Source organism: Quercus lobata, chromosome 10, assembly GCF_001633185.2.
Source record: "Quercus lobata isolate SW786 chromosome 10, ValleyOak3.0 Primary Assembly, whole genome shotgun sequence".
NCBI lineage: Eukaryota > Viridiplantae > Streptophyta > Magnoliopsida > Fagales > Fagaceae > Quercus > Quercus lobata.
In genome coordinates this window covers 54,228,156-54,299,434 of record NC_044913.1, presented here as the reverse complement: position 1 = coordinate 54,299,434, position 71,279 = coordinate 54,228,156, and the positions used below count along the sequence as shown (strand labels likewise).

The 71,279-nt window shown below is 35.4% G+C and overlaps 6 protein-coding genes and 1 long non-coding RNA gene across 7 annotated transcripts; 3 read left to right on the top strand and 4 right to left on the bottom strand.

Annotated features, from left to right (window-relative positions):
* Positions 1-801: 801 nt before the first annotated feature.
* LOC115964983 lies at positions 802-3,289 on the bottom strand. The gene is made up of 5 exons (XM_031084198.1): positions 3,184-3,289; positions 1,698-2,429; positions 1,492-1,542; positions 1,171-1,375; positions 802-1,093 (listed from the first exon to the last, which is right to left on the bottom strand). Exons 1-5 carry the CDS (start codon positions 3,287-3,289, stop codon positions 802-804), a joined length of 1,386 nt encoding a protein of 461 aa, XP_030940058.1.
* Positions 3,290-17,804: 14,515 nt separating this feature from the next.
* LOC115964982 (DNA-directed RNA polymerases II, IV and V subunit 8B-like) lies at positions 17,805-25,536 on the top strand. Its single transcript, XM_031084197.1, has 4 exons — positions 17,805-17,847; positions 21,712-21,789; positions 24,321-24,481; positions 25,471-25,536. The coding sequence occupies exons 1-4, from the start codon at positions 17,805-17,807 to the stop codon at positions 25,498-25,500; spliced, it is 312 nt and encodes a 103-aa protein (XP_030940057.1). The 3' UTR covers positions 25,501-25,536.
* A 2,061-nt stretch (positions 25,537-27,597) lies between these two features.
* LOC115964980 lies at positions 27,598-28,532 on the bottom strand. Its single transcript, XM_031084196.1, has 2 exons — positions 28,233-28,532; positions 27,598-28,050 (listed from the first exon to the last, which is right to left on the bottom strand). Exons 1-2 carry the CDS (start codon positions 28,530-28,532, stop codon positions 27,598-27,600), a joined length of 753 nt encoding a protein of 250 aa, XP_030940056.1.
* An 11,803-nt stretch (positions 28,533-40,335) lies between these two features.
* LOC115963298 lies at positions 40,336-42,400 on the top strand. The gene is made up of 3 exons (XM_031082254.1): positions 40,336-40,596; positions 41,350-41,474; positions 41,960-42,400. Exons 1-3 carry the CDS (start codon positions 40,409-40,411, stop codon positions 42,007-42,009), a joined length of 363 nt encoding a protein of 120 aa, XP_030938114.1. The 5' UTR covers positions 40,336-40,408; the 3' UTR covers positions 42,010-42,400.
* Positions 42,401-42,659: 259 nt separating this feature from the next.
* LOC115964979 (vacuolar protein sorting-associated protein 52 A-like) lies at positions 42,660-48,225 on the top strand. The gene is made up of 6 exons (XM_031084195.1): positions 42,660-42,667; positions 42,823-42,847; positions 42,901-42,996; positions 44,949-45,050; positions 45,203-45,255; positions 47,999-48,225. The coding sequence occupies exons 1-6, from the start codon at positions 42,660-42,662 to the stop codon at positions 48,054-48,056; spliced, it is 342 nt and encodes a 113-aa protein (XP_030940055.1). The 3' UTR covers positions 48,057-48,225.
* A 6,670-nt stretch (positions 48,226-54,895) lies between these two features.
* Positions 54,896-56,547, bottom strand: LOC115963299. The gene is made up of 2 exons (XR_004085787.1): positions 56,230-56,547; positions 54,896-54,964 (listed from the first exon to the last, which is right to left on the bottom strand). It is a non-coding gene; the product is annotated as an uncharacterized LOC115963299 (long non-coding RNA).
* A 1,608-nt stretch (positions 56,548-58,155) lies between these two features.
* Positions 58,156-65,014, bottom strand: LOC115964978 (protein MAINTENANCE OF MERISTEMS-like). The gene is made up of 8 exons (XM_031084194.1): positions 64,879-65,014; positions 64,280-64,402; positions 61,024-61,115; positions 60,128-60,912; positions 59,932-60,019; positions 59,313-59,708; positions 58,365-59,220; positions 58,156-58,259 (listed from the first exon to the last, which is right to left on the bottom strand). The coding sequence occupies exons 1-8, from the start codon at positions 65,012-65,014 to the stop codon at positions 58,210-58,212; spliced, it is 2,526 nt and encodes an 841-aa protein (XP_030940054.1). The 3' UTR covers positions 58,156-58,209.
* Between the last annotated feature and the right edge of the window lie 6,265 nt (positions 65,015-71,279).

Below are 71,279 nucleotides of genomic sequence, written 5' to 3'. Positions count from 1 at the left end.
GGGTAAGGACCGGAATTCAAGTCTCCAGGAGTGAGCTTCACACACAAGTATAAATGCTTGTGAGGTGTGAGGGGTAAGAACCAGAATTCAAGTCTCCAAGAGTGAGCTTCACACACATATGCACTTAGATTAGATTAGAGTAGAAATTCTATCTTGTATTAAAAAAATAGGATAACTTGGTATATTGTGGATAACGAACTGGATAGTGTGAGCTTGCCTTGACAGTTGCAACTTTTTTATTGGAAAAATTATAGTCTCATGTGAGCTTGTGTGTGGCGACTTGCATCTTTTTCTTAATTTACTAGCTAAAGTACAGTGCATCGCTCTCTCTCTCTCTCTCTCTCTCATTAGTTTTCCCTTGTTATAAGTATTCATGCGATCATGGCACAGTACATTGATGAAAGGTGTAAAAGATCTGCACTGCCTTATATAAATTTTAAAGTAATTTTTGCCGTAAAGTGATAATAATCAAGGGAGTCAATACCGTACCGGAGGCGGTACCAGTTTGGCCACCGGTACGATATATTTCAGATATCGTTCAATACCGGTGTACCGTTTCGGATTTACAACTATTTTATATATTTAATATATGTATATACACACACACACATTCACACACAAAATCTCTATTTACCATAAAACAATACCTCAAAAATTCATGTTTACCATAAAACATTACTTCAATTAAAAACAAATAATTCATAGTTTTAAACTTTAACGTCAACTAAAAAAAAAACACACAATATAAAATTGTTCATTACACACAAAGAAAAAAAATAATTAACACAAATTACATAGGATCTACTCCCATCCTTCAAAAGGATCTACATCAGGACCATAATATTCATAAGTATTAGCATCTGTCAACATAACATCATTTTCACCATCTTCCTCATCAAGAACAACAACATCATCATCATCATCATTATCATCTTCCAAAGTCATTGTCGCTAATGGTTTTTCAATGCTAGCCCAATTCACATCTTCCTCAGTTAGTAACAGAAATTCAGATTCCTCAACTACCCAATCCTCCATTAAATCAATATTATCAAGGCTTATAGGATCCAAGAAATCCTTTGTCCTTCTAATATTCCTACCAAAATCAATATCATACATTGGTGACATTTTCTAATCATTCAAAATAAAAATTGAATATATTTAAAAACATACCTTTCTTGTAACAATAGATTATAACGAACGTACACCAAGTCAATCAAACGTTTATGCTCAAGCCTATTTCTCCTCTTGGAATGGACAAACTCAAATGTGCTCCAAGCTCTTTCACAACCAGTTGCACTACAACACTGACTTAGCACTCGAATTGCAAACTTTTGTAATTCTGGAATGTCATTTCCAAATTGCTCCCACCAAGCAACTTCCAAAAATAAAAGAAATTATTAATTTAGTACGAAGCAAATAACAAACTTTCAAATGAAATATATATATATATATATATATATATTTATGTATGTATAGATACATATAGCATACCTGGACTTAGTTTTTCACGTTGGTGGATTCCCATAGGCATTCTAAAGTCACCTAAAGACTTTTTGTATGATTCAATTTGAGAACTAAGAATGTCTTGCTCATCAGATCAGAAACTAGCCTTGTAATGGTACTAAGTAGGCCTTATGTAACATCTTTTTTCTTCTTAAATGAAGGCCTAAAGAAGATTCCAGGGTTGAGATAACAACCTGCTGCATGCAATGGACTATGGAGTTGTTTATCCCATCTAGCATCAATGACACTAGTAAATGGTATATATGCAGAAATTTTATTCTTCAACCTTGCTTTTATATTCTCCTTTGCTTTATCCATTGCCTCATACAAGTATCCCATTGATGGTTTTTCATCCCCATTTACAAGATGTAGTACTCTAACCAAAGGCTCACTAATCTTCACTATTTGTTGACATTGTAACCAAAACTCTTTATCTTCCAAAACAATTGTAGCCACCTCTTTTCCCATGACATCTCTAGCATGTCGAGATTCGACCCATTGATCACAAGTAAACATTTCCCTAAGTTCTTTCTTGAACTTAGTTAAGCATTGAAGACTTAAAAACTCAGTTGCAAACCTTGTGATGGCTGGACGAATCAAATCCCTACCATTAGTGAAGTCGCTTCTCATCAAAGATAAAATCTTGCCATGGTTGTATATGAATTTGGTAATCTTTTTAGCCTTTTGAATGGTTTCATCAATGATAGGAAAATATCTACTATCAGAAAAATTTTCCAACATTATCTCAATGCAATGGGCTGCATAAGGAGACCAATAGAATGTCCCATATTTCTGCATTAGCTTCTTTCTTGTAGACTTGTAAGAAGAATCATTATCTGTAATGAACTGCACAACGTACTCATGCCCAACTTCTTGAAAAACTTTATCAAACAACTTAAACAATGTATCTACATCCTTTGTTAGGCCTGACACATCAAGGGATTTAAGAAACATGATACCTCTAGGACAATACACTAAAAAATTAATGATTGGAGCTCTCTTTTGATTTGTCCACCCATCTGACATTATTGAACACCCATAAACTTTCTAATCATTTTTCACATCTAAGAGATAATCATTCATTTCACCCACATGTTTTTGTAATAAAGGCCCCCTTAAGTCATGATAAGAAGGTCCCTTAAAACCAGGCCCAATAGTTGCTACACTATCTAAAGCTTCTTGATAATACACAGAGCGAGCGGCATGGAAAGGTATATTAGCATGGTACCACCATCTTGCAAAATTCATTCTTGCCTTCTTAACCATTTGCTTTGAGGCCAAAGAAGACCTTATGGATGGTTAAGAACCAGGTTTTGTTCTTGGAGCAAAAAAGGATTTAATTTTTTACTTTTCTCCAACTTTTTATTTCCCCTTGGTTTTATAATTACTAACTGATGAATGACTCTTTGAACCCCCTCTCTCATTATCATTATTACCTTCATCATGATGATGATCATCCTCCTCCTCCTCCTCTACATCATAGGGATTTGCAATTTCTTTATTCATTCTTCTTCTTTTTTTCTGTTTACTTTTCTTTAAATCTTCAATCAACTGTTTCATTTGCCATTTTACATCTTCAGATACTTTTTTACATGCTTCAACATCACCTGGAATCCCAGCTAAATGATACTTGAGCCAAGTAATTCCTCCCTCCCCTTATCATTTTACAACAAAAAGTACACTGGGTGTTATTTCTTGCATCTGGCACAGCACGGCCATAAGCCCATGCTGGATCCTCGGATCTTACAGCCGGGCCAAATGCTACACTTGACTGATTTTCAGTCATAATTCACGCTGCATATATACCATCAATTATTTGTTAATAACTCTAGTTACCTTTTTATTAATAGTCATACTAAGTTGTAAATTACTAACCCAATATTTCAAGCTAACCAAAATCAAGAATGAAACAACAATATATATCAATTCATGAACACAGTACCAACACAATAATCAATTTTGCTATCAATTCATGAACACAGTAATCAAGTTGTTATTTATCACATTCCACATGAAATATAATTCCACACAGAAAAAATTAAGACAAAATTTTACCTAAGAGTGGCCGAGAGAGTGAGAGACAGAGCGGCAGAGCAGCCTAGAGACAGAGTGGCCGAGAGAGTTAGAGACAAAGTGGCCGAGAGAGTGAGAGACACAGAGTAGCTGAGAGAGAGCATGAGAGAGAAAGAAAGAAAGAGGGATGTGCGGGTACTGGGTAGTGCTAGGGTTTTAGAATTAGGATTTAGAAAAATTACCATGTTGCCCCTGAAAAATGTCAAAATTAACAAAACAGGGGCTTTTTCATGTTTCGGCCCAGTATCCAATTTCCGGCCGGTACAGCCGGATTTCGCCAGTACGGCCGGTATTTTTTCCGGTACAAAATAGGGGGGTCGAGCGTACCAGATTGCTGGCCGGTACAGTATATTCCGGCCGTACCGGCTGGTACGGTACGAAATCAATAACCTTGATAATAATTGCTCATTTCACATGGAATGTAACCAAAAGTGCGCGTTTTACTTTTGCTATTTGGCTTTGCCTCGCCTTTACTAAAGAGAGTTTGGAATGGACCCACAATTGGTACCAAAGAAGTGGGAACCCTTTAAAAGAGAGTTAGGGATAGGTACAGACTCACGTTTGCCACTATGTTTTGTTGGGACTTTTGGGAAGAAGAAGTAGAACGGTAAAATCATGTTTTGTTGCGAAAATTAAATACAAATTTAAATTTTCTTTCTTTTGTTTTTTAAGGAAATTTTCTTTCTTTGGTTGAAAAGAAAAGAGAACAGATTAAGAAAATGTAGTTTTTATAAACTTTTATATTCTTATAAGAAGACAAGATAAAGAGAAAAAGACAAACGAGTGGTCGGTGTTTAACATTATAAAGGACATTAGCATCATTTTATTTCAAAGCCATATTTTCTCATTGGGTTTTGATGGGCCCAAGTGAAAGCACCATAGAATCTGTAAAGTTGGATTTATTCAACTACGTATTGGCTTAATTCCGTACCAAATTTGCTTATAATTCAACATTTAGAAACCTTGTATTTAGGTGAGAAACAATGAAGGGTTGTGTGTGAGAGAGTGTAGAGATTTGATCAAGTGTGTGCAAGAAAAAGGGGACTCACAACTGGACTCGCGACTGACTTGCAAGTGGCGACTTGCCAAAGTGAAGCACACATATGAAGCATGTGGGAAGATGAAGAGTTAGGCCAGCTAGAGCACTACAAGACAAAAAGTACAGTTTGGCCATGTCTAGTAACTGGCAACTGGAACTCGCGACTCATCTCAGTCACGAGTGACTCGCCAAAGCACCCTGTTTTGCTGAAAGAGAAACAGGGTGTATAATCTTACACCCTGTTTAGAGAGCTTCTAGAGAGAACTTTGAAAGAGAAACCTTAGAGAAAAATAAGATTGATTCATCCACAATCTTACACACTTGATTCTCCAAATTCTTCTACTCTCACCCTCTTCATTGACATATCCAAGAGAGGTGTATAATCCAAAACTTACCACACACAATCTAAGTTGTGAAAAGGCATTGGAGCTTGAGAAGCAGTTCAAGGAAGACCAATTTATATTGGTTGGAGCAATGGGCATATTGTGGGATCTAGAAAGCTAGAGAAGACACAATTCAGTGTAACCTTGTTGGAGTAAGAGGCTTGAAGGGCTTAGGTGCATTGGGTAGATTAGGCTTAGAGGGTCTATTGCTATTCATGTATCTTAATTGATTTTTTTAGTGGATCATTTTCCACTTGGAGGGTGGTGGAGAGGTTTTTCGTCGAGTTCTTCAGTTTCCTCTTCGATAACATATGCTGGTGTTATCTTTGTGTTTTCTTCTCTCTTCCCTACTCTATTCCTTTTAATTGCTGCTGTGTTTATGATTAATTATGGTTTAGAGTGTTTTGCCAAATTGGGTATTGCTTATATTTCATATTCCACACATCTATTGTTTGGGCATAAGCTTTAATTTGGTAATTGTTTGATTTTGGGGTCTAAACAATCACTAGTGTTTTGTACACTTAGTAAACTTTCAGAATCACTAACTTTCTTATTATTTTCTTCTCTTACCAAACAAGGGAAAATGCTATCATTCTCCGTACTTTTTCCATTCACCTAGTTTTCACCCCAAACAAACACTACCTAAGAAACTAAGGCATCCCTTGGCCTCAATCCTTTCTTTTTTCACTCTTCAACTGATTTTTTTTAATTACCATTTCAGTTTTTAATGTTTGTCTTATATGACAAAATAGTATATAATGTTTCAAATGGGTAAAATTTAGTAATTTTTTTTTACAACAGTGCACACATCAAAGACAAAATTTAAAAAAAAAAAAAAAAAAAAAATCGTCAATAGTTAAGCAACAAGAGAGTCGGAGGCTGAAGTCACTGCACACAACCAGCAGCAAAGTTGCCTCCCCTAACTTTAAGTTCTAGTTCCATCCCTATAATGCAAGCTCAAACAACAATTGTTAATGTTTAAACACTGAAAACTGTGGGCCCCAAAAAGATAACTGTGTTTGAGTTATCGTTCTCAATTTAGGGCGTTCAAAACATGTATTTTGAAAACTCACCATACCAATTTTTAGCTTTCAAGTAGCATTGCTAAGTGGTCTTTTTGTAAATAAGTTGAAAATCGTGGGACCCATTGACAAAACTAAACTTCTTTTTTCTTTTTTTTTCTCCTACGGGCCCATCACTTTGTCTTTCTCCCTTATTTTTTTTTCTTTCTTTTTCTCTCTCCTTAAATAAAATAGCATTCTTTTCATAATTTTTTTTTAAAAAAAACACATACACATACCAAACACACAATTATGTTTTGTCAGAAATACCATTTTTGTTCTTACATTTTGACCCTATTCCCGTTTTGGTCCCTACGTTTTTATTTTACCGCTTCTAGTCAAATGAAAAAACTGTTATACTTCGGTCCCTATCGTTACTCATTTAACAGAAATATCCTTTGTGGCAAACGGAGTGCACTATTGGCACAGTAAGTGTTGATGTGTCCATTAAAATAATATTAAAAAAATTTATTTGGCTTTTAAAAAATTTCACATCAGCAATTTAATTTTCTTAAAAGCCACATTAGATATATATATATATATTCTAACCTTCTTCTTTTTTTTTTTGAAAAAGAAAAGAAAAGAAAATAGTTAAATTATTATTATTTATTTTTTTTTTTTTTTGGAAGAACATGAAAATCAAGACATGTGTTCTTCATTTTCTTCCCAACTAAACTTTCCCCAAAAAAATTAAAAAAAAATTATAGATTTTCTTTTCTTTTCTTGCATTTTCTTAGCAACCAAACCCATAAAATCACTTAGATTTACAAAATAAAAAGACATGCCCATAAAAATTTACAAAACACAAAGACATTCAACAAGATTTTCTTATGCTTTGAAACCAAACAGAAAACTCAAACCCAGATTGTTGGCCTCCATGCACAACCTAGATTTTAAAATGGTATTTCCGTTTTATGTTTTTTCATATTTTAAAATATGTTATTTAAAAAATAGTACCAAATACATTTTTTACATTATGAGTACTTTAAACGTCTTTTCACAACATTTTTTTAAATTACAGTTCTCACCTCATTTTGAACAAGAATACTTGCACACCACTACCAAACAGGCCCTAATACTCTTAGTGGGATAGGTGAATTATTGTTGCATATCATATGCTTTGTGGTTGCTTGTCAGAACATTATTGTATTTTTTTATCAAGTTTGTCATAACATTATTGTTCTGTATCACAGAAATTTATTAGATACTGTTAAGGGCCATTTGTGAGAGCCCAGGCCGAAAGAAAGAAAGCCCAATAATAAGGGCAACAAGGAATTGACAAAATAGATAGCAAAAAACCATTAGGCCCAAACGGCAGGAATAATGGATCACAGGCCCAAGAAATAAACAAATGAGTCTTGAAGAGGCAAGTGGGCTCAAAGAAGCCCGGAAAGAAAGAAATAGCATCCCATGGGTAGTGTATGAGGTAGAAAAGCGAGAAAGGGCTGCCGCAGGCCTAGTGTAATGTAAACTAAGAAAGTAAGGGGTTTATGGCAGACCCATAAACCCCAAGGATAAGAATAAGGTTATTGAGTCAGGGAAGTCCAATGAAGTTAGTAAAAAGTTCATGGGAGTGTGGAATTAGCAAATGGGCCGAGGAAGTCCAAAGAAAGCAATCGGGCCACGGATGCCCAAAGGGACATAGGAGCCCATAAGTAAAAGCAAAACAGTGGCCATGTTAAGCCACTGAGAGAAGGAATAAATGGCTGGCCCAAAAGAGACCCAGCAAAATTAAGTTATTACGGCAGGAATAACAGTACAACATTGCAAGAAATAAAGAAAACCAAGAGTGGGTCAAAGAAATGTAAGGCCCATCATCAGACAAAGTCCAGCTCTTGAATGGAGCGGGAAAACAAAGAAAAGCCCACATAAGAGGTCAAAAAATATGGACGGCGAGCCTCTAGATCATGGCAAACGCATGAGCAGCAGGCAGATTTTTGGACATATCTGAAAGGAAAGCACGCGCAAGGCCCAAGCACCACTAGCCTGTACCCAGCTAATATGGGATGTGGTGGGGTCATGGGCCAGAGGTAAGAGGTAAAGGGGGTATGGTTTGGTGGTGGGGAGAGAGGAAAAGACCTATTTTGCGGCTCCTGCCCAAGCCCTTTTGGGAGGTACGTCCTGCTGGGATGACAGACCACCCAAAAGAGGCAAAGTTGAGAGGGGAACCGTTAGGTGCATGCCTTGAGGGAAAGAGAGAGAAAGCATTTATGCCGTGACAGGTAAGAGTGCTACGGTGGACTGACGAATGAAACAAATTTGTCTTTGTCTGGCAAGGGTGAGTGGCACATAGACGAACCCTTTGGTGGTCGGCAAGTACGCCCAGACCAGACAAAGGCGGTTAAGGGGCAAAGTGGTAAAAAAACTGGTCACGGCAGACACTATAAAAGGACCCTTGCCATGCCCTGAAAACAGGATCGAAAAACAAAGGGCATTCACGGAGTAAAAGAAAGCAGAGTAAAAGAAAACAAGAGAAAGAAAAGAAAAAGATAAGAGAGAAAACAGAGGAAAGAAGAGAGAAAATTGAGGAAAAAAGAGAGATAACACAATGGGCATGCACCAGTAGGTCGATTTCCCTCTCTCCCCCTTCAAATCCTACTCTCTTCCAAAACATAACAAGGATTCCTTTTGGGCATTAACCATTCAGGTCCGACTCCCTCAAAGCTATTAATCCCCACGGTAGGATCTTTTCTTGGGAGATTATTTGCATTGAGAGGAGGCGTTCTCCCCTCTTTGGTTTTGCTTCTGCGGACCAAACTTAAAATTTGACTTTATGCCTGTTCTTGATTAGTTCATATTATTTTCTTTCTCCTTTACTTTCTCTGTAAATAACATTATCACGACTGTAATTATGTTTTATAAGTAGGGATTACTTGGCCATTTTTATTAAATAGTCAGAGTACTCTGTTTTGTTATTAGTATTATATTTGCCTGCCGTAACTCATCTAAAACAGTTCTGCTTGCCGTAAGCCTACTCCTGGCAGACGAGGCATAGTTTGTGCACAAACTGACCCAAGTTGAGTTATAGTTGGACCGGTCTCAACTCCCTTACTCAGAAACATTCGGGCCTATTACCGCAGGAGGCAGCCCAGTCTAACGCACAATACACAAAAAAGGCCCCCTACAGATACTTAGGAGCATTGTTTTATCCTCACACATGAGGGTTGAGCCCACCCTGGGTATGTAATAACTTTCCGTGTATCACATGCAGTTGTACTTTGAGGAAAGCTTATTTTATTGGTTTATTGGATTTTTTTTTTTTTTAATAAAAGAAGTTTTAGAAAAATAGAGTTGAAAAAAAAAAAAAAAAAAAAAAAAAAAAAAAAAAAACTTGAACATGTTATAAGGGAAATTTTATAGTAACCCACTTTTTTTTGGTATGATATTACTGTATCATGATTTTTGAGTGATGTTTGTGTTAGAATCTCATATCTTTTGATTTGTGTATGTGTGTTTGTAAACAATAAAGAAGAAAAACCCTACTATCAAGATATCATATTAGGATGGTACCAAAGTCATGATGAGTGGTATTAATTTCACATATGACACTACATACCTATATCATATTCGATGATTCCCTCTTTTTTTTACTAGTTATTTTCTTTTAATTTTATAGTTCAACAATAGCAATCAGACATCCTCCCTCTTGCCATCACTGTTTATAAAGAAGAAAAACCCTACTATCAAGATATCATATTAGAATGGTACCAAAGTCATGATGAGTGGTATTAATTTCACATATGACAGTACGTGCCTATGTCATATTTGATGATTTCCTTTTCTTTTTTTTTTACTAGTTTTTTCTTTTAATTTTATAGTCCGACAATAGCAACCAGACATCCTCCCTCTTGCCGTCACTGTTTTTGCCAACATAACGCTTGCTCGTTTCTATTTACCACTTTTTATAGCCTTCCACCAATGTTAGACACGCATCTCTGTTTAGATGAACATATATGCTTATTCTTTCTAATTTTACTTCCTTTAAAAAATTTTCCACAAGCGGTTTGTTTTCCTATGTGTTTTGGTTTGATATAGGATATGTAACAAAGATACGCTGATTCATGAAATAATTTTGTGGTATGGGCCTGCAAGGAGAACTTGGTGCTCTAAGGTGTTTCTGTGCAGGGACAGAACAAGGATTCGAAGTCGAGGGGGGCAAATATAATTTTCTTGAGAGGGGCAAATATAATTTTTGATGGACTTATTTTCTAAAATCTTAAATATATACTTATTATTTAATATTTTTTAAAAAAAATTGGGGAGGGGGGGGGGGGGCCACAGCCCCCCTTTTCTTGAACATAGTTTCGTCTCTGTTTCTGTGTGATTCCTTGTTCTTTTGCTTCTTAATCGCATATTATTTGAACTTTGTTTTGTTATGATTGTTGAACATATCTTCTTCTTTTACTAAGTGGATGATCTTATGTAATAAGAGCACTAGTATCAGCAATTCTAAAAATTTTAACATTTGACACATCAAAATGTTACTTTATTTATTTTAACATACTATTTTGTAATATACTCTATATCACATCTTCTATTTTAACATTACATCACATTAAAATAATTTAAAACAAACCTCGTCTGTATTAAAATTTTACCAAAACAAATATATTTTATTGTGGCCCCATCTGACAAAGAGAGAGGTAGAGAGGACTTGGGATGTGACATGGGAGAGAGAAATTGGAATAAAAACACCAAAATATGTTTAGCATGTAAGATTTTAAGCCTGCGTATAGTTCCAAATATGGAATTGTATTGTTCACCAATGTTAAATATTTTAGCATTTAGAATATTTGATGTGAGAAGTTTTTTGGTGTTTGTATTTGGCATTTGGCACACCTGATGCTAGTGCTCTAATTGATACTCCATGTTAATTTGTTTGGCAATTGTGCAAGGATTCAAACATTGTCTATTCCTGTTATAATCATTGGCTTTTCATCTTACCTCAAGGTGAATCAAGGAGGCCATCGATAGACATAGTGTGAACAAGAAAGACTGAGAGGGTGCAAATTAAGTAATTAACCCGATTGCACGGGCATGACTCATCCTCTTCTCTAAACAATTTGTAACCCAGTCAATAGTTGCATTGGCTGTTGTTTTGATTACAGATACCTCCACTTGTTGTATTATGATAAATTGATACCTAATATCTTTGATAATTAGGACTATTTCCAAAAACACCCTTGAAAAAAAAAAAAAAAAAAAAAAAAAACACAATAACAACAACAACAACAACGCCAGTTTTGTATCAAAACTAGGGGTGTCCAGACGCGACCATGACCCGCCAAACTGACCAACCCGCCCAATCTCCACCTGAGTTCAATTCGAACCGACGCTCCCATCGGTCGATTTTGGGTTTCCGCGCCCAAGGCCTGACGTCGGTAGGTCAAGTGGCAGGTTTTCGTCTCCAAAACTTGAGCCACCTGACCCGACGAAAGTTATATACAAATCCGGCGAAATCATGCTTAAATCCAAGGAGATCCAATGAGTTCTCAACCATATTTGGTGATATTTAGACAGATCTGGCCATTCCCAGTAGATTTCAGCGATTTTGGTGCAGATTTTGGCAATTTTGATGCAGATCTAGTGAGTTTTTACACTTTTCGATGATGATTTGCAAATTTCGGGGATGATTTTGCAACTCCAGCGACGACCCAATCTCCACTTGAACCCAAAACCGACCCGACCGGTTAATGCCAGCGGTAGGTTTTGGGTCACTCTTCTGTCCACCCGCCGCCGACAGGTCAGGTTTGAGCTGGGTTGAAAACCGACCTAGCTCGACCCGTAGACACCCCTAATCAAAACGTTTCCATTTTTCAGCCCACAACCCTTGATAAAATATGACAAATTTTTTAGCCTTTGAAAAAAGGCCACAACAAAATTTAAAAAGGTAGCCCAGAACGTAAGCAACAAACACTCTTATCATAGTCATAGCACACGCTTATCACTCTCTCGCTGAAAGCTTGAAACTGAGAAAGCATGGAAATCTCATAGAGCTCGACGATCATGGAAATCTCATAGGTACGAATTGATCTCGGTTTTGTGACTCTTCGTCTCTCTTGGCATTGTGTTCTCAACTTCGATTATGTACGAATCACAAACCCTAATTTCATCTTTGATTTTTTGTTTTTTGGTTTACCCACACTTTTTCATCGATTTCCCCATGATTTTCGTTTCACATTTCTCAGAAAACTGAGCTCATCATCAATTTCCCTATTTCGATTTCTAATTGTTCGACTTTTGCGATTCCATTATTCGAGTTCAAATCATAATCTCTGGCTCCTTTACAGTTTTCAATATATGACATACCAAAGCTATTCACCCGTTGATTCTGAACATTGCTCAAGTGCAAGTCAAGCTTCATTGTATTCCTAGTGACCCATCCTTTAGCTAGATTTGGTGTAGCTTCTTAAGAAGTTCATCTAGTGTAAAAATCCAATGCTTACTTGAATAGCAGACACAAACTTCTTTGTGCAAGCCAGAAACTAATTTCTAAACCTTTTTATAGCTACTTAAATTTATATTTAGGTTATCCAATGCCTTAGCAGGAAAAAAGAAAAAAGTACTAATTTGTGAGCCAGGCTAATTTGAACATCTGAAATCCAACTGGTGGACTAGGGCCTTCGCCAACTTTAATATCCTTATATTGCAAACCAGACTCTGTAGTTACGATGGGTACCTTCATTAAAGAGCGAGTCCAACACTAAAAGTACCAAATCAACATTCATAGAAGTCAACACTCTATATTTAATCAAACTAATTTCATTCTTAATCATGATCACAGTTAATCTAAACATATAAGAAAATGTTTAACCCACAACATAGTCGCTACAATAACGATAAATTTCTTCCTGTGTATATACCCATATAATATTGATCTGCAGCAACTCTATGTACATTGATCATATGGACTATCATGAAGTCAATTGGATGTTTCTCACACTCAAGACTACACTACGAGTCTACGATTTTAATCTTTGGCATTATTGAATATAATAGGAAAACGATTAAGGTTATAGATAAATGAAAGTAGTCAATTCCAAATTATTTTAGTAGACCAAGAAGGCAACAAAGAACCCTCCATAATTTGTTAATTAATTGAGTGTCCTTCAGATTTTTCAGGATCCTATCCATGACTTTAGCAGATAATGTTGATAATATGGACATCATTCATATCAAGATAATAAGTTTAAGTGACATAATGCATAGTCAAACTTAATTTGGTACTTATAAAGAGTCCTGTGCAGTAAGCACTTGACCAAGCTGAGTAGATATCAGTAATGTAATAAGTTAGAGGTAAGATGTTGAGACCACATGCAGCATGAGAACTAAGTGCCAGTGAGTGAGACTTTGGCTTAGGTATCCTTCAGAATGACTGTCTAGTATAATACTGGAGAGTTCCAAGGAAATAAAAAGAGAGAAAAGTTGAGTACTAAACATTTTACAGAATAAGGGACAACAGATCAAAATGGTTTTGAAGTGTGTGTGTGTGTGTGAGAGAGAGAGAGAGAGTAATGCATTATTGGTTCGTAAATGTACATAAGAAACTTCATTCTAAATGGGGAAAAGGAAGGTTTAAATGGACATAAGAGCTTGAAAGTGTCATAGAATGAAACAAAACGAAAAAAAAAAAAAAAAATCAGATAATCTTAATTATAAGGCAGGTTTCAAATCCTTATTCATAGAAACACCACTCTGTGCCCGTCATCAGGACTTAAGACATGTAATAAGCATGTCAGAAATTGTGTTATTCACATATGGTAGGCATTTGGTGATACATGCAAGAATTAATTATTTATAGTCAGATAAAATAACCTTAGATGATGTGACAACATATGGAAAAGACTATAAATGAAAGAAAAGCACATTTTTAAGTTTGATTGGTAACAAAAAATCATATATTTCTGAAATGTACCCAGAAAGGCATGCCTTAAGCATTGGCCTTAAGCATTGTTGTATGCCATATATATCCTCCACACTCATGGCATGGACCCCCAAGGGCTTTAGTCTTTAAGGAAAAATTAAAAGTCTAACCTACAGTAGTGTGAGCCATGTTTTCAACTTACTGTAATTACATTGCCATCTTCTAAGTTATAGTCCTTTTGAGAGACTTGCTAAAAAATGGTTAAATTCAACCTGCTTCATTTAGTGGGAAAGCATATTTTATACGACAGTATAGTAAGTGGTACTTGGAACTTCTAAGAACAAAATATTTTGTGAAGTTAAGGGGGCCATGTATTTCTCTGCCAGCGTGGCATCTCTCCATTGGTATTGTGAGAAATTATTGTGTAGTCCGGGACTACAAGGTCAGCATGCTGACTTTGTAGTCCCAGCCAATAGGAGCATGCCACCAAATCAAAAAAGGCACACGTCAACATACCTGCCAACATAGCACATGCTCTGCTAACATCTACTAACACCGTTAGGTTTTGAAAATTCAGATTTAAAATTTAAACATAATTTTGCCCACAAATAAGCTCCTCTCTCATCTCCATTAACATTGTGTCCGTTCAGCACCTTTGCAATCGCCGCCGTTTGTTCGGCTCATTCTCTGATGCTGTTTCAGTTTATCGTTAAAAACGAAAACCGATCTAGCCCATAGCCATGTGGTAACATCTCGCTCTCTAGTCTGACTCTAGAACTCTCCAAGCTTTTCTCTATGCATCTTTCCCTCTTCTAATCCATAGCTCCAGGGCCCATTCCCGTTGGAGTGACCAGCCATCCGTAAACGGTGAGTGCACCTAAAAAAAAAATCATCTTTTGTGGAAATTTGTTCTTTTCCTGCACCCTGTGTTGTTTTTATGAAAAATAATGTCATGTTGCTTAAGTAATGAAATCCGTCGATCATAGCTGATTATGATAGTAAGTTTCCTATTTCTCTCTATCTCTGTCATTTTTTATGGATATTTTAATGAGCTCTGTTTGGTTTCTGGTAAAGCGAAGGAAAGTAAGATCTGTTTTGTGGGATTCATGGGTTGAGTTGATCTGGTCTCTTTCAAAAGCTATGGGATTTATGGGTTTTTCAGGTTGTTTGGGTCTGTGATCTGCTTGGCTTTGATTCTTGAGTTGTACTCTGTAGGCTATAACTTAACAGTCATGTATAATTTTGAATTGTAACAATGTTGTTTCTTCTATTATACCCCTTCAAGTACCTGATATTAAGAAGTTTGAGAAAATCCCACTTGCTGGCAAAGTCCATATTTTTCTTCCAAATATTACAATTTATCATGCTTTCTTCATATGTTAATATTGGAGATATAGGCATTGTTAAATTTGAGCATGACTTGGCAGTATTCTTAAAGCATTTGGTTAGTTTGAATTGCAATTACAGATAATGAGGGGCACCCAATCAAGGATACAACTAGGCTTTTTATTTGACTTCTACTCTAATTGCAGTAAATGATAGATAAATTATGATCCCAAAAGGGCTTTTATGATCCCAAAAGGTGTGGACTATGGAGTATTAGAAAAGTGCTTGTAGCAATTATGATTCAAGTTCCAGTCGAATTGGTCTTCTAGGATGTTATTGAGCTGATTGAATTTTTTTTTTTTTTTTTTTTTTTTAACGTTGCAGAATGATAGAACCCCAGCCAAGCTACACTGGCAGAAAGGTTTTGAAGCATTCATGCAGGAATGAAGTAATCTATCTTGAAGTTAGCAGGACTAATTTTCAGTTTTACTGAAGATTTAGATTTGATATATGTTAACTTACTTTTAGTTTGAAACAAGTAATGAGGCAAAAAGGATTGAGTATTATGTTGTATTGTCGAATTTTGACACTTAAGTGTCTTTGTTTATTTATACAAAACCATTACAAGGATGTATGGCACAAACCAAGAGAATGTGATTTATCTTTTGAAATGTTTTCAAGCCAATTATGCAGCAAAGATGCAAATTATGCAACTCATACACTTGCAAGACATGCACAATTCATGGAAGATATAACTAAGATAAAGTCATATGGTTGAAAGAAATTTCCAAATATTATCATTCATGATAATGTTTTGGAATGGGCTTTGAACTTAAAAAAATAAAAAAATAAAAAAATAAAAAAAAAAAGCACAACTTCTTTCTAAAAACAAAAAACAAAAAAAGTGACAAATGCAATATAAAAACAAAACACACATAATAAATAACAAAAAGAAATTGTTCCAACAACGTACAAATTTAATTGAAATGTTGAATTTGATTACAAGGCCAATTTTTCCCACCATTAGAATACATAATTCCCGCCAACAAAAAAAAAAAAAAAAAAAAAAACAAGGAAAAATGTGGGCTTCAAGATCAATTGCTTTGTCAATCTCAAATGGCACGACTATAAGTACCATCAACTTTTGTCCAAAGACTCTCCCTATAACCATGCTGAGAATATTAAGCACTTGTATTGCTTGTCTTATGTACAAGTTTAAACTCAACACTGCAAAGAGGCTATCTCATCTTTGACATTTTGTAACAGATGACCAAAGCTGGAAGTACTGAATTTGGTTGAGTAGAATTGAATACACATCAATAACCAAACACATTCAATACTAAAATCCTGTAAGTCAAGTTCTTGACTACTAGCACAAGATCATCTTCCAAGCCTGTGAATAGTTTTATTAGTTAGCTCACTCCATTGCTGCACAACAGAGGAGTGGAAATAAGCAAAACACAAAAGATTGAAAGAATCAGTCCTTAAAATTTGGTATAAGGGTTTTGCAATTGAGCATCAATTTCATTGAACCGAAAATAGTAATTGAACACCAATTTCAGAATGTCAATCCCCACCACACAAATTCAGTGCTAATGAGACCAAAATTTATAACAATCTCATGAATATAGAATACCATTTAATAAGAGAAAATAGGAAATAATAGTAGAACTATAGAAATGAAGCAAACACAGACATAATCAGTATATCTAAAAAGCTAACTTTTTAAGAATCAATTGCCTATTGATTTAGAGGTCAATTCTACATAACTTCTTTATGGACGGTGATCCGCTTCAAAATTCCCTTTTTAACTTCTGTCAAAATCAATTATTCTTCAAATTTTCTTATCAAAGAAAGACTCAAAAGGTTAAAACGAGATACACCTAACGAATGAACAAATACTGCTTCATCTTTTTTTCTCTTTTTTTTTTTTTTTTTTTTTTTTTTTTTTTTCTAATCATTGTTGCAATAGCAGAAAGCCAAAAACATAAAGACTACACAGAACATTCTCATGCTAATGAAAATTGGGTGGGGTATCAAAACAAGCCATCAATCCCATAGCTTTTGGAAATTATATAACATGCTTCAGAACTAGATAAAACTATATTATTAGATTCTTGTACTGTTGCAAAGTACCAATTAAAAATTAAAAATTAAAAAATTAAGTGCATATCATAAAAATTAAAGATAAATTCGATTTTCTTTTTGGAAGAAAGCCAAAAATAAAAAATAAAAAGACACTAGTATAAAAGAACAAAACTATCATAATTAGTTATGATAGATGGATTTCATTACTAAAACAACATGACATTATTTTTCATAAAAACAACATAGGGTGCAGGAAAAGAACAAATTTCCACATATGATTTTTTTAGGTGCACTCACCGTTTACGGATGGCTGGTCACTCCAACAAGAATGGGCCTTGGAGCGATGGATTAGAAGAGGGAAAGACGCATGGAGAAAAGTCTGGAAAGTTCTAGAGTCAGACCAGAGAGTGAGATGTTACCACAACGCCATGGGCTAGATCGGTTTTCATTTTTAACAATAAACCGAAATGGCATTAGAGAACGAGCTGAATCAACGACGGGGCTTGCAAGGTGCTGGACGGACACAATTTTAATAGAGATGAGAGAGGGAGAGAGGAAAAGTCCATGCTGCTTGAGCCGCCGTTCATGAGAGAGGAAGAGAGTAACTCGTAGGTGAGGAGATGGAGCTTATCTGTGAGCAAAAAGTTGTTTAAATTTGAATTTTCACAAATCTAATGGTGTTAGCAGATGTTAGCAGAGCATGTGCTAAGCTGGCAGGTAGGGTGACATGAGTTTTTTAGATTTGGTGGCAAGCTCCTATTGGCTGGGACTACAAAGTCAGCATGCTAACCTTGTAGTCCCGGACTACACAATAATTTTCCAGTATTGTATCTAGTAAACATTTTGTGCCTATGTGATCTTGGCACCTCAACATTGATTTTTTAAAATTTTCTTTTTTTCCAGACTGTCTGAAAATGTAGAATATTCAATAACATCTCATTTGAAAGTAGATGTCTTTTTGTTATTAAAATATTATAAAGTCAACCATTACAAAAGAAATAATTTTTAAAATTCAATAATTACAATAAAAAAATATATGGATTTAAACTCATTATGTTCATTTTAGAAAAATCATGAAGTGCTAGGTGAGTTCTTGTTTAGCCTACCATGATTTATAACAATTATGTTGCAATTAAATGGGTTATTTAGAACATTTCCATCAGGTTGTGCTGAATGCCAAATATTTAGCATTTGACATACCAAACACTAAAAACAGACTATCATGAGATGTGTTAAATGTTAAAAAATTTGGCATTTGCTACAGTACAATCTCATCTTTTGAACGGTACGGAAGAAAATGTCATTTGGTTTTTATTATTTTTTATTCATCTTTCTCTCTTATCTCAAATAAAATGTCTCTTCTTATCCTCACTTTGATCCACACATTCACTACTTCACCCTCTCCACTCTTATAGACTCCTTTGTTCTCCCCTCTTCCCTTTTGCTCTCTTCTCTTCCCATTCATGAGCCACTATCAATTTCCTCTTTACTATCTCACAAATTCCATCATCACTAATATATAAAATCTCTTTCACTGTTTTTTTTTCCCCGTTTTTTCGCACTCTCCTCTCTGTTCTATCTCATACACCAAAGCTACTTGGTTCAATTTAGTTACAGCTTTTTATTTTTTTTAATTTTTTTTTTAATTTTAAATGATAGGCAATGGATTTTGTTCTAGTTGTGGTGTTCTGATGTGGTGGGTTTGATTTTGGGTGTTTATGTGGTGTTCTAATGTGGTGGTTTTGGTGTCTTTGATGGCGAGTTTTCGGGTGATGGACGGCGATGGGGTGGGATGTGGGACCTTAATGGGTGCTAGTAGTCGGGGTGGGTTGTAGGTTGTGGTGGATTTTTTTTTTTTTTTTAATTTTGTATTTTTATATATTGTTGGTTTTTTTAATGTATAGAATTGAAGAATAAAAATTGTGATGTATTATGAATTGTAAAATGGTGTGTTAAAATAATAAAGTAGTCTTTTTAATGTGTCGAAATGACATTATTATAGAACACGTGATGAGAATGCTCTTATAGAAAAATTAGTCTCCCAAAACCATTAAATGAAAAAAAAAATTTGGCTAAACCCCCTAAAAATGAAAATATAAAAAGAAAAAAAAAAACCTTCCATTTCGAGACCATTGAAAATTTGTTGCACACATTGTCGAAACAACTAAAAACGTGATTTTAAGCTACAATTTTAAGTTTAAAATCACGTTATTAGTTATTTTCAATGGTATGTATTTAGTGTGTATAGTAAACATTGCCTTTCAATTATAAGTATAAAGCTGCATTTGTGATTTGAGAAAAAGTTAGCTTATTTTATTTTTTAGCTTATTTTTGCTCTTAAAGTGGGACTCATTGCACCATTAAGTGGGTCTCATTGTTCCAAAAGTCAATTTTTAGAGCATTTTTTACATGTTTTTAATTTTAGCAAAATAAACGATTCTCAAACGGACCCTAATAAGAGCATCTCCAGCAGCTTCTCCAAATTTTTGTACTGTTTGGAGAATGAACAGTGACATTTAACTTTTACCTACTCACTTTTTCAAATACACTTTCCAACAGATTCTCTATTCCATTCTCTATTTCATTTAAATATTATTTCTTCATTCTCCCTTTATTTTTTTATCATCATTTATTCTTCCTATATTCATTCCCAACAATTATATTTTTCAATGGAAAGTGTTATATTCACAACATTTTTCGCAATACTTTCATAAGAATCACATCAAAATCTTATTTGAAAAATTGTTACTAGTTCTAATTTAAACCCACTGTTAAAATTATATTTTTACTTACCAATATTAGCTAATAACAATATATTATTTAAAATTTATTGTGAAATTATTATGAAAATATTATGGTAGAATTTCTAAATTATCATTTCTTTTTTTATATTATTTTTCATTTCTTTCTTTCTATTCTATCATCCATACATTTCTCTCTTTCTTTTTTTTTTTCTCTTGATTTTTCTCCACCACACACGTATACCCATATATCCCATCACCTCCCTTTTTGTTTTCTCTACTTTCCACTTTCCAGAACATTCCTCTGGCATTATTTTTCATCTTCTTTCTCCAGTTCTCTTTCTCAACTTTTTTTTATCATTGTAATAGGAATCAGAGAAATAGGTAGAGAGAGAAAGAACAGATGGGTTAGATGGATCCGCTCTGCCGTCGCCGCTCGTCGTCCTCTGCCGCTGCCGCTTTCCTTCCTCCCAACGCAGCCCAGATGGTAGATAGCTTGTTTCTTTTTTTTTTTCTTTTTTTTTTTAGCTTTTATTGTTATGGTTTGATTAATTTTAAGATTATGTTTTTGAGTTGTATTTTGATTATGCTTGAGTTTGTAGAGATGTTTGAGAGAAAGAATTGTTATGAATTTTTTTTTTTTTTTCCATATTTGCTTGTTCTGATTCAATTTTATTTTAAGAATTGGATTTTGTTTTGTGTTTTGTGTTTGGATTCTGTGAGAAATGGAGAGAATGAGAGAAAAAAATAAATCCGGAGGAGAGAGAAAGAATTGATATAATAGTAACTGAGATAATATTTTAAGCAGAAAAATTGGTTTGGAGTTGCTACAATGTTCTCTAAATTAAGAGAATTACTGTAGCAACTTCAAAAATAAATTTGGAGAATTTGGATGTTTGGAGAATCGGCTGGAGCATGAACAGTGCTGTTTGGTGGTCCAAATTTGGCTTTACATTAGCTGTTGGAGATGCTCTAATAACCACACTGCCATTCCTACATCCAAACAAGAAAATATATCGGTCCATTCTATTCCTAATTGCTCCTTTCTCATCTCCCAAACAGGCTAAAGACTCCCAAAAAAAAAAAAAAAAACACCTTTGGTTTAAATTTGAGCTGGGTGCAATTCTATTCGTTCTCTCATTAGACTCTCTCAGTCAGACCCTCCAAATTAAGCTTGGTGCGTTCTCTACTCTCCCAAAATACCAAAACTTTCTTCCTTCTCCTCTATTTTGGTAGCTCAGAAAACGCAGGAAACTCCGAGTATTTATATTCTTTCAAAAATTTTAATTTCTCAGCTTCTTCTTTTCTTTTCTTTCTACCAAAACCCATTAAAAATAAAAATAAAATCTCCTATTTTTTTGCATGTAATCCCAAAATTTTGAACTTTTGAGTCTTTGGGTATTAGGGTTTTGCTGACCCTTTATAGGGTTTTAATCAATTTTATTTTATGATATATGTATTTTTTTATATTTGGGTTTTGCTTTTAGTGTGGTTTTAAGTGCTTTGTGGTTGAAAAATCCTGGTGCCTATTGTAGAGGGTTTCAAACTGTTATAAGTGTGATTTCTGATTCTTTCTTTCTTTTTTTCTCTGTATATTTTGTATAGGTTTGGATTTGGTGTTGTTGCAAGTGAGTGACAATAGTGGAGTTTCTTCTTGAAGACATTTTCAGAATCGAGCGACTAAACCCAGATGGTAAAAAGTTTGATAAAGGTATATAAGCTTTTGGGTTCTCATTTTTTTATTCTTTCTTTTACTTTACATTGTAAAATTCATTTTGGTTTCATTTTGTAAATGTGGCATGTACAAGTATCTTATGTAGCCTAGTTAATTGCAAGTTGAATAAGCTTAAAGCTATGACCTTTGTACTTTGTTATATTTTTGCCACAATACACTGTTGGTCCCTAAAGTTTAAACCACAAGCGATTTTAGTCCTTGAAGTTTAAAGTGATAGCTTTTAGTCCCTAACAAACTTAAAGTGATGTCTTTTAATCCTTACGGAGTGATGATGAGTCAGTTTTTTAGTTTAGCAACATTATTTAATGGACTAAAAGTGATCACTTTATATTTCAGGCGACTAAAATTGCTCATGGGCTAAACTTTAGGGGATCAACAGTGAATTTAAGCCTTAGATTTTTAAATGGTGTTATGTAATACTACTGTGGGGGTGTTGCAAGGATTGAAGTAGGACCTATTGTAGAAATATCTACTATGAAAGTTTCTAGTGGGTATCTGAAATGGGGGAGTAGTTGTTCATGAGCCATATAAGCAACACGAGTCAAAGCAAGTTTTATGTGGGGATGAGATCACACAGAGGAAGGAACAAAGAGTGCCTTTAAGGAATAAAAGGCATGCAATGATAATACAAAAGCAAAAGCAGTGGTGTTATAGGAGGTCATTAGAAAAAATTCTTTCCTCTTCTATTGCTTCGCTTTCTCATAGTGTGTTGAAAAGTATAATGAAGTCTGCAGAGTTGGTCTTTAAAAATTGTCATAAAACTTCTTAATATATTAGCAGAACTGTCTGGGTTTTCAACTAGTTGAATGTTGCCAACAGTAGGTAACCTTTTCTTTTCCTCCTTAAATAAGTACTATACCTATATATTTTAATAAGTCTGTGCATCATGAATGAACATTTATTGCCCCCATTGTTAGCTGTGTGAATTATGTTTTGGCTATATATCAGCTGAAATGATAAGGCAGCCTCCTTTTATTATCAAAAAGCATTGCCTCATGTCATTCTAAGAGTTTGAAATACCATAATACTATGAGCTTTTTATGTGACCATCCAATGCTATTTGATTCCCTTATGAGCCTTGTGTTTAAGTAGAACTTGTGAACTTAAAGAATATGGGGGCTTGGAAGGATTATATTTTTTTTTTTTTTTTTTTTTTTTTTTTTTTTTTAAGTAAAATTGTCAGGAACTGCAGGCTTATGGCTGCATTATGCACTGTGATACGCAATACTATTTCCTAATTGAAATGAAAAATAATCATCGAACTGTAACTACAGTCTGTGTAGAAACCAACATTAGAATGTGATTGAAAATTTTTACAAATGCTATGCTTGTTTATCAATTTTTTTCTTCATATATCAGTTAAGTAGAATACTAGAATGCCTTCAAGTGGACCTGTTGTTGTAGGACAAAAAGGGAACCTAGTCAAATCCACCCTGGCTCTGGCAGCTTTGGTCAGCTTGGATTTTAAGGAGCTAGACTTAGGGGTTGATGCAAAAAAGGCTGGAAAATAGTAAGTTATATAGGGTTTCTAATGATGAAAAGGAATAGTAGGATTTGGGGATGAAACAAGGAAGAAAATCTAAGGTCTGGGTGGTTGTTCCAGTGCTGTGAACAGCAATTGAGCTGTTTTGGGTTCTTTGAGGCTTTTATATGTATGAGTGGTTGAGGATTTTAAAGGTAAAAAATCAATGCGTGTGTGAGCTAGGTTTCAACTGTCAAGTTTTTGGAAATTTAAGGATGGAAAAGAAAGGAATAAACTTGTAGGCATCACACCTCAGAGAAGGTTGTATCATACAAATCTTCATAGGTTCTGAAAATTTAGGAAGAGAAAGTACATCCGTATAAATAGAGGACTAATAACCAACCCTAATAGGACTTGGATTCCCTGGGCTTTGTTGATGAAGGCCAAACTAAATAACTAAACTCACAAACAAAAAACAATAAAATAATCAAACCCCAAAATAAGATCTAATGGATCAATGGTGCAACCCATTTCCAGAAACTAGAAAATTACAAAATTGATCCTAACAGTTACAAATGAATAAAAGAAAAGAAAAATGAAATTGGCTTCTCGCCACCTGCGACACCTGTCCTTAAATTCTCCATTATTAGCTTAACAGTGATCCTAAAAATGCACTGGCTGTATGATGGTAACGTGTTTCTATTAAGGGCTGGAGAACTAAGTTTCCCTTAGTTGTTACTATGGTTGAGTTTGCAATTATATAGAAGTTTCCGTGGAAGTCATTCTTAATATTCTTTATATCCTTTGTGTTTGGGGTGGTGCCCTTTGAATGGTAAAGTGTTGTATAGGTTTTTCAGTAAAGTTATGTTTTATACTTAATGGTTTTTGCAGGCTGATTTATGCTAAACACTACATTAGATAGGAATGTACTATGTTTAGTTGACCAAGAAAGATTCATCATGATTAGATATCTGTTTGTATTTTTTAGATATAAATGTCTTGTAGGCATTTTATGTTCACAATTTCATTTAATGTGTCTCTGTAGTTATTCGGGTTGAAGCAAAAAGTGAGAAGTTTGACATGTTCATGCACCTAGATGTGATGGTTACAAAGGATTTTGAAGTGAAGGAAGGTGATAAGTTTGCTATGGTAATAGCTCCAACACTAAATCTGGATGGAACTCCTAACACTGGCTATTATACTCCGGTAATTGTAATACTTGTGTAGTATGCATTAGTTTATTATCCTCAACCTGTTTATGCTTTAAAAAAAAAAAAAAAAAATTATTTTAACTATTGGTAGCAGAATGTTGTGACAATTTTGAGTTGTAATATAGGGGGTTTACATTTGGTGTTTGATGAATATGAGTTTTACATACGTCTGGAAGTCACTATGTGTGAGTGTGCAGGGTTAAATAGGGTTGAAGCAGTTTTAATTTGAGTCATTAGTGTTAGAATACAGGTGTTTTTATGGTAGAAGTGTAGATTAAAGTAGTCCTGCCCAGAACTTAAGTTGTGGGTTATTTACGGCACCTTCTCAATTAAGCCTCCTTGTGTCACAACTACTCACGCATTTATTCTTGTTTCGAGTTTTTCATTTGGGTGTTTATTAGGTGAGTTATGTAGAATTCTATAATTATGTCTTGTTGCAGCTAAATGAAGTCAAACCTTGTTTAATTGAGAATTAAACTGTTTTTGTTTATTGGAGAAATAGTTGCCTTGCTTGTTTACCCTCTCTCTCTCTAAGTTCTTTCATGATAATTTGACTGTGAACTGGCCCTCAATTTCTCTGCATTTGGTCGCTTCTTGTGGGACATCAAAACAGTGTTGATAAACCTTATTCTACCAATTTTGCATCACCTTGAACAATTAACTGCCCCCCACTTTATTGCAAGACAGTCCATTGACTAGGAATTTCATAGGCTCTCCTGCATTATGTAGCCTTTTGGGCTTTTCAACCCTAGAACCTCATTTTCGGCAGATTTTTTTTTGGTTATATGTCTCTTTCTATAGCTTTTATAGTGACGGAATTGACGGCAGGTTCATCATGATGAATTGTTACATTGACTGATCTTCAACAGCTAGTAAACTTGGCTTCTATGGTGCCTGTGCATTTTTTGAGTTCCTCGTTTCTGCCATTTCTTTATAAAGTTTTCATACAAATATTGATCGAGTTTTTTTTGATTGTGAGTACAGGCACAACGAGATTGCAAGGCTCAATCCTAATACAAAATCACCGTCGGATTCTGCTCCAACATTCAGGTCCTCTCCCACTGGTTTTTATTCTCTCTCTATGTCTGAGCTTATTAGTGCTCTATTTGGTTGCTGAGAAAAATGTGAGGGAAAAAAAAAGAGTTATTTTGTGAGGAATTTCAGGTTTTATAGACTGATTTCAATTCTAGGAGCTGTTTGTTCTCTGACACATTTTGTGAATGATTCATAGCATAGTTTTTGTGTAAATTTAGGTGTTTGAAGCTCTATTGTGTTCCTTTTTGTTTGGTTGCTGTGAAAATGTAATGGCTAAAAAGAGATTCTTAGGAGCTGTTTGATTTTGCATTTTTTATTTATGGCATAGATTTGTGGATTTTATTGGTTAATGTGAGAAATTTAACGATTAGAGGTTAGTGTGGAAATTGAGGTGTTAGTTTTGAATCTTTGTTGAGTTGGCTTTGTTTGGTTGGTGAGAAAATGTGAGGGGTAAACAAGTAGTTCCAGGTTAGTTTGTGTGAAAATTTAGGTTTTAGTTGATTGAAATTTTGTTGTGTTGCTTTATTGTTTGGTTATTGAGAAAATGTAATGGCAAAAAAGAGATTCTAGGTTATTGTGAGGGGTAAACGAGTAGTTCCAGGTTAGTTTGTGTGAAAATTTAGGTTTTAGTTGATTGAAACTTTGTTGTGTTGCTTTATTGTTTGGTTATTGAGAAAATGTAATGGCAAAAAAGAGATTGTAGGTTATTTTGTTTTTTTTTTTTTGATAAATAACGGAATTGTATTAAAAAGAAGCCCAGGTACACCGGCGGTGAACATGGAAAATAGTACATCAAACACATAAATTACAAAGAGCAAGCATTTCTAAAAAATTAGAACAAGGGAAAAGATTAAAGGAAGAACTCCACTCTAGCAAGGTATGAAGAAGAAGAGATTTAAGATCTGAAGCAGACCGCTCCTTGCCTTCGAAACATCTAGAGTTCTGCTCTCGCCAAATACACCATAGGACACAATGAGGGACAGCCCTCCATAAATCAATGCTCTGATGCCCACCAAAGGAACCTTGCCAACTCAAAAATAAATCAGAGACCCCATGCGGCATAACCCATTGAAGACCAAAAAGAGCCCACACCATAGACCATAAATCATAAGCAATAGGACAATGAAGGAGAAGGTGATTCACGGATTCCCCACTCTTTTTACACATAAAGCACCAATCGACAACTGCGACACCCTTATACCATAAATTTTCAGTAGTCAAAATCTTACCTAATGAGGCAGTGCACGAGAAGAAAGCAACCCTAGGAGGGACCTTTGAACGTCACACAGGCTTCCAAGGGAAAGAAATGTCAAGAGTAGAGGAAAGGGAGAGATAGAACTCACTCACTTTAAAATTCTTATTCCCTGTTGGTTTCCAACAAAGTTTGTCCTGACCTTCACCATTAAGGGGCAAAGAATTGATAAGATCTAAAAAAGTGTAGAAATGTTCAGATTCCCAATCTTGGGGAGCTCTAGAAAAAAGAAGATCCTAGTGAAGCCTCTGTTTAGGAAAGTGCATAACTTCTGCAATGGAAGACTCCTTATTACAACTAATATTATAGAGTTCCAGAAAAGCCTCCCGGAGAGTATAGCTTCCACACCACACATGATGCCAAAATTTAATTTTGCCAACGCCAACCTCTAATTGAATGGATTTTGAAAAGACTGGCCAGCCTTGTCTTATGGTTCTCCAAAGACTAACACCATGAGGATTGGAGACTTCTTTTGTACACCAACATCCCCAATCATTCCCATATTTAGTCTCAATAACCTGCCTCCAGAGATGGGTTGACTCTCTTCCATATCTCCATAGCCATTTTCCCAACAAAGCTTGATTGAAGGCTCTCAAGTTTCAAATACCCAAACCGCCAAATTGCAAGGGAGAACAAACCTAGGCCCATTTTACTAGTCGGAATTTAGAAGACTCATCTATCCCTCCCCATAGAAAATTCCTTTGAAGCCTCTCAATATGAATAGCAATATCCATTGGAATAGGGAAGAGAGATAGGAAATAAGTTGGCAAGCTTGAGAGAGTGCTTTTGATTAAGGTGATCTTACCACCTTTTGATAAGTATAATCACTTCCAACTCGTTAATCTTCGTTCCATTCTCTCTAGGATAGAGTTCCAAATCGCCCTATCCTTGAATTTAGCGCCTAAAGGTAGTCCCAAGTAAGTCATTGGCAAATGTGACTGACTAAAACCCGGCAATGCCACAAGCTCCCTCATATTAGTCACCTCTCCAACTAAAACTAATACTGACTTAGCCAGGTTAATGTGCAACCCTAAAACTGCCTCAAAGGAGGCTAAGATCTCCCTCAAATAATCAACCTGACTTGCGGAAGCATCACAGAAAATTAAAGTGTCATCCGCAAAGAGAAGACGGGTCACCATGAGGGGGGTATTAGACCTTGTACCAACAGTGAAACCCAAAATGTGACCAGCTAGAACCGCACCATCCAACAAACGGCTTAAAGCCTTCATAACAATAACAATAGGAGCGGGGAGAGAGGATCTCCTTGGCGTAGCCCCCTAGAGCCCCCAAAGAAATCCTTAGGGGAGCCATTTATCAAAGCCGAAAATCTCATTGTGGAGATACAGAATAGAATCCACTTTCTCCATTTCTCAGAGAATCCACAACGCTGCAACATATACATAAGAAAATCCCAGTTGACATGATCAAAAACTTTCTCCACATCTAACTTACATTAAACCCCAGGAATCCTTGCCTTGAGCCTACTATCCAAACACTCATTAGCAATTAAGATAGAATCTAGGATTTGCCCATCCAGAACAAAAGCATTTTGAGACTCAGAGATAATTCCAGAAATCACCCTTCTCAGCCTATTAGCCAGCAACTTGGAAACGATTTTATAGATACTACCCACTAGACTAGTAGGCCTAAAGTCTCTCACATTGACAGCATCTACTTTCTTTGGAATGAGAGTGATGAAAGTTGCATCAAGGCTTTTCTCAAAGGTAGCTTGCAAATGGAAGTTAGCAAGAACCTCCATAATTTCAAGTTTTAAAAAGTCCCAACAAGCCTTAAAGAAAGTCATTGAGAAACCATCTGGACCTGGAGATTTGTTGCCGTTACAACCTTGGATGACACCATATACCCCCTCTTCCTCAAAAGGCCTATCTAACAAGTAGCTTCCTCCTCAGAGATCATAGAGAAATCCACTTCATCTAGCACAAGTCTTTGGCCCTCATTTTCCGAGTACAATTGTTTGTAGAAATGAGAGATGTAAGCTGAAATTGAATTTGGATCCGAAGTCAAATCACCTTCCACCAAGAGATTGTCTATAGAATTAAATCTTCTGTGGGAGTTAGCAGTTCTATGAAAGAACTTAGTGTTTCTATCTCCCTCAAGGATCCAAAGGGCCCTAGATTTCTGCCTCCAACATATTTCAACCATAAGGGTTACCTTTTCAAGATCAATGCGAAGCCGCTCTTTTTCTAGTCTCATCAAATGATAGAGGATGACTATCTCCAGCAAGTCAAGAACTTCAAGGTTCTTCCATAACTTGTTCAACTTATCCTCCACATTGCCAAATTCTTCAGCATTCCATTTCTTTAAATCTAGCTTCAAAGCTTTCAATTTGCTTGCAAACCGAAAGCTAGGGGAATCCTAAAAATGATAATACTCCCACCAAAATCTCGCTTTCTCCACAAAACCCTTTGCCTTTAACCACATATTCTCAAAGCGAAAAGGGCGGCTACCTCTGTGAAAATTTCCTCCTCCTAAAAGAACTGGAAAGTGATCTGAAAGTAATCTATGCAATCTTTTTTGACGAATATTAGGAAAGTGCTCTTCAATTAGAAGATAGAAGAAACCTGTCAAGCCTAGACCATGAAGCCACTGCTCTAGAATGGACCAAGTGAAAGTACCACCCTCCAATGGAAAATCAATAAGATTGTGATCAGAAATGAAATCTGAAAAATCAAGCATGGCTGAAGAGAAAGAGTTTGCACCAAGTCGCTCTGAAGGAAAACGAACTACATTAAAATCACCTCCAATGCACCAAGGCACATTCCACCAACTATGAATTCCAGCTAGCTCTTTCCAAAGCAAATGCCTATCATGATTAGAGTTTGGTCCATAAACACCAGTGAAAGCCCAAACAAAATGATCTACCACATTCTTAAATTTGCATGAGACAAAAAACCTTCCCACTGCTTTGTCAATTTTTTCCACCAACCTTCTTTCCCACATCACCAAAACACCCCCCGATGCACCTATAGAGCCCAAATAAAGCCAATCCAAATGTTGACAACCCCACAAGCTCTGAATCTCTCTCCTTGTTATCAATTCCATTTTTGTTTCCTGAAGACAAATAATGTCTGCACCCCAACCTCTGATCATATTCCGAATACGAAGCCTTTTTTCACAATCATTCAGCCCCCTAACATTCCAGGAGATAATTTTCAGGTTCATTGAGGCACCATAGAATCCCGTTCCCCACTGGCATTACTTACCAAATCAGAATTATTCTCAAAGTTCCAAGAGTTAAGCAAACTATTCAACTCTCGACGCCCTTTAGAACTTGACTTAAGCTCTCTCTTCTGAGAGCATTCTACCTGCATTTTAGCTTTCTTCCTAGCCTCCAAAGCTAAAAAAATCCTAGTAATTTCCGCCTCGAAACCTTACAAGGAAGTACCCACAGATTTCCTAAAGGCTTTAATACGTTTCTCAACCCAAGGAGATAATTGAGAGGAGGCAACTGCCACTTCTACAAGTGGAGCAATAGGGTTAGCCATGGCCAAAGGTTGCACAACCAATGGTTGTTAAATATTTTCCCAATTTACAAGACCCTCATCAGAGTCCCCCAACTCACAATTTGACCTAGAAACAGCAGAAACATTATCCAAAGCACCAACACAATCATCCGCCCAACTAACAAGATGCCTTTCTTCCTTGAAAGTGTTGATACCTTGACCCACAGCTCCCTCGAGATCGGAAGAATCCGACATGCTCCCAGGTGAGTGGTATAGAGAGAGAGGAATAGAAATCTGCCTCCCTCCACGAAGCTTTAAGACCCATTTCTCTGAATTACCCAAGGTGTGCTCCAAATCTTCAACGAAATTCTTAATGGAGGGGTGAGGCTTAACAAGACAATCCTCAGCAGTAACTAGCACCGGAGCAACAAGAGTGCTCGACTGAGAAATGCCGTTGGACAATGGTGGAGGATTAATGCCCGACACAGACCCAAATTCTAAAGAATCAGCCCGTGGCAAAGAAGAGCTGCTGTAAATGGAGGTGGGGCTTTAGGCTTTGGTTTGGGAGCCCAGTTTTGGGTGCGTTTGTTACGGCCCTTGAAAGTGTTGGGCCTCATTCCATGGCTATTTTGATTTGAGCTCACATCTTTAATAAAAGAAGAAACAACAGCCCACTGCCCCTCTTTCCCACGCTCCACATGTAAAGAGATCTCAAGAGTCAACAAATCTCTTTTGGCAATCACATCAATATTAGACAAAAAATCTGCCCCAAGTTGTGCTGTATCTATCCCAGAAAAACTGCTGCCATGATCAAGGTATGGGTTTCTGGGAGTTGAAAAATTCAAATTTTGAAAGCCTGGAATTTTCTCCTTGCCTTTATTTGCTGCCCTGCCGTGATTATGAGGTCTACCAACCACCGCCGCTGCATCAGCCTTCGGTGCACTTTGTATTCTAGGAAACGATCCCTGACTAGTCAGGGAAGGTGGTTTCAAAATATTCCTCAGGTTTAGGTCAAAGCTGTGCCAGCCACTACCCAACCTTCCCTCAGGAATCACAATGCTACCCTTCTGTCGACCATGAAGAAGTTCAAAAACCATTAAAAATGTGCCATGGGCATTGGACCCCAATTGAAGCATGAAAACCAAGTCACCCTCTTTGATCGTTCTTGCATAAAGACCAGGTGACCGCTTAGAAATTAATTCCTCCAAGTGGAACAAAAAACGGTTTGCACTTTCCTTCCCCATAAAAACAGAGTGCATTGAGGTGTGGCCTCTCTCAAAGATCTGTAATAAGAAATAAGAACCCCCTTCCTCAACGGAAAACTCAAACGTTTTGGATTCAATGAAGAAAAAAGAAGAACCACCCATTGCGAATAGGAAGGAAGCAGCAACTACCAAACAAGGAAGAAAGCACGAAAAACGCACAGAAAAAAGCAAGAGGACAGAAAAATCTATGGCTAATTCGAGGTAGCCAGGCCTCAAACTCACTGTTTTACCGTGCAAGAATCACTCTGTTTTTTGTCACAAAAACAGAGGAAGAAAGGAAAAACCATAAAACCAGAGAGAGAGAGAGAGAGAGAGAGAGAGGTCCTTTGTAATATTCAAGCATACTTATTTTGTTTTGAAATTGAGGTTTACAAGGTAATCCAATTCTTAGTGCTAGTTGTCCTTCAAATTTCATATTTGTTGAGTTTTTGGTAATTCATGAATGTTTCAATAGTATAGACTTGTGAACTGGCTGAGGCCGTAGCTGAATGTTTCAATTCTTAGAGCTGTTCGTGCTTTGATCTTACATTTTGTGAATAAATTATAGCATAGATTTTTTGATAAGTGATTTGTAGCATAGATTTGTGGGTTTTATTGGGCAACGTAGGAAAAAGAACAATTAGAGTTTGTTTAGTGTGGAAATTGAGGTGTTAGGTTTGAATCTCTGTTTGTGTTGCTTTTTATTTGGTTAGTGAGAAAATGTGAGGTGAATCAAAATACCAATTTTGATAATTTTGAGTAAACAATTTTTTTTAATTATGTGTGTGATGATTTGTAATGTAATAAACTATTAATATTAATAGCTATTCCATTGAGCTACTTAGTTGATTGTTTCTTTCATGGTAGATAACTTTTATGTTTGCCTCATATGGAGATTTGTACAGATAATTTGTTTTCTCTTAAGTCAAAACAGAAATAAGAGTACAAGGGTTAGACCTTCCGGGAAGATTGGTTCGAGTACAACAGAGGTATTACATCTCCGGAGAACTATTCTTTTTTTACAATTCTTTACTTTGAAATTGATAAATTACAAATTGTTCCAAAAGTTTAAACGGTTAGGAAATGGAAAATTTAATTACTTGACCATTATTTTCACACACTCCCTTACATGTGAACCATATTCTCTCTTGACCAAAATGCTAAATGCATTTTGGTTTTGATCTTTTGTTTAGTTTGTTATTTGTTACAGATTTGTGAAATGCAAATTCCTGTTGTATCCTCTGTAATTTATAATTGTTCATGTATTGTGGCAAATACCGATTTTGATAATCTTGAGTAAACTATTTTGTTAATTATGTTTGTGATGATTTGTAATGTAATAAACTATTAATATTAATAGCTATTCCATTGAGCTACTTAGTTGATTGTTCTTTCATGGCAGATAACTTTTATGTTTGCCTCATATGGAGATTTGTATAGATAATTTGTTTTCCCTTACTTCAAAACAGAAATAAGAGTACAGAGGTTAGACCTTTCGGGAAAATTGGTTCGGGTACAACTAAGGTATTACATCTCTGGAGAACTATTCTTTTTTTTACAATTCTTTACTTTGAAATTGATAAATTACAAATTGTCCCAAAAGTTTAAATGGTTAGGAAATGGAAAATTTAATTACTTGACCATTATTTTCACACTCTCCCTTACATGTGAACCATATTCTCTCTTGACCAAAATGCTAAATGCATTTTGGTTTTGATCTTTTGTTTAGTTTGTTATTTGTTACAGATTTGTGAAATGCAAATTCTTGTTGTATCCTCTGTAATTTATAATTGTTCATGTATTGTGCCAGATACCATTTTCCATGTTTTTGAGACAGCTAGGAAAAGACAACCTAGAAAGATTTTATGAGAACTTCCATGGATTCAATATTAGTGCTCAGGTAGGCGAGATTTTGAGCCTAATGCCTTTGTCCAATTTCACTTCAGATATTATATCACACTGACCTTTTCAAACAAAAGTTCAAGCAAACTGGCAACAAGAAATTAAAACTGGACTTGAAGAAAAGACCATCAAACACTGAATAATTAATTAATCACATAACCTATAACACTCACATTTATTTCGAACTCACCTACCACGGGTAATTATTGGATACTCCCGAAATACCATAAATGCATACTCCTCTCACTCACATAATTTTGGGTCTCACTAATTAAATTCATGATGAAACTCAATTCATGTGAGAGGAAGGAGTACGTATTTATTGTACTCCAGGAGTATTCAATAATTTTCCACCTATAGCAAACCAAATTTTACTTCAAGGAACGTGTGAGGTTCGGCCTTTCCACTTGTCAGGGTCTCCCCCTCTCTCCTTCCTTCGTGTAATAACAATTTACAAACGAGAAGATGATGATATGATAGAACTTCACAAGACACCGGGAAGTCGGTGTAGAGATGATACAATAATGGAAATAACGATTCAATGAGGAGATGATATTGTTGATCTCTACAACGTATCAGCAATTGGTTGTACAACCACATTGAAAAGTTTGATCAATAAAGACCCATGCATCCTTCATAAGATTTCTTTGACCACTTTTAGTGAAATCCCATTACACATATAAGCTTTGCTTGGCCACCTTGATTTCACTAGAACTCTTTTAACTCAAAATCCTCGTCTAGTTGTCGAATTGGACTCCCACAAACGATGTCCCCTTCATTTGGCTTCCTTTGAGGGCCATGTCAAGATTGTTCAAGAACCATTGACTATATATGAAGATGCATGCTTGTCTCATGATCAAAAATAGGAGAATTCCTCTCCACTATGCAGCAATGAGAGGATGAGTTGAAGTTGTGGAGAAGCTGATCGTTGTACGACCCGATTCAGTTCGGGTTGTACTTGACGAGAATGAGACTGTTTTACACTGTGTTAAGTACAACCAATTAAAGGCTTTGGACCTATAGGTGAAATCCTTGAGTGACGATGGGGATTTTCTCAATTTCAAAACGTCTGATGATGGCAACACTATCTTGCATTTAGGTGATGCAAAAACAAATTGAGGTAGCTTTTTATTTATTTCTTGAATATACATGCAAAAATCATTTTACCCCCACTCATGAGCACCCATAGGCCCATAATTGAATCGCGTAAATTTGCATATTATGTATTTATTTGATTTTTTTTTTTGTATTTTAAATATTTTTAGTATCTACAAAATTAATTATTTACTATTGGATAAGCCAATGTGTGCTAATTGTGATTAATTATCTTTGTTTGAATTTGACAAATGTTTTGAGTATGTAAAATATTAATTAAAATTATGAAAATATTTATAATCTACTTTGATGATTTTTCAATGAAAAATATATCCAAGAGTTGCAAGGATTTCGACTCTAAATTAGCTATAGTTAATTAATTTATGGTCTAATTATAGTGATATTAGCTTCCAATAACTTTATATAGTTAATTAGAGAAAAAAATTTTTTATGAATTTTTAATTCTATTAATATTAGTCTTATAATTGAGATTTGGTTTCTAATTTTTTATTTTTTATTTTTAAGGAATTGACCTCCTAGTTTTTTCTTTGGTTTTTCAGACAATATTCCTCTTATATTTGATTCCAAAGGATATATAACAACCAGAAAATAACAGTGATATTAGTATTCATAAATTTTTGAAATTTATTGAAGTGGTATTTTTTGATTAAAATAATATCATTATCACATGTATTCCCATTGTAATTATTTTGATTTTGCCGCAATTCACAACAGGACCATCTCATCAATGAAAATCCTTTTGAATCACTACACCTATTGAAAAAATAAAACAAATTAGTACATAACAAACACGCTTTTTTTTTTTTTTTTCTTTTTCTGAAGAAAGTAACAACTTGATCACGTGGCTTTGGAAGCTGAGTTCACAAAAGTATCATTCTTTTTAATAAAATTATTGCTTCACAAATACACTCCGTAAATACAATATTCACACTTTCATATTGGATGTCTAGATTGTTTTAAAATATCCATACTTAATAAATTGTGACACATGATGTGTACCTAATGTATACAAAAGGAGTCTAAGACAATCAAAATCCTTTTTTATGTGTTTGGTTAGAATTTTTTTGGGACCACAACTTTTCTTTTCTTTTTTGTCACAATTTTTGCAACAACTTTTATATGAGTGGCTATCAATTATTTTCGCATGAACTAACTACTTTTTTCTATTACTCATAGTCATATTAGAGTTGTCACAAAAGTTGTGTCCACAAATTTTCTACACAATTCACAATCTGTCACTTTAAAATTATCAGAAAAATTGTGTTTATAAATTCTCTCCTAAGGAGATGAAGAGATGAGAAGGGACTTGCAATCCAAAAAGATAATATACAAAAAATTGTATCAAGTTTAGATTCCTGCTGTTTTTGGTGCAGGCAGGATTTTAAAACCCCATAGACTTGCTTCCGGTTAATAACCGATTTCTGCATTTGCTGTATATAGCACAATTTCTTTTTTGCTGATAGAGAAATTCTCTATCTAAGTAGCATTGATCTTTACGTTATGGTTCTCAAAAACAAATATTTTGAAAATTATAACACTTTAAGCTTTAATTTGCAGACAATAAAACACTTACTTTTGGTGACTAAAGTGAAAAAAAGTAGATTCTTGGAACACTAAGGATTTTATAGCCTTAAAAATGTTGGAGAATTGTCCAAAGGATTTCAATAGCTTTAACATTCGCAACATGTTATTGGATGCCGGTGCTAGGGTTGAAAGAGTGAATAATCCAAGTGAATCAGCAAAAACAACACAATCAAGGAAGAAATGGTGGAAGAATTTGTTAAAACACTTGAAATACCGAGGTAATTGGGTAGAAGGGAATCGTGGCTATATAATGGTAGTGGCTATTGTGATTACAACTATCACTTTCCAACAGGCAACTAGCCCCCCAGGTGGTGTTTGGCCACAAAGTGAAAATGTTACTCATTATATTGATCGTTTTGCATCTTCTGGTTATAACATCAAAGTTAATGTTGGAATGTCAGCTGTGGGTTCTATCGACCCGTTGTATTACTTTTATTTCATAATATTCAATGTTATCTCTTTTATTGCATTAGTCATTGTCACCTTCTTACTAATTAGTGGATTCCCGGTCAAGAATAAGATTTGTATGGGCCTCTTGACAATAGCTCTATGTACCACTTTTGCATTCCTGGTAATTACCTATATGACTGCAGTCTCCATTGTGAGCTCGATCTCACTATACGATTTGAAATGTAAGGAGCTCTCTAGTACACAAATATGGGTTCTAGGTAGTTTGGTTGTGGTGATTTCTTTGGTTTTTTTGGTTGGCCTAATCCGTTTTATTGTTTGGTTGGGATGGATTTTTTTTATCCTTCTTCCCAACCAAACAAGAAAACGGATTAAGTGAAGCAAAAAAAACCAAAGAAATCACCACAACCAAACTATCCAGAACCCATATTTGTGTACTAGAGAGCTCCTTACATTTCAAATCGTATAGTGAGATCGGGGTCACCATGGAGACTGCAGTTATATAGGTAATTACCAGGAATGCGAGAGTGGTACATAGAGCTATTGTCAAGAGGCCCATACAAATCTTATTCTTGACCGGGAATCCACTAATTAGTAAGAAGGTGACAATGACTAATGCAATAAAAGAGAGAGCATTGAATATTATGAAATAGAATTAGTACAATGGGTCGATAGAACCCACAACTGATGTTCCAACATCAACTTTGATGTTATAACTAGAAGATGCAAAACGATCAATATAATGAGTAACATTTCCACTTTGTGGCCAAACACCGCCTGGGGGGCTAGTTGCCTGTTGGAAAGTGATAGTTGTAATCACAGTAGCCACTACCATTATATAGCCACGATTCCCTTCTACCCAATTACCTCGGTATTTCAAGTGTTTCAACAAATTCTTCCACCATTTCTTCCTTGATTGTGTTGTTTTTGTTGATTCACTTGGATTATTCACTCTTTCAACCCTAGCACCGACATCCAATAACATGTTACGAATGGTAAAGCTATTGAAATCTTTTGGACAATTCTCCAACATTTTTAAGGCTATAAAATCCTTATTGTTCTAGGAATCTACTTTTTTTCACTTTAGTCACCAAAAGTAAGTATTTTATTGTCTGCAAATTAAAGCTTAAAGTGTTATAATTTTGAAAATATTTGTTTTTGAGAACCATAACGTAAAGATCAATGCTACTTAGAGAATTTCTCTATCAGCAAAAAAGAAATTGTGATATCTACAACAAATGCAGAAAATGGTTATTAATCGGAAGCAAGTCAATGTGGGGTTTTAAAATCCTGCCTGCACCAAAAATAGCAGGATTCTAAACTTGATACAATTTTTTGTATCTTATCTTTTTGGATTGCGGGTCCCTTCTCATCTCTTCATCTCCTTAGGAGAGAATTTATAAACACAATTTTTCTGATAATTTTAAAGTGATAGATTGTGAATTGTGTAGAAAAATTTGTGGACAACTTTTGTGACAACTCTAATATGACTATGAGTAATGGAAAAAAGTAGTGAGTTCATGTGAAAATAATTGATAGCTGCTCATCTAAAAGTTGTTGCAAAAATTGTGACAAAAAAGAATAGAAAAGTTGTGGTCCTACAAAAATTCTAACCAAATACATAAAAAAGGATTTTGATTGTCTTAGACTCCTTTTGTATACATTAGGTACACATCATGTGTCACAATTTATTAAGTATGGATATTTTAAAACAATCTAGACATCCAATATGAAAGTGTGAATATTGTATTTACGGAGTGTATTTGTGAAGCAATAATTTTATTAAAAAGAATGATACTTTTGTGCATATATTCTGGAAAAACTAAGATTGTCTTGTTAAAGATGATTTTATAATGTACTATCGTTTGTTAATAAACCTCTTAATGCCCATTCATTTTGAAAATTTATTATTATTATTATTTATATTTAAGGTTGTATCTAAAAAATAGAAAATTTAAAAGAATTATATTTTAAAAAGTGTGTTTTGATAAATGCCAAATATGAAAGTGTACTTTTACCCAAGGATGTTTTGTATTTTATTATTATTATTTTAAAGAAGGATGTTTTGTACTTAAAACTTTGTATGTTTTTTTCTCTGTTTAATGAACTCAGCTTCTAAAGCCACGTGATCAAGTTGTTACTTTCTTCAGGAAAAAAAAGCGTGTTTGTAATGTACGAATTTGTTTTATTTTTTCAATAGGTGTAGTGATTCAAAAGGATTTTCATTGATGAGATGGTCCTGTTGTGAATTGGGGCAAAATCAAAATAATTACAATGGTGAATACGTATGATAATGATATTATTTTAATAAGAAATTACCACTTCAATAAATTTTAAAAATTTATGAATACTAATATCAATGTTATCTTCCAGTTGTTATATATCCTTTGGAATCAAATATAAGAGGAGTATCGCCTGCAAAACCAAAGAAAAAACTAGGAGGTCAATTCCTTAAAAAAAAAAAAAAAAAAAAAATTAGAAACCAAATCTCAATTATAAGACTAATATTAATAGAATTATAAATTCATAAAAAATTTTCTTCTCTAATTAACTATATAAAGTTATTGGAAGCTAATATCACTATAATTAGACCATAAATTAATTAACTATAGCTAATTTAAAGTCGAAATCCTTGCAACTCTTGGATATATTTTTCACTGAAAAATCATCAAAGTAGATTATAAATATTTTACATACTCAAAACATTTGACAAATTCAAACAAAGATAGTTAATCACAATTGGCACACACTGGCTTATCCAATAGTAAATAATTAATTTTGTAGATACTAAAAATATGTAAAATACAAAAAAAAAAAAAAATCAAATAAATACATAATATGCAAATTTACGCAATTCAGTTATGGACCTATGGGTGCTCATGAGTGGCGGTAAAATGATTTTTGCATGTATATTCAAGAAATAAATAAAAAGCTACCTCAATTTGTTTTTGCGTCACAGCTAAATGCAAGATAGTGTTGCCATCAACAAAGGTTTTGAAATTGAGAAAATCCCCATCGTCACTCAAGGATTTCACCAATAGGTCCAAAGCCTTTAATTGGTTGTATTTATCACACAAGTGCAAAACAGTCTCATTCCCGTCAAGTACAACCCAAACTGAATCAGGTCATGCAACGATTAGCTTCTCCACAACATCAACTTGTCCTCTCATTGTTGCATGGTGGAGAGGAATTCTCCCATTTTGATCATGAAACAAGCATGCATCTTCATATGTAGTTAATAGTTCTTGAACAATCTCGACGTGGCCCTCAAAGGAAGCCAAATGATGGGGACAACGTTTGTGGGAGTCCAATTCGATAGCTAGGCGAGGATTTTGAGTTAAAAGAGTTTTAGTGAAATCAAGGTGGCCAAGCAAAGCTGATATGTGTAATGGGGTTTCACTAAAAGTGGTCAAAGAAATTTTATGAAGGATACGTGGGTCTTTATCGGGCAAAAATGGCCCATTACCATCAATTTTGGAAATAATTTGCCCAAAAACACTGTTTCTGAACTATATAGCAAAGTACCACTTTTTCGTGTACTCGAGCTTGGTAAGCTCGAGTACCATGTTTTTTAAGTCCACCCTGGCCTGCTGACATGTGAGGTACACAGCCCTAAAAACACACTATTATCTCTCACTTCTCACTCTCACTTCTCACTTCTCACTCTCACCTACCCAGAACACACTCTCACTCTCACTTACACCTAAACATACAAACCCCAAACCCTAACACCATCGACGTTAGAAGACTTTCGTCAACGGCGACCTCTCAGCTTTCTCACTGTCTTAAGAGACTGAAACGACGTCGTTGTGATCTGTTTCGCGTATCGATGATGCTCGGGGGAGTGGAATCGTGGTCTCCGTCGCCGTCGCCTTTAAGGGAGAGGGGAAGGGAAAGCGGTGGTTGTTGGAGGAGCGATGGTAATGGACTTTCCGTTGGATGACAATGGTGCGACGGCGTTTTCGTCCTCCTCTTCTTCTTCGCCCTTTCTCCACCCAAATTGCCTCGCAGGCTTCGCCGGAGACTCTCGGAGTCTAAGTCCCCGCAGAACTGTACTGTCGAAGATATCGAAGCGAAGCTCCGCCACGCCGATCTTCGCCGCCAGGTCTCTCTCTCTCTCTCTCTCTCTCTTTTTGGTGTGGTTCTTGGTTTGTGAAATTACTTGGAACTTAACTGAGCCAATTAATTCTTCAGGTGGTTAAAGATTCTTGTTTTAAACGTGCTGATTAGTTAATTAAACATTTTGAAGACTTATCAATCTGAATTTCATTTACAGAAAATCTTCAGAGATCACCAAACGGTGTGATCGTTTCATAAAAGTTGGTATAGTCTGTAATTTTCTCAGGAGCCAGATCAAAATTTTGATTTTTTTTTTTATCTTGGTAACCAAACATGGTAATAGGATTTGGATATAAGCTTCCTGAATCTCAAAGAATCATGGGTTATGTTATTTATTTATAAATAAAATTTTTTTGGGAGGTTAAAAGTTAAAAGCTTTGTATTGAAGGTTTTTTTTTTTGGGGGGTTGTTAGGTAAAGTTGGGTGCTTCTTCTGTTTGAGTTTTTTTCTGTTTTGCACTTTCTGGTCTTTCCTTTTCACGTCTGGTGGGCGTCTCTTTGTTCCATTTTCAAAATATTTTGCTTTTTAACATTCTTTCCTTAAAAAAAAAAATGATTACTTGTTGAATTGAATTTAAATTATCCCTTACTTTTTCAATAAGAAATTTAGTTTTGTACCCATTTTTTAAAATAGTTTTTTGTAGTCATGAATCCTACATTGGTTTTTTTTAATTGTTCTTAGTCCCTCTGAATAGTGAATCTTACATGAGCTTTATTCTGTCATGTTGTTTTGGGTGCAGCAATGCGATGGGAAATTGTCAAACAAGGCTCGAGCAAAGCCCAGAAGCCCATCACGGTCCTCATCTAATGAGGAAGATCTTGGTTAGCGCCTTGAAGCGAAGCTCCAAGCTGCTGAGCAGAAGAGGTAATATTTTTGTATTGCATAACTTATTTTTCAGCCTTTTGAAAATAGGGTTGTTTGAGAAAGCTTCACCTAGGAAAAAATTGAAGTTAAAAAAAGCTGTGCTCTGAAAAAGTGCAGTTAGAAAATGCATGTTTGCATTACCAAACATGCATTTTGAGATCTTTGACTTTGACCAAAATGTCAAAATTTTCAAAATGGACCTATCCTACTCAGTTTTTCGAGTAGAAAAATTAATTGTGGTAGCGTACCTGTGCATTAGGCTTAATGTTAATATCTCGTTGACATGGATTCTGGGGACTTATTTCGTTAAGAAAATAATATAGTCTAGATTTTCCTTGTGACCTATAGTATTCGGTGCTGGATGGCTATAAAAAGCTCAAGTTTTTTTCACAACAAGAACTCAAGCAAACCCTCACTCTTCTACCCCAAACCTTGTGATTTTCTAACCTTTCTTTTATTTTTTTTTTCTTGTGTTACCCAATTAGTAATCCATTATGGGCAGCAAGTTGGTGCCGAGTTCAGTACAACAAAGTGAGCTGAGCGTGTTAACCATGTCCAACCTCGACATCATGAACCACATTTACGCAACCCATGTTCATGGTGACGAAAAGTTTGATGTTGAGTCTCTTTTCGTTCTCGTCGAAAACATCCTTAAGCGTGCCACCCTAATTGTTGACCATGTTGCACTGGTACACTACCATAATTCTTTATTAGAATAAGATGCTCTCTCTCTCTCTCTCTCTGTCTTGTTTATTTTCTTTTTCCTAAAACGGAATTTTAACTTGGACTGAAGCATTCCATAGTTTGGAATACACTATAGTGAGGTAGGGTAGCCATTACTTTTACCAAAGAAATTGAAAAACCACTTCAGCCTTAACGAAGTGGAATAAGCACACAAGGTTGCTTTACATTTTTGTTTCTTTAAAATGAGGGATATGTAATGCAAGTCCATGTTTGGGGACTTGTCTGTGGAGGAGGATGCCAGCAGGTAGGATTCATCCTTATGTTTCTGCGTCTTGATTCATTTACAAATACATTATATTCTCATTCCTGTTATATGATGACATTACCCGGTTCATCAGCCTCCAGTTTGAATATGGCATCTTGAAAATACATTTGGTTTTCATGTTTGACAGTGATGATATATCTTTGGATGGCTAGAGCAAGAACTGGAAGAATGCAAAAATGATGATGTAAGTAATTCCATATCATTTCCTTTGAAAATTCATTCCTTTAGATATATATTTTTTATCAACGGTCCTTTAAGCTGCAATTCTTTATTTATTTTATTTCTTTTGCTTTTTCCTTGTACATTTTAATCGTGTTTTATTATGTAAATTGTTTTCAGTTGCTTACCGGAAGAATGCTTTCATGTTTATTTTTAGAGGTTTATATATTTATGACCCCCGTCTCTTTAATAATGTAGGTAGTTGCAAACATACTATTTGAAGGTACAAAATTAAGGGCGTATACAAAGGGGGTTGAGAACAATTTACGGAAAGTTGAATTGGACTCGATTCAGGTTTGTGCTTACTTAACGAAATCCTTTTTTGCCAATCAATAGTTTTATAATTCATAGAGACATGATTTATTTTTGTAAACTTTCTTACTAGGCTTTGCTTTATTTTAACCGGAAAATTGTCTCACGTAGCTCATAGTTCTATGAAGTTCACAACATAAAAGTGTTTGCTGCTTTGTTGCCTGAAATCCTATAATTATCCATATAAAAAAAAAAATAGTGTAAAGAGGCTTCTCTTCTATGTCAGGAAGTCTTCTTTGTAATGCTTGGTTCTCCACTTCTACATCATATTATATTGTGCAAAACTTTTTCTTCTTCTTTGATTCGTAAGTTTACATGCAATTAGTGAGTTTTGGAACCCAAAACCTTACCCTCCGCCCTTTCTTATTGAGGAGGAGGTGACGTGTTAGCTAGAGCCCATTAGCCATATTGTGCAAAAACTTTGTGGAGCATTGCTTCCTTTTGGAAAGCTTATTGTCATGAGATCATTTAGTTGGTGATTTGGGTGTCGACTCACCATCACTGTTTTTTCATAATGAATTATGGAAAGTTGGTTTTAGTGTCTCATGAGACACTTTTTGCTGAATGTTTTGTTAGTGTAGTTATCCAAGTTAAAACTAGTGGTGATTAACAAATAGACCATGCAGTTATTGGATTGTGATTTATTTGTGTGAAGTTTTGAGAAGCTTTGGTATCAGATCTGGAAGTTTATATTACCGTATCTGCCCTATATTCTAGTACTTTCATATTGCCCAAGTTTCATGCTACTATCATTGTTTCCTTGTGCCAACTTTCTTTGACTGGTTAGATTTTGGACCAAATATATCTTTTTCTGTCCCACCCTTTGTCAATTAACTGCATGGCTCTGTTATCATTTTTATCCTTGTACTCCAGACACATTCTCATTCTCTTAGAGTTGGCAAAGTAAGCCCTACCTCATCTAGTTAGGCTTGCTTGTCTAGGTAGCCTGCATTTAAGGTTATAATAATTAGGTGTAGCACTTGGAGCTAATGGGCCATGAAGGAGGACAGCTTTAGTGACATACACTTTGGGGGCCTTTGGTTCGCCGTGATGTTCAATTACGGCATAATATTACGTTATTGTAATATTACATTAATGTAATCTCAATACAAGAATACAACATTACATTGTTTAGGAAGGGATGAGATTAAGATGATATGATATATTTTGTAATTTTAAATTATAGTAATGTTAGAAAAAATAAAATAAACCAAAAATTTTAATGTCACATCATCGTAATATGCATCATATCAATGGTACATCATAGCGAACTAAACGCCCTTTCGTGATGAGCTCTGGTTTATGGTTATTTTTTGGTCATTATTATTAATTAGGTATTTACAATTCTTTAAAATGGTTGTTCTAATTGTGTTGGACATTTTAATTTGTTCTCCTTAGGTTTTGAGTTTGACCAATTTAAAATAGTTCAATTTGTTACTGTTAGCTTGTGTGCCATTATGGGTTTTACAACTGGCCCAAACTTGCCCTAAAATTGTTAGTTTCCAACTTTAGTTACCTTAAGTGTCGCTTTGGCCATGGCATGTGCATGATCATATCTCCTAAGTGAATAGTTGGAGAAGCATCAGATGTTGCAGGTTGTCTCAATTTATGTGTATGGGGAAGATGTGCTTGAGAGCATGTGTATGCACATCAACTAAGAATAAGACTTTTTTGACTTGTTAGATTGCTCATCCTTTTTGTTGTATTGCTCTTCTGTGGCACTATATTAGATTATAGAAACAAGATTTATTTGGTAAGAATTTAAATAGAAAATGTGTGTTTGGTTTATTTTGATTTTTGATTTTTTTTTTCATTCATTGGTAAAGATTTGTGTCGCAGAGATACCTTCAGAATCCTTTTTGAGTACTCTTTTATTATATATTTTATAAAGATTAAATGTTTTTTATTGCATTAAAACTTCTTCAACGTTGCAGGATTACATAAAAGAAAGTGATAATTTAGTGTCGCTTCATGATCAAATTCGTGAATGTGATAGAATCTTGTCACAGATGGAAACTCTCCTCAGTGGATTTCAAGTATGTTGTCCCTTACTTTGCAATAAGCAATTATTTACTTGCTTGCAGCTTCATTGAGACTGTTTCTCATTTGTTTTATACTGATAAAATTTATTTTGATGGATATACACAATTGATCACCCTCTAATAAAACATATTGGCTGAAAATGTAGTTGCATATATCTTTGTCACTTTGCAATGATCATTTCCCCTTCAATGGCGCTTTGTAAGCTCTCTCTCTCCGAAAAATTTGAGTTCTTTTTCTCTTAATTTTCACTAATCCAACTGGTTTTGGCGCTGCAATTCCATGTCTTGGTTTTTGTTTTAAATTTTCAAGAAATTTCATACTTTTTTGAATTTTGGTGCATAATGTGTTGTGAAGAACTTAGCATGTTGATTTTTTTGAAAGAAGTTCTAATTTTTTTATCTGGGTTTTAGTTTTTGGTGAATAATGTGTTGTGAAGAACTTAGCTAGTTTGATTGTGTGGGTGCTGTGAGGTTGTGTTGGTGAATTTGGAACTTAGTGTGTTTGAATGAAAAATTGGAAGCACTGAAGGCTGAAGGTATAAATCTTGGACTTTTATAGTTTTTTTTTTTTTTTTTTTACAGAAGTGATAGAAGACTTTTATAGCTTTAAATTGCACTAATAATGTAAACTTACGTTATAGACAAACAAATCCACATTATTAAACCCCCAGCATTCATTGTAAATGAAAAGAGATACTACTACAAATCTATCATTTAACAAAATGGCGATTTCCACTAAAAAAAGACAGAAAGAAGGGGGGCATTGTTAGTACGGACCAAATTAAGATAAGATGGACCACATAATTGTCTTTGGGGTGACACAAGAATTGTGTTTCCTGCATGTGCTTCATGATTCTCTTAATGTATAAATTCAGTTTAGGATTCTATTATTGAAAAGGAGATCATTACTAGAATAAGTCCACCTCACAACAAAAAAAAGGTTAGTCCATAATTAAGGTTGTGGGGTGTGTATTCTTTGGGAAAAAGAAAAAGGTTTTGAGGGTGCGCATCCCCTGCCCATCTCACCCTAAAATCCATATTTTTCATGTTTCCTGTCTTGTTTGTCCTCATATGTCCAAGCTGACCACATGCCCCACAAACAAAACTCTCTCTTGCAGATTTCTTGTCCTTAAAAACCTTGACTTTATCTCCCGATATTTTGATTTTCTTACTGACTAGACCAACACTTGTGATATCATTCTTTTTCGTTAAAGCTTTCACCTAAAGCTTTCCATACTTGCCTTTTTTCACAATAACATTTTCTACCTCCTTCATGTCTTTATTAAATATCTCTTTGGAAGAATAGGACCCATCAGGTTGGGCAGTACTGATAATTTGCTTGATCCGATTTGTGTTCTCAAAACCAAAACTTGGTTGCAAGCCCAAAGCCAGCCCTGTTTCCTCCCTCACAACTTTAGTCTTTTTCTTCTTCCTCCTCTCAGCCTCATCATCTTCCATCAATATACTTGCATAATTCGGCAGCTTCAACGGCTTCATCTTCATTTTCCTCTTCTGCCTGAGCTATGGATGGGCGCCTTCTCATTTTGAGCCCCTTAACACCATCTGCTTTGTCATGCTTTGACTCATAGTTACCTACTTCTTCCTCACATTCCTCTGCATCAAGAAGATTCTCTAAATCCCCAGCAAATGAATCAAGATCACTATTTCCTTCAGAGTCACTCTCATTTTCACGATCTAAGGCAGAAAGACTCTGAACTTGTCGTTCCCAAATCTCCTGACACTTCTCCCTTGTCTGCTGTTGCAGTTGAAGAAATGACATCTGCTGGCCACGCGCATACTTGCTGATAGTTGTGGGATCAATCTGTATCCCCGATGCAGCTTGCTCACTTGAAAGTTTGCGTATCATAGCAATACGGTGTCACCTAGTCAGTTTCGCAATCTCCTCCTCACAAACATCCAACTTCAGAAGAACCTCCCGTGCTTTGCAGTATTTGATAATTCAACTATTCTTTTAGTCTTCCGGAACTCAAAACTAGGACTTCCATCCTGACTGACCTGGTCCAGGTCAATAATTTCTTTGGGCCGTTTGATTATGATTTAAGATCTGAGGCTGTTCTCTATCTGTTTCTGTAGGTGGATAAGACTGTTTTCTTTTCTTGCATGAGGGTCAGTGATAATGGGAATGGGTTAGAATTCATTGAATTTGTGGTTCCCACTAAGTTTTTTATTTGGGTTTTAGTTTTTGGTGAATAATGTGTTGTGAAGAACTTAACTAGTTTGATTGTGTGGGTGCTGTGACTTGTGAGGTTGTGTTGGTGATTTTGGAACTTAGTGTAGGTAAGTTTAATTGAAGTTTCTCCTTTCTAAGGTGAGAAGATATTCACAGAGGGAGAGAGAAATAGATCATAGAGAAAGGGGATTTGGTTCCATTTTTGGTATTTTCAACTAACACACTATAGGTAAATGCTCTCTCTCTCTAATATTTCCACTTTGAAGTTTCACTGATCATAATTTGGTTCCATTTTTGCCTAATCCCTTGTCATTCTCTCTATTTTTTAACTACGGGAAAAAATGGACTGATGATATAGACCTATACAACTGAGAGAGAGTCTGAGTCTGTAAGGTAGAGATTGAAATCTGTGGGTTGCCTCCACTGTCAGCATGGACTGATGGTTCTTTTGTTTTTTATTTTTTATTTTTTATTTTTTGATATTTGGGTTATATTGGGTTTTGCCTAAAGAAATTGGATTAGAATTGTTTTTGTTTTTGTCTATTTGGGTTGCATTCGTTTTGGGTATCTGTTTAAAATCAACATGCATGCCTTTTTATTTATGTTTTTATTTTTTTTATTTTTTTTATTGGTATTTATTTCATTCCTTCTTCCTATGTTCTTGTTTCTAATGTTCTCTTTGTTCGTTTTTGTCAAGTTATTTGAATGCTTTTTATTAAAAAAATTAAAATCAAATTGGTTTCATTTTCAGGTACTACTCCATGTCTTGTACAACTAATGGGATTCTTCTTCGTTCCAGAGTCTCCTAGATGGCTGGTGGGTCCAAATATCTTGATGGGAATGTAATTTATATGTTGTTTTAAGTTTGTGACTAAAAAGAAGACGATTTAGAAGTATTAGTGAAGAAGAGAAAGATCAATTTTTATGACATGTAACAATATTCTTTCATTATTTCATGACTATATATATGTGTCTGAATTGGACTTTATTGTAGATGTGGGATTTATATTATTGGACTTTATTGTAGATGTGGGATTTATATTATGGGTTTTCACTTAGAAGTATATCACTATGTTGGTATTGGCTAGCACCTGCAGCCCAAAAGTAGTTCTGAAAAAAATAGGACTGGGTACCAATGTTGACAATTTTGCAAAATGGTCAACATTGGTTACCCAGCCCTATTTTTGAAAATTGACAGGTTGGTACCCGAGCTTGGTGAACTCGGGTACCTTGTGAAGTACCCGAGTCTACCAAGCTCGGGTACCAACCTGCCAATTTTCAAAATTGTCAACATTGTACCCAGTCGGTCTTTTGTTCATTTGCAGGTTGGTACCCGAGTTTTCTAGACTCGGGTACTTCACAAGGTACCCGAGTCCAAGAAGCTCGGGTACCAACCTGCCAATTTTCAAAATTGGCCTGGGTACCACGTTGACAATTTTGAAAATTGGCAGGTTGGTACCCGAGTTCATCAAGCTCGGGTACCAACCTGCCTCTTTCCTGAACTTACTTTGGGACAACTGAAAATAACTAGGCAGATTAGTACCCGAGTTCACGAAGCTCGGGTACGAATCTGCCTACTCCGGAATTACCCAAATTTCAGAACAGATAAAAAATGACTGTCAGATTAGTACCCGAGTCCACCAAGCTCAGTACATGGGTAATTCTCTTTTTTTTTTTGAATTGGCGAGAATTAATTAGAATGGTTTCGTATCTTCTTTCAGTTTTTCTTTTTGTGTCTTTCAGTATTTATCCGTCATGTGATGATTTACTTTAAAGTTGTAAATCATGAATCAGACCAATAGGAAAGCATTGAAAAGCTTTAGCTGCCCTGATTATCATCAAGAATGTGACCGAAATTATTATCATCATCAAAGCCTGATTCAAGAAGCGATAGAAATGGACAAAAATATCAAATAGAAATCTACCATTGATCAGTCTTGGAGAGCAATCATATTATTGCTTGTATCAAACTTGAGATCCTGGCTTAGTTTGACATTACGCAACATGTACAGCAACATAAAATCATGTCTTTGGTAGTACTAAAAAGGGTATAAATCTAAGCACCCATAAAAGCATTTCAAGCCTTTCAAGATGAGAGTAGTTTGATAACAAAAAGGAGATCAAAGGCAAGGCCCACTAATAATGATAGCCATGCCATAAAAGGAAACTATAACAATATTAGTAGTTAGATGAGCAGTTGGCAGCACTTCCAACTCCTGGCATGCCGACATCTTCCCTCTTCGACTCTTCATCCACGGTGAAAGTTACACCACACACTTGACCAGAAATTTCCACCCTTGGCACAGGCTTCACCTCATTAAGGGGGTGTTCATAACACATGAATTTGTTTCAAGTTGCATTTAGAAGAATGCCACGGTTTAAAATTAGCATACCTAGTCTGCGACACCACCACTTGTCGGTACCTCATTCCGCTTAGGACATGTTCTTCGGTTATGCCCCTCTTGGTCACACAACCCGCATTGCACCTTCCTCCCCCCCTCCTTCCACGGTGTGGTTCTCGGCTGTCTCCCACCCTCGTCCATCTCATTCCTGATTCGTGTTGAGACAGGGCGGCCTTTCTCTCGAATCAATTGGGGGTTAGGGAGGACCCTTCGAGTTTCTTCAGGATCCGGCCATGATAATCTATCTTTCAACGCAGGGAAAACGGGAGCATAGCTCCGAAACAGTGCATCCACGCTATAGCATGGGTCAATGTATTGCTCTGCATCATGTCGATACCTAATACAAACTGCAATGACATGTGAGCATGGTATCTTGTACAACTTCCATTTTTGACATGTGCAACTTCTTTGCAACAAATTAACTCCATGTGTGTGATCTCCATGTCCAGCACTCTCTGGATTATGCGGTGTATCTACTTGATATGATTGTTGTTGTGCACTCAATCTTGTCACCCTGTGACGCTCTGCCTTCGCCTTATTTCTCATGAAGATATCCAAGGCATATTTAGTCCATTTTTGTCCCGAATTTGACTGTGCTATGCTCTTATTGCGACGATCATCGAAGTAAGAATTCAATTTGAACCATGTGTATTTCACCATTGCCGTAATGGGCAAGCTACGAGCACCCTTTAGAACACCATTGAAGCACTCAGAGACATTTGTCGTCATTGCCCCATAACGATAACCCTTGTCAAAACTTAGAGCCCATTTCTCTTTGGGCACATCCTTTAGATATTGGTGCGCATCCCGGTTGACGTTCTCAATTAACTCGAAGGTGGCATTGAACTTTCGCTCCTGAGTAGCACTTGCTGCCCTCCATACTAGATTCTTTAAATTTTCATTGTTCCATCTAGTGTTGACGTTACTACATAGATGCCGAAGGCAGTAACGATGTTCTGTCATGGGAGGCCGCAGGGAAAAGTTTCGATTATTGTCTCTAAAAATAGCTTGTATCCCAGGGTGTCTGTCAGATATGACACACAAGTGTCTCCGGTCAGTAACATACGTTCTTATACAAGCCAAGAACCAACCCCAAGTCTCTGTGCTCTCGCTCTCGACAACGGCGAAGGCTACTGGATAAATTTTATTATTAGCATCTGTCGCCATTGCAATCATCAATTTCCCTTTATATTTTCCATAGAGGTGGGTTGCATCAATGCTAATCACAGGCCTACACTTCTTGAACCCAACAATACATGGACAAAATGCCCAAAATACGGACTTGAATGTACAGGTTCCCTGTTCATAATTATCGTCCACTATTAACTTATACTCTGTACCCGGACTTGCGTCCTTCAGTCCTGCCAAGAAACGCGGCAACTCCGCATAAGACTCCTTAAAATCCCCGTATATAGATGCAACGGCCTTTTGTTTGGCATCCCATACCTTGTATGTGAACCATAATGATTACGTTAGAAATTAATACAAGTTAAATAAAGAAACTTGAAGAAAACAAATCAAGACTTGTAAAACTATATTATTTCTTCGCTCCGCATTCCTTTTTTTCTTTTCTTTTTTCAATTTCAATTTTCATAATATAAAGTATTCATGGGTTTTGGGAAAAAAAATATCATGATTATACTTCCCAAAAGACTGATGTCTCTATGTTGTATTGAAAATATAATGCAAGTTAAAGAATAGAATACCTTGTAATGAGATATTTCGTGTTGTAACTCTGCCAAAGCAACGTGGCGTAAGTTCTTTATCTTATACGCAGGGTCTTCTCGTATATAGCGCTCAAGTACATATGATAAGAACACTGAATCAATCATCCGACCATCATGAGCATTCTGAATTTTGTCGCACGTGTGGGGGCCCTTGCATTTTGCTATCTTCCAGATATTGTCTCCCTTGCAACATATCGCACGGACTGACCATGGACAGGAATCATCCTCGCAACTCACCATAAGCCTCTCTGAGTCTGAATGCTCAGTTTTGAAGCTAAAATTATCTCGCACTGCGTACCAAGTCAACGCACGTCGCACCGCCAATTTAGTTGCGAATACCATCCCTTTAATTGGCTGCTCCCCAGGCGTCCATGGTAAGTCTTCCGCTTGCATAACCGGTGATGGATCAAACATATTATCCCAAGTGTTTTGGGTGAACCATTCCGGCGTAGGATCGGGACCGGGGCATGTCTCTCTATTTTCTTCTACAACCACATCTTCGATATGATCAACATCCTCATGTTCACCCATGGTATCTAGGAGCTCCTCGAAGTCATCCCTAGTAACATCGATATGGGTTGCATCATCACCAAGTCCGTGATCATTAGGGTTATTGTCGGATGTGCCCCTATGAAGCTCATCATCAGGTAAATGCTCTCCTTCATGCACTTGCTGGGGCCCTTCATCCTCCTCAATCGAGTTCCCATGGGCAAATGTCTGCCACGGTTCATTGCCAAACCCATGTCCTGTGTTCTCTACACACCCTTGATAAGATCTTTCTGGTATTGACTCGATGTGCTCATCTACTCTTCCATCCAAAACAGTATGTTCCGAACCCTCTCCAGCCTCTACTGTGGCGGGCTCAACAGTGACGTAGAGATCTGAAGCAATGAATCCTCGAGCCACCATTTGTGCAACCATTTCCCACATCATCTTCACTTCGGTGCCACCCAATAATTGTAGTGAATTGTAGAAAACCTGTGTGTCTACAACCCGTTGAGGTGCTCGATACACGATGGAAATCTTATGCCTAGAGTGGTCTAACCCCATCGCCTTCAATATTCTTCGTTGCAAGTTCGTACGCCCTATCCCACGTTTCACCTTAACGTATTTTTGCTTTTGGTTCGAGCCTTGGTATGACAACCCATGCAACTCATGATAATACATCTCCCCGTCGTAGTACACATAGAAAAAGTGAAAATCCATCACTGACCTGTTATTAACAATATAAAAGTTGTCATCATCTATAACCACTTAAATAAAGATGACGTATGATAAAAACAATTTATATTAAAAGAAAACCTCCTAAACTTTCTGTATAGAGATATAAATAATTTTCAATCGTTTTAACCACATATCTATAATTTATAATATATTTAATTACAATACTTGGCTGCCAGCAAATTGTAAACAAAAACTGTGTTTTATTTAATATTTAGATAACTTGTAAATTGCAGAATAAACAATATACAATGACATAGTATTCTTTTACATCTAAATAAATAAAATACATAGAAAAATAAAATATAAAATTTAAGATTCAAAGCATAGGCAAATATAATGACAATGATACGAATTCCTTTACATCTAAATAACTAAATACATAGAAACATAAAATATAAAATGAATTCCCCAAAGCATAGGCAAATATAAGTTTTAATGATACAAATTTCTTTCTTCTTGAGTTTTTTGTTATTTAGATATAATTTATGTTAATTGTGGCTCCCCCCAAATGAATTTTGATATTGTATAGACGTTCATTTTCTTTACCAATATCACTATTCACATCACTTGCCTTTCTTGCTTATCTCATAAATGAATATGAACAATACAGTTATGTATAAATTTTTTTACAATTTTAAATTTTGAATTTTTGTTATAAACTAAGTTTTTTAAATATTTAGAAGGATAGAGAAGTAAATGCTGAATGGGGCATATTGTGAGAAGCAATTAGACAGCAAGATATATACACAACTTTACAAGTATTTGCTATTTTTTTAGATTTCACAAAATTAAATAAAAAACGTATACATGATTTCTTTTTTCTTAATTTATTTGAAGGAAAAGGAATCAAAGTACATGTCTAAACTATATGTATTATTCTTCTAAAGCATATAATAATTTATGGATTTACTATCTCTCTTTCAACTATTAGTAATTATGAAATGGTTTTTTTTTTCTTTCTTTTTAGGTAAAAAAAAAAAAATGCTTCTAATTGCAATTGTTTCTTTACAATTTATTTTGTTACAATATAGTTCTGCTCCATTTGTTTAGATAACTTGTAAGTTATATATATATATATATATCAGCAGTTGTACATGGACGCAGGGTCTTGCAAAAAACTCAACTCATGAACTGTGGTCATGCAAAAATAATGTCATACGAACCACACATGCACACACAATCAGACAAAACATTTAACTTACCTCTATGTATACAATAGGCAGGACCCAAAGGTTAAATGGTTTGCCTTCAATGGAAAAAACTGACACAGTTCATCTGCAGATGGTGACCCAACAATTGTAAATAGCTTCAGTAATCTTTCACATGGCAACAACTGACTCTTCACATGGACTTGTGATGTTAGTGCAAGAGTCATTATGGTCATAAATTCTACAAGTAAGCTAGTGAGGGAGACTCAGAAGGTACCATTTGCCTTAACTTAGTGGTTGGCGTCAGACAAGTGGGCAGGGAAAAAAAAGGTGAATTTCACTTAAATTTGGAAGATCAAATGCTCATTTATAGCTATTTTTTATTATCTTTTTTTTTTTTTTTCATTTTTGCTTGAAGATTAGAATAAGTGTTTGTAGATTGTAGAGTAATGTTACAACCATAATTAACAATTTGTACAAAATGTTGATGTGGCCAACTTGTTATTAGTTTTTATTTAGGCATACCATTAATATGCATTTTTTCATAATAGCTTAATCACTCACCACAACAGCAGTTTGTAAAAAAATTTGATTGACAGTTTGTATCTCTAGCATTATTCTTTATATTATATGTCTATGAGAGTATATGTAATATTGATTGTGTGCATTATTTTTTGTTATAATGTTATTTGTGTAAATAATAATGTGTATGGAAGTTTGTGTGTACAATATAAAAATAATACTTATGTGGCTAATGAAAAAAGTGACATGACATTTGTAATTTTACTACAAACACTTTATAAAAACTGTGGGAACTTACATGTCCTGATATAATTGGATTTTATTTATTCTCATGACAAAAATAAAGAAAAAAAAAAACGTTGGCTTCGTTGTACATTAATTTTTCGTCAATCAAAAAAAATAATAATAATAATTAACGCCCACCAAGTTTGCGTTACTTAGTGGCGGTCTTTGTAAAGTACCCGAGCCCAGCATGCTCGGGTACTAGCAGACTTCCTACAGTATTAAAAACAAATAATAATTAAAAAAAAAAAGCCACTAGCGTCTTTCTTATTTGGATTTTCTTTCTCTCTCCGCTCCCTCTGTAAATCTCTCTTTTCGCGACTTTTTTTTTTTTTTTTTTTGACCTTTTCCATTGCTCTTCTCTGCACTGATCCATGCATCAACACAGTGGCAATGGGCATTAAATCTGAAACTAAAAAGAGAGCCAGAAAACAAGCATAAGAACCTCAAAAAGTAAAAGAAAAAAAGAAAAAGAAAAACTTAAAGGTGTGGAAATTCCTTGGGTTGCAAATGGGCATATTAACACTAACAAGAAGCTCAAGTCCCGCAGAGAAGTCATTGATAGATCTGAAGGTGAAGGGTTTTTGGGTTTGATAGATCTGAAGGATTTTCTGATTTGTTAAATTTTTTTTTTTTTTTCCAATTTCATTTTTTTTTCTTCTTGTAGAATCAGAATAGAGGCTTTTTCTCTTGCTCTTTCTTGTTGATTTCTTTTATCGATTCAGAGGCTTTACGCTAATCTAGGGGAAAAAAATGAAGATCCGTACAGGTGTGGAAGTGCCTTGTGTTTTTGCGTGTTTGAACATACACTATCAAATTTCCATCTGTCATGCAGATTGGTACCCGAGTCCAAGAAACTCGGGTACCAATCTGCCTAAGTTCATGATCTTGTTGAGCGTAGGCCAACGTTAAGTTTAAATTAGGCAGCTTGGTACCCGAGTTACATGGGCTCGGGTACCAATCTGTGTAATTTCAAAATTACCCTGGCTTAAATAACTGGGTGATTCTGAAATTAGGCAGATTGGTACCCGAGCTTCCTGGGCTCGGGTACCAGTCTACCTATATTAAAAAAAAAGGCGTAGTACCTTGGCTTTTTTTTGGTTTAATTTTTTCCCCACGCAGATTGGTACTCGCAGTCACTAAACTCGGGTACTAATCTGCCATTTTCTTTAAAAAGAAGGGACTGAAAACATTCATTAAGAACCTATGTGTGTCTAAATAATTTGCTCAGAAACAAATGTCAGCTCACAAGACCAGTAGAATGCCTCATCTAAATAATAAAAAATAAAAGATAAAAAAAAGTAGAAAGCCAGGTCATAGCAAATATATTTTTAGAAAAAGATAGGAGTGTACAAGTGCAAATTTCCATAAGCTATCCTTCCAGTCTATTGTAATAATCACAACTATTGGCAGGCCTATGAATAGAAGACTTGCTTAGCCAAATGAAGGAAACTAAAGCTAGGATGCACTTGCATAAAATCTTAAACCCATTTGTACTTCTAATTTGGAAGCAAAAAAAAATCTCAACTCTACAAGCTACATGGCTGTTATAAGAATGAGACATTGTCAAAGCACTGGACAGCCCGAACATGCAACATTGAGCATGTCCTAGAGATAATGGGCAACCTCCTGCCTAGATGCATAATGGAATTCCAACAAGAGTATAGACAAGTTTACCTTCTCATTGTATGAATGATGCTTAACATCCACACCAATGTATATACATACATGCACCAGAAACAAGCACTCAATATTTTATAAAACTTCATAGGTCTCAAAAGAGTTACAAAATATAACAATGGCAACATGCTTCCTTTATGTAGAAATTAATCCCAATGAGTTAGCCACAAAGGAGTCAAGTAAATTAATCTTTTACCACTTAATCATTTAGAGGTGGGTGGGATTGTTACACCATGAATCATATATGACTAAAGCCTTGATAGGCATGGTCAAAGGACTCAAAATTGCAGCTGCTAATAAAAAATGAGAAAACAGTGAAAGCATGACGAGGCCAGAACACAATATCGATATGCACAAACAGAAAGATTTTATTATACATAAAATTTGACAATAATATTTTCCATTGTAACTGCCAAAAGTTAGACCTCTAAGTCTAATACCATTCATGCAATGACCAAGCACAACAACAAATTTGAACAAAGAATGGAAACAGTAATAAATTGATAACAATGTCTAAAGAGGATGATAGTAAATTATAAAAGTGACGATGTCCGTTATCTTTTCATTCCACCATGAAGAGAACACCATTTAAATTCTTTAGATCCTCACCACCATATTGGTTGGTGTGTAAACAGTGTGAAATTCTGTAAAATTGCATTACAAGACCTGTCACCAAATAAACTGCTCATTGCAACTATACACATGATCAGAAGTGGTCACTCTCCTTACAAGACCTGTCACCAAATAAACTGCTCATTGTAATAACTAATTCAATATATTAATTGTAAAATAGAGAAAATCCCTTTAAAAAATAATCTCACAAGAAATTTCAGTATTGGTTCTTAAAGTTGCACATGCATGGTCAAAAGACTCACAGCTGTTACCTAGCATTGCCAGAACGATAAATACACTTCACTATTTTTTATTGATAACTTACACACGCACTTAGTAGGTTGTGAACCCATAAACTCACTCTCCACCCATACTTCTGAGAGGAGGAAGTATCATTTGAGTGAGGACTCATTCACAAAGACAAATAAATGAGATTTAAATTCATCCAAAGCCGTAAGAGAAATTTTCATAAACCAACAAAAAAATTTCCATACCCATGAAATGCTATAGAGATCAATGATGTTACTAAAACACTTGCCTCATTGCGAACTAGTCAATCGCAAAAAAAGGTTTTGCTAACAATAGCAAAAAGTTAATGTGACATACAGTGAATCTATTCCAAACAACCTACCAAATACATACATACACACACATATAGAACTTGCCAATTTTTCTAATCCACACACACATATAGAACCCGAGTGATTCAACCTGCCAAATACATACACACACATATAGAACATCCCAATTTTTCTGATCCTCACACACATATAGAACCTGTCAAATTGAACCTGCCAAATACATACACACACATAAAGATTCAAATATTGCACAATAATGAATCTCAATCGAGAGTCAGCCACAAGTATCACAATGGAACACAAATCAATGACAAGTCCTGCCCCTCACAATATTGGCTCAAATCAATGACAAAATTTAGAAATTTAATATGGCAAATGAATCAATCCAAAAAGAATGTTATATGAAGAGGTTTTATCCTTGAGCTCAAGTGTATCTCAGTTTTTATTGTAGACATGGCTATCTTTTGGCCAAATACCACATTCTCCTAAATTTACTAGCAAAAAAAACAGTTGTGCAACTGAAACATAATTTACATAAGTTATTCTATAGATCTCAAATGGAAATTTCTGAAGTTCATTGGCAGAATTTTGCAAGTTACGAACAAAAAATATATCAGATTGTAAGCCCAAATGTTCATGTTCATTGCCAAAATATATGTGCTACTATATATATATATATATATATATATATATATCACCAAAGAACAAGAAGATCCTATACATGACAAAAAGATCCTACACCATTACAAACCCAAAGTAGCAAAAATTCTTGCCCATTCTTGAATCATTCTCGTTTTCTTCTCCTCACCGGTTCCTTGATTGGTCTCACCTTGCCTGAAAAGAACACAACAAGAACACAACACAAGCAAATATTAATATGCAAATGATTTAACTATAAAGCGATGTATATGTAATCGGTATAGAATCAAACTATAGTACCATGTCCAGTCCCACAGTCAGGAGGATGTGTCCGTGTGCGTTGCGGCCTTCGTGGCCGATCCTCGATGTGCAAAGGCTCTGGTGGGGGGTTGGGTATCTGCGTCTGGATGAACTCGGTATGCACAAACTCAGGGGGGACAGCAACAGGGGTGGGTTGCCTAGGAGTGGGCATGAACCTCATCTCATCTCTACCATGTACAACTGCAGGAGCAGGGCCAGCAGTCAGTGGGGGAGACGTACGGGTGGTGGGCAACGGAGATATACTAGGAGATGTGGGTGGGCAAGTACCATCGCTCCTCATGGATGGGGACCCAAATGTGTCTCTATGGGCAAACGTATGGGATGGACCCGCATCATCATGTGCCATGGAGCCTACGTCATAAGCAGTGTCGTCCCACATCTCATCCGTTGTCTGACTTGCTTCCTCCATGGTGTGGTCATGCACGGGTGTGTGGCACCGAGTAGATGTGGGCACGGGTGTGTGACGCCGACTAGAAGTGGGCACGGGTGTGTGACGCCGACTAGACGTGGGCACGGGTGTGTGACGCGAACCAGATGTAGGACGCTGAGCAGATGTGGGACGTCGACTAGATGTGGGCACGGGTGTGTGACGCTGACCAGATGTGGGAGGCCGACTAGATGTATGACGCTGGCTAGATTGACAGCCTCCACGCCCTTGACGTCCACCTGTTTGCCGACCACGTCGTACAGCTGGTTCACTTGTGTTGCCCACGTAACGTGCACGGTCCAAGGATAACCGACCGATCTCTTCAACAGCTTCCAAGGTATTAATACAGTCGGTGTAGATCTCAGACTCTGGTTCGCACTTCGTTATAATGCGCAACTGCGATTCAACCTGTCACAAATATACAAGAGTAATGTTAGTAGGTTTAACTAAACTATGTGAAACAAAGTACATTTATAACGAAACAGTCTTTGTAAATTTACCAAAATGTCCCAGTACGAAGTCTCTTTTGTAATATGGCGAATAGTGCGGGGACGAAACCAAACCAAATACTCGTCATTGTAGTTCATCTCCCCGTGAAAGGCCGGTGCATCGGCAATTCTGGCGTGCGCAGCCCATTTAGCAATATGCGGGGCATGTATTTGGGCCCAATCTTTTTCGTGCTTGCCCTGGAGGGTGATCTTGTGCAGTTCAATTGAAGTATCAACATCTTCTGGTATGCCTTGTTTCATCCCAAACTGTCGGAGAACACGTTCAGGATGATGGCCTTCAACCACCCAAAAATGTATCAGCGGCACAATAGACCTCCATATACGTTGGCCTGCCGTACAGTATGCGGGTAGAGAACGCAAATAATTTCTGTACGGCTCCCAAACAATCTGCAATGATTCAACAGATGCAAACAACCATATTAACAATATAATTAGAAAAAATGTGTAACGAATGTAAACAATACATGTAACTCTGAAATTAAGAATGTTTTTTTTTCTCTTTTTTGATAAGTAAGAAAGATATATAATTAAGAATGTTTATTCACTCCAAAGTGAATTGTAAGTACAAAAACTACATGCCAAAGCGGTTTCCACTTGTAAGACACGATACCTGATTTGGCCGCAGTGAAGTAAGCGACACACGATAGGCATGTAGGACGTGCATCGAATGTTCAGTTGTTATCTTAGCCCCTTTCCATCTAGCAAACAACACAGACATAACCTTCATATTAGTTACTTACATAATTCCTATGCGAACAAAGTTAATGAGGAAATGTAAAACGATAAGTATCTAAGATGCTACATACCTGACAGCAAGTGGACCTGGAGGCAGTGCCTGGTGTGGATGCCTCATCACAGGACATATGTGGGGAAACCTCGCCCACGCCCACAACTGCACCAACAGTAGTGCACCCCCAATCTGCTTGGCTGTCTTCTCTGATGCCTTACAGAGGTGTCTATAGAGCCAACTTAGTGCTGCACTACCCCAACTATACTTCTTTCCGTTGCTGATTGGATCGAAATATTGTAAATACCTAACTGAGATCCGTTCTCCAGACTTATCCATAAATAGCGTACCACCTAACAACTCCAATATGTAAAAACGAGCATACTTCTGCACAAGCGCCTCAGGGGCGTCAACCGGGAGAGGGTCGCGAAACTGATCCTCAAGCCATTTGGCTTTTATGCTCGCCCCTTCCAGCACTCCAGTGTTCTTTTTGTTGTTTCTAAGTTCTCTATGTGGCGGCGGTATACACCCTAGCAATCTTCTGCAGACGTCACGCCAACTGCCCGTCGAGGGTATAGATTCCACCAACGGCAAGCCATCTACAGGTACCCCCATTATAACCTCCATATCTTGTAGTGTGATAGTCATTTCACCGTGGGGCAAGTGAAATGAGTGCGTCTCCGGCCGCCATCTCTCCACCAACGCTGTGATCAATGCGTGGTCAATGTCCATACGTGGGACCCGAAGCAGCCCATCTAACCCCGCATCAGTGATATAAGCGAGAATTCGTGGATCTAACCCATCTACCCCTCCTTGAAGCAGACCTTTGTCTCGGTTACGACAAGTCAATACACCTGGCACTTCCTGCAAATAGAGCAGCGTAGTATTAATAATAATTACAGTACCACATAATAAGTACGCTTCAAAGTTAAATTCCGCCCATATTTCGACTACAAAATAATTACAAGGGCATACCTCGCCTTCCAAATGAGCATCCAAAAGCAAACTTGAACGATGCTTATCCTGCCTCGTGCACAAAGTCTGTATAGCTCCATGTGGGTCCATATCTGGCATTTGGAAACAACATCATTATGGTTATATGCAACATCATTATATGTGATCTGTTTCAACTTTCAAGCTTAATGCAAAAAAGTGAAACATTAGAAGTGCGACAATGAATTCTATTTGTGTGTAAGAGTTTAGAGGCTATATATCTTAAAACACTGCCACATGAATTTGTTCTATATATAGGTGTTACTTTAATAAGCCTATATTAGGTTATAATAAATATTTCGAAACTATTGTTAAATATCTCCTATCTCCTAGAGTTTCACACTTTGAAACATGGCATAAGATTACACAGATAATTCCTAATTTCCTATTAATCACTAAATAGTACGATATGCTCCCTGTATGGTGTATATATGTGTATCATGAAGATCCCTTTTTATTTCCTTAATCTTTGCATTTAAAAAAGAAATACTAATTACTTGTGGAGAAAACAGTAAAATATATTTCATGTCCATTCAATTAGTTCACATTTGTCAAAAGATTTTTTTTTTTTTAAACACTATTTTTTTTCCATCTATTTGTTTTGCATTTATCAGTAATATTTTGACTTTCATTCCATTCTAACCAGAATATTCCGTTCTGGTACATAAATAGGTACACTATATACCTAATATTTTTGTCTTTGTCAAAAGTCAGAAGCCTAAATTGGCCATTTGGACAAAATTTTGGCATGAAATGAGATCTAACTTTGTGGATTAGAGTTTGAGGTTTGGAAACACCTCATTTAAGAGGACCCTTGTTGTAATGCAAGTAACAATGAAAGACAAAGACTAGAATGACTACAATTTCTAAGAAACTAAGTACCGATATCTAAGTTATTTCCAATGCAATGGATTTGAAGTAATCTAATTCGAAATAAATTGGCTTGAAGTGAAATATAAGTAAACAAACTAATTCAATTCAAAGTAAACTACATAAACCATATACTAGTCATCATTCTAAAACCAAACTAATTGAAAGCAAGCACAGCAACTAGATACAAGAAACTAACTTAATTAAACTTGATCACAAAGTTCACAGAAAGCACTTACAAACATAAATTCTTCACTACTCCTAAGAACTACAATATCTCCTACAAAACTAAGTACAAATGATCTCAACAAATTTTTTAGTGTATTCGCGGTGTTATTTTCTGTAGAATATGCCTCTATTAATACTTAAGATTTTAGCGGTTATTATCATTTATCAATTTATGCCTTCCATGTGTTTCCTTGCTAATTGTTAATGACACTTTCCAAATTTTCAACTATTCTCAGTAAACTTCTTACAACTTCTTTGAGGCAATTATTCCAAAGTTAACTGCATCAATGCCATGTGTCGCTTTTGCAGATGTGTGTTTCAAAAATTGCTCAAGGCCCTTAACTACGTTGAGGGAATTGCTCCACCCTGCCCTCAACTATTCGAGTATTACTATGCCTAGCATTAGTCCTAGTTTTCAATTATTTTTACTGGGGGCACCACATCACCTACACCTTTTCAGTTGTACGTTTCTTACTGTGCCTCTATTTCATCCCACTTCAGAATTATTTTAACCCCAACAGAAACCATTACAAACAACATTTAACTCCATGGCAATTGTCATTTAAGCCCAAGAAGAGAAACACGTGAAATGAACAATTGTCAGTCTCTCACCTAACTGCCAAGGGCCTCAAGTACAAATAGAGGACTCGTTTTCAAGAAAAAGAAACCTAACAAACTTGCTTATACATAATGCAATGATCATTCTCTTTCTTAAGAGTCTTGAAAGCTGATTATAGAGATGTTTTGATGGGATTCAAGGCTGCTAAGATGGGTTTCTTCAACACTTGACTGGTGGCATTGATGGAGGTTGGTGGCAATAATTGTGGATGGATGGGTATGGATTCAATGGGTATAGAGAGAAAATTTAAATAAATAAAAATACAAACCAAAAAAATAGTAATTTACTAGGAAAAAAAAATATAATATAATTTTTATGTGCTCAAAACAGCATAGTTTACAGGATGTGGTTTAATACTGTACATCAAAACTACATTGTTTTCAGCTTAGTAGGAATTTAACAACGGCCCCAACAACGGGTATTGACAAAGGGACGCATATCAAAGCGTATTATACTTTTCGGATCCAAAATCTAAATGTTTAAACTTTAAGCTTTAGAGACAAAACAAAATGACCACGTACTTTAAGAAACAAAGTGCAATTTAATCAAATATAAACATTCCTCATCTCTCTATAACATTTGAGACAAGTAAAGAATATTTCCATTCCTTCCATCGCATATAATCAGCCCTACCAGGAAATTAGAATGGGGCAGAACCATGTCAAATTTTGTTAATTTGCAACAAACTCCTAAAGTATTATTCTCACTGTTTCGGTATCACTCATAGCTTTTTATGAGACAGCATGAACAAAACATTTATGTTATATAGGGACGAACTGCTCTAATATATGTCAAATAAAAATTTTATATTTTATAGAATCTTATACTAACAATTGAATTACTTTTCAACACCATTCTCTAGGTTAGAGAGTTTCCAAATACGAATTGAACAACTCTTCTTGTTTGAGCTTACTGAGTTGCTAATCCAGAGTTCAGCATTTCAGCTCCAGTACATGTTTATGACTTAAGAGACAAATATGGCCCTAACTCACAAATCACAATTCACGTGTCTGCTTCCAAAAAAAAAAGCGTTATCTTACATCATTAGCATCTTGGACTTCATGTTGAATCTTAGTAAAACTAGGGTCAAAGCTTGGATCCAATGCACTAGAGCACTGGACCCAATCCCAGTCTGTAAAACTATATGCATTTTTAAATTTAAACACTACTAAAATCAAGTGAAAATTAACACAAATCACACATAGGTCACTTCCTAGTTAAGGTTTACCCTCAATATAAGTTGGCTTATTGACACATGTATCATAAGCCTCTTCTTGTCAGTGTAGAGTAAATGTTCAATTTGTATAAGCTATAATGGAAAGATAATTTTGAAACCAAAAATCTACGATTAAGTATACCCAATGCTCCAATCTGGCTCCAGAGAATGGTTCTGTAACTACAAAATAACATTTACAGCATCTCCTCTACAAATACCCACAAAGACCCACATATACCCACAAATACCCACAAAGACCCACAAATACCCAATGCTGAAACAAATATTGAGATAAGGAGACATACCTGGTGAATCCAAACTGAAGATGCAGACCGACAGTGACAGTGCGAGCGAGCGCGAGACTGAGAGGGAGACCGCGAGCGAGACCGGCGAGACTGAGAAGGAGACCGCGAGCGAGACCGGCGAGACTGAGAGGGAGACCGCGAGCGAGACCGAGAGCAAGAACAAGAACGAGACTCAGAATGAGAGCGTGAGGAAGATGATAGCGTGATTGAGAGGGAGATTGAAAAAGTGATGGCGAGATTGAGAGGGAGTTTGAGAAAGTGATATCTGAGATTGAGAGGGAGTTTGAGAAAGTGTAAGTGTGGGTAGCACTCTAACAAATGGTTTGGTTTGTGGGTAACAGGGGGACATCGGGCTTTTCTGGTACTCGAGCTTCCTGAGCTCGGGTACCAAGCTATTTTTTTAATTCCTTATTTCCATGTCACGGTGCCAGGTGGATTAAAAAAACATAGTACTCGAGCTCACCAAGCTCGAGTACCCGAAAAAGTGGTACATTGCTATATAGTTCGGAAACAGTGTTTCTGAGCAAATTAGTTTCAAAATTGATGGTAATGGGCTATTTTTGCCTCTTTATCGATCAAACTTTTCAATGTAGTTGTACAACCAATTGCTACTGCATTGTAGAGATCAACAATATCATCTCCTCCTTGAATCGTTATTTCCATTATTGTATCATCTCTACACCGACTTCCCGGTGTCTTGTGAAATTCTATCATATCGTCATCTTCATGTCTCATTTGAGTCATTTTCTCTCTCTCTCTCTCTCTCTCTCTCTCTCTCTCTCTCTCTCTCTCTCTCTCTCTCGTTTGTGAATTGTTATTACAGGAAGGAAGCATATAAATAGATGGATGATTCATTGCTTGAGCAATACACTCTCATTGTTGGACGACTTTGAAATTTCATGATCAATGGCATATTTGAGAGAGAGAGAGAGAGAGAGGCCAAACCTCACATGTTTCCTTGAAGTAAAATTTGGTTTGCTATAGGTGGAAAATTATTGAATACTCTAGGAGTACAATAAATATGTACTCCTCCCTTTCACTTAAATTGTGGGTTCCATCATGAATTTAATTAGTGAAACCCACAATTATGTGAGAGAGAGGAGAATGCATTTATGGTATTTCGGGAGCATTAAATAATTACCCGTGGTAGGTGAGTTTGAAATAAATGTGATGAGTACTATAGGTTATGTGATTAATTAATTATTCAGTGTTGGATGGTCTTTTCTTCAAGTCCAATTTTTTTTTCTTTTTGCCAATTTGCTTGAACTTTTGTTTGAAAAGGTCAATGTGATGTGATATAATATCTGAAGTGAAATTGGACAAAGGCATTAGGCTCAAAATCTCGCCTGCAAAAGAGAACTATATATAGAAGATTTTGAGATTGTTTAGTTAATTTTTTATTTTATATTATTATTAATGTATAGTTTTACATTTTAGTTTCTTTAGATATAAATGTGTTTTATTATTTAAATAAAATAAAATTCACAATGTAAAATATATCAAATGATCAAATAGAAGCACCATGCACTGATATTATCTATTTCATAGGAGCATTAAACTAATATTTATTTATTTTATTATTTGTTTTACGTTTCTCACTGTTTATAGTTTCCAAAAATCTATATTGAGAAGACTTTGTTCTTTGTTTAGTTTGGCTTATTTATTTATTTTATTTGTTAATGTATAACTTTTCCTTTTAAATGTTTTAAGATAGAACTGAATTTTATTATTTTTATTATTATTCAAATAAAAAATACAAAATAAACTATATCAAATGATCTATCAGAAGCACCATGCATTGATACTATATATATATATATATATATATATGAAACCATTACATATTTTAAAAATATATGGTTTTAAAAAAGTGTAAGTTAAGACCATGTATAATTTCAATATTTTTTTTTAAAATGTATAATTTGAACAGTATAATTGTGATTATTTTTAACTAAATCCATGCATATATATACAGAGATAAACACACGTCAAATTTAATTACATAACTACATTAACTTTAATTGTCATTGGAAAAAAAATTACATTTAAATTTAAAGTCCATCATATGTTTTCGTTGTGCTTACAATGTAATTTACATTGTATCATTTAATGTAAAAGAAAATTTTCCCTAAATTTAATAGGATAACTTGGTATATTGTGGATAACGAACTGGATAGTGTGAGCTTATCTTGGCAGTTGCAACTTCTTTATCGGAAAAACTGCGGTCTCGTGTGAGCTTATAACCCAGGATAAAAATAAAGGGGATTTAAGCGCACAACTCACTCTAGTATTAATTAGATGCTAGTGGTGCAAAAGAAAGAAATGCAAGGACATAGATTCATAATAAAGGCAAAGAGAATATCCATTAAAGTATTGAGCAAATGGTACATATAGTTGTCTTCAATGCGCAGCTACATAACAAAGTCGGGAGAATGAGGGAGGTCATGAATAGACACTAATCGTACCACCACACACACACAAGCACGTACTATTTCCCAAGTCAAAGTAGTAAATATGGTTATTGAGTTGGTTTCAAGACTTGAGAGTTGAATTGAATTCTCCCCCTCTTTGATTCCATGTTTTGGGATTTCTAACACATTATGGATGAACATATTATCCATCTCTTCATAAGAATCAAAGCTTTTGGTTGTTAGATGTTTAAAAAAATGGCAACCTTAAGCTTTGTTCTTAGTTAGATAATAAGATTAGTTGTTTTAATGATTATTTCAAGTAATTCATTGACCAAACCTGATTTTTGTGTTTACCAAGGGGGATAACCCCGTAAGGAACTTGCTAAATATATGAGAACTAGTCAAATTTCATAATGGAGTGGTGATTTGTCAAATGTTTCTTTTTATTTTGATCATGTCATCTAAGTAACTGAAAGTGATCACTTAAATATTAGGGAATAAAATTACTCATGGACTAATTATATATATATATATATATATATGTGTGTGTGTGTGTGTGTGTGTGCGTGTGTGTGTGTGTGTGATACAAGAATTTCTATTTCTAATAAAATGATGACAATGAACTACGGCTCTCTCTTTACATTATTTCACTATTATGGATGCAATTAAAAATGACTCCTTAATGGGGAATGACACCTCTTTTAAGCCTTAAATTCTTAATTAATTTTTCTTGCCTATACCAAAAAAAATCTCATTTGTGTCTTAGGTCTCTTGCCTTGGTGATAAGAGAAATTATCATGGATCAAACGTCATCGATTCAAATTCTAACGTACATATTTTCTTTTTTGGATACATTCTAATTGAAAAGTGAGGAAGAATTTAAATTATGAATGTCTAATTCGTTAAGAAGATAATGTTCTTTGACTTAAAAGTCTTTGGAAAAACTTTAAAAAGTCCTAATTAATTATCAAGACTAAATGTTTTTTGAGTTTGAATCTATTTAACATAGAGTCATTCCCAAAAGTTCTTGGGGGAAAGAAAAGAATAGAAAGAAAAAGAACATCAATCCCAAAATGGATAAAACAGCTCCACTAGTTGCAAATTAGTAAGTAAAAGAAAAATAGTTGTTTCCTTAAAAATACAAATCACATCTACCCACTCAATAACGGATGATGATAATACTAGTAACAATATAATAATAGAAAATGCTAAGGTTACAAATTTTTAATGTGGTGAGTGGATATAGATAAGTGAAAAAAACGATGTTATACGCCATTTTACTAATCTTATTTATCAACTAAATTAAGGCTTAAGTTAAACTTTATTGCATCTTGCTTTGCATTTTCCTTTTGCACTTAAACAGTTAAACTCATGGATAAGATGTATAATACTAAAGGAAATTCATATAATTGCCGCATGTGTATGATTTTTTATTTCACTTATACAAAGAAAGTAGTGAAACCAAAATAAAATCGCTAGACTCATTTTTAATGTTACACTTTATGCTCCAATTATAGTATATCATGTGTAGTTTTTTTTTTTTTTTTTTGTGATTTTAAAATTTTTCTACTTTATTAGAAAAAATAAATGAACGTGTGACAAACTAAAATTGATACATAGAGCATAAAATGGATTTTCATTCAACATAATAAACTCATTCAATTATCGTTATGAATGCTTTTTCTATCTTCTAACACGTGTCTTCCTTGTATCTTTTAAAATATTATTATGTCTAACATATTTAATTTCTCTTAGATATGATACAAAAAAGGAAATGATAGCACAACAAGAACAAAGTGCTTTGATTAAACAAGTTGACAAACAACGTTGGACTCCGCTTCATTGTGCAGCATACTTTGGTAGTACTTATTATATCACAAAAGTGTTGCTGGAAGTTGATAGATCTATAGCATACATGAAAGATGCAAAGGGCATGACAGCTCTTCACATTGCAGCTCATTGAAGCCATCGTTGGGTAATGGAAGATATTTTGCAATATTGTCTTGATTGTTACGAACTAGTCGACGAGAGAAGCTGGAATGCACTCCATTTTGTCGTGAACATATCTAATAGTAATTGGGCTGACTTTGGAGCGAAGTACATACCAAAGTTTTCATTACTCAACAACCTTTTAAATGAAAAGAATGCCCATGGGAACACACCTCTCCATCACCATTCCAAATCATTGCATTATATAAAGGATGTCATGTGTCATTATAGAGTTGATAACATGGCCTTCAACAAACAAAACTTCAACGCTTACGACATTGCTTTAACTAGTGAAGAATTATCTGATAAAAAGGTAAAGGAAAATTTAATTTTATTTCATGGGATATTTTTTTCTAATGGAAACTATGAGGACATTGTTTCCTTTTCTTTTTCCTTTCTGGTGTTGCATATTTATTTCTTATTTATATTTATTAAAAAAATCGATTAAGATATTATATAAAAGAGATATAAATTACAAATAACTCTTTTGATTTTGACTTGTTTTCAATTCAGTCTTATAACTTTAACTTTTATAATTTTTCAATATAATCCTTCCATCTACTTTCAATCAATATCAACATGTATTGTTAAGTCCATCAAAACTCAGTTATTTTGCAAAGTATAAGATCCTAAAATTATGGGAATATTGGACGGAACACTAAATGGAAAGATTAACTTGAAAATAAATTAAAGTTAGAAAACTGACTTGAGAAAAATAAAACTTAAAAAAGAAAGACTAAATTAAAAAAAGATTAATGCTGAATGGTGTCATTCGTAATTGAACAAAAAAAGAAACTAAAAAAATGTTAAAACTATTTGACCCTGCATATATGCCAATATTAAGGTGGAGTACTGAGTTGCTGCTGCTGCCAGGCTAGGGGCTGCAAGAATAATTCTACCTCTCACCTTATCCTTTCAAAATATGTGCACTCCTGTGCCTTGCTGGCTATTCCCTTTCTCAAATCCTAATTATTAGTGTTCTACTACATGTTGCACAGTTTATGCAGATTACACGTGCATTTATTGACAATGGTCTTCGTACGGAATTTCGAAGACCCTTAGGAGATGATATCCTACCAAAGAGAAAACATTATGAATATAAGGGGGAACCTTGGTATGCTGAGCTCGAACGCGGGAATGCTGAATGGAAAGCCCGTAAAGACCGATTTGTTTCTATCATGAAAGAAACATCCCAATACCATTTGGTGGTGGACACACTCATTGCAACCGTGACTTTTGCGGCAGGTATTACCATGCCTAGAGGTTTCATAGGTCAAGAAGGCCCACACCCAGGCTTTGCAGTTCTGACGAGTAATACTGCTTTCTAAGCATTTATTATTACAAATACCATAGCCATGGTGCAATCTTGTTCTGCTGCCTTTATCCAACTATTCATGCCACTATTGTTTCTCGACAAAGATTCTGGAGACTTTTCTTTCCTACTTGCCTCGCTGGCCTTCTGCCTATCCATATCTGCCATGGGAGCAATGTTGCTGGCATTTGTTTTGGGCACATACGCTATGTTAATGCATTCCTTGGGTCTTGCCATTGCCAATTCTATCATCGGATTCTTCTTCTTCATCCCCCTCTTTTTCCCCCTCCTTTTCGTAGGTTGTCGCATTCCTTGAATTGTATTGTCTATCGTTGCGAGGTCATTTGTGAGTATATTTTAAATTTCTGTAGACAAAATTAGTTTTTCCATTTCCACGTGCTTGTGAACCAGTTTAGTATCTGGAGACTGTTACGTACTTGGTACAACTGTTTCAGTTATTGCATCTTCACGCTTTAATTAATTTTTCAAACTGTTCCTTGTAAGACTATTTAAATTTTGTTGACTCAGTGTGGTTATTTAATAAGAATAATTTTGATTATTAAATGTTTGAGCAACTATGAGCAATTTTGTAATTAATTAATTGACAAGTACTGTAACATAGGCAGGTCTATATATGATCCGATTCCACCCCTCCATATATAAATGCAGGAAAATGGTTTAGGCTAGTTAGCTAATTACCAAGTCAATCTATCATATATCTCCAAAAAAAAAAAAAAAAAGAGTCAATCTATCATATATCATACAATATATACATTTTTCAGAGTTCTTTATTATATATGTCTTTATTTTTCTACCAGTTGTGGTAGAAAAGTACCTTTGGATGTCACTCTTGCATGAGATTGATTGTGAAAATATTATGTCTTTAGAAAAACCTTAAAAAAAGGAAAAAAGAACTTAAAAATAAATTAGAGACACACACAGTACAACACCAAAAATTTACATGGTTAGCTTTTAGCCTGCCTTCTGAAAAGTATTGCAATGCATGAAGAAAGAAATAAAGGAAAAACACAGAAGAACGAGAGAGAGATTTGACGGAAGAAAATTCTATTCTCATTGATAACTAAATCAGATACAAGTCCCAATTTATATAAAGGTAACCAGATCCGTAGAGAGTGGAATTAATCTAACTAACTCTCAATCAATTGCTTCCAAACTCTCACACGTGTACATAAATAGTAGCAGACTACTCCCTTCCTCAACTGAACCATGCTACCCGTAGTTTACCTCCTATTTTACCCATACTATAGGTCTTTTACCAGCAGCCTTA

What these genes read in the sequence shown, in the direction of transcription:
- LOC115964983 (XM_031084198.1), bottom strand. Translation starts at nt 3,289, where the DNA reads ATGACTGAAAATCAGTCAAGTGTAGCATTTGGCCCGGCTGTAAGATCC. An exon ending in TAGTCCATTGCATGCAGCAG is followed by an intron (nt 1,543 to 1,697) that starts GTTGTTATCTCA and finishes AAAAGTCTTTAG; the next exon opens with GTGACTTTAGAATGCCTATG. An exon ending in ACGTGAAAAACTAAGTCCAG is followed by an intron (nt 1,376 to 1,491) that starts GTATGCTATATG and finishes TATTTTTGGAAG; the next exon opens with TTGCTTGGTGGGAGCAATTT.
- LOC115964982 (XM_031084197.1), top strand. Translation starts at nt 17,805, where the DNA reads ATGGCATTAGAGAACGAGCTGAATCAACGACGGGGCTTGCAAG. An exon ending in TGGTAAAAAGTTTGATAAAG is followed by an intron (nt 21,790 to 24,320) that starts GTATATAAGCTT and finishes GTGTCTCTGTAG; the next exon opens with TTATTCGGGTTGAAGCAAAA. An exon ending in ACACTGGCTATTATACTCCG is followed by an intron (nt 24,482 to 25,470) that starts GTAATTGTAATA and finishes TTGTGAGTACAG; the next exon opens with GCACAACGAGATTGCAAGGC.
- LOC115964980 (XM_031084196.1), bottom strand. Translation starts at nt 28,532, where the DNA reads ATGGAGGTTCTTGCTAACTTCCATTTGCAAGCTACCTTTGAGAAAAGC. An exon ending in TCAAGGCAAGGATTCCTGGG is followed by an intron (nt 28,051 to 28,232) that starts GTTTAATGTAAG and finishes TGGGGGCTCTAG; the next exon opens with GGGGCTACGCCAAGGAGATC.
- LOC115963298 (XM_031082254.1), top strand. Translation starts at nt 40,409, where the DNA reads ATGGTAATGGACTTTCCGTTGGATGACAATGGTGCGACGGCGTTTTCG. An exon ending in ACGCCGATCTTCGCCGCCAG is followed by an intron (nt 40,597 to 41,349) that starts GTCTCTCTCTCT and finishes TTTTGGGTGCAG; the next exon opens with CAATGCGATGGGAAATTGTC. An exon ending in CAAGCTGCTGAGCAGAAGAG is followed by an intron (nt 41,475 to 41,959) that starts GTAATATTTTTG and finishes TTACCCAATTAG; the next exon opens with TAATCCATTATGGGCAGCAA.
- LOC115964979 (XM_031084195.1), top strand. An exon ending in TTGAATTGGACTCGATTCAG is followed by an intron (nt 42,997 to 44,948) that starts GTTTGTGCTTAC and finishes TCAACGTTGCAG; the next exon opens with GATTACATAAAAGAAAGTGA. An exon ending in TTCCCCTTCAATGGCGCTTT is followed by an intron (nt 45,256 to 47,998) that starts GTAAGCTCTCTC and finishes TTTCATTTTCAG; the next exon opens with GTACTACTCCATGTCTTGTA.
- LOC115964978 (XM_031084194.1), bottom strand. Translation starts at nt 65,014, where the DNA reads ATGAGACATGAAGATGACGATATGATAGAATTTCACAAGACACCGGGA. An exon ending in CTTCAGTTTGGATTCACCAG is followed by an intron (nt 61,116 to 64,279) that starts GTATGTCTCCTT and finishes TCCAAATGCCAG; the next exon opens with ATATGGACCCACATGGAGCT. An exon ending in CTTCGTACTGGGACATTTTG is followed by an intron (nt 59,221 to 59,312) that starts GTAAATTTACAA and finishes TATTTGTGACAG; the next exon opens with GTTGAATCGCAGTTGCGCAT.